The 72,089-nt window shown below is 31.2% G+C and overlaps 1 protein-coding gene across 1 annotated transcript; it reads left to right on the top strand.

The window, feature by feature from the left end:
- The first annotated feature begins 11,623 nt into the window (after positions 1-11,623).
- Positions 11,624-38,216, top strand: LOC118188450 (branched-chain alpha-ketoacid dehydrogenase kinase-like). Its single transcript, XM_035358887.2, has 11 exons — positions 11,624-12,382; positions 14,216-14,284; positions 17,898-18,008; positions 19,206-19,253; positions 22,763-22,882; positions 22,974-23,084; positions 26,517-26,590; positions 29,323-29,451; positions 31,453-31,545; positions 33,512-33,676; positions 36,274-38,216. Exons 1-11 carry the CDS (start codon positions 12,134-12,136, stop codon positions 36,416-36,418), a joined length of 1,314 nt encoding a protein of 437 aa, XP_035214778.1. The 5' UTR covers positions 11,624-12,133; the 3' UTR covers positions 36,419-38,216.
- The last annotated feature ends 33,873 nt before the right edge of the window (positions 38,217-72,089 follow it).

Raw genomic sequence — 72,089 nt, forward strand, 5'->3', positions numbered from 1 at the left:
TCAGAGGAACGCAGCTGTTTTTTCAACAGACTAATTATACTCTCAAATAATCCTTTCTGGGGTGAATACGACAGTGGCAGGGCACGTAATCTAAAGACTCAGAGCGGCTTCATGAAATAGGTTCATTATCTGGAAATGAAATAGCTTCATTCTATGGGAAAGAAGATTTGGATATGATGAATTTTTGTACATATTTTGGAAGCAAAAAGACATATTTTAGAACCTGGCCAAGGGCCATGATTTTCAGCAATTACTGTTGGATATTTTGAATAATGGTGTCAGCATCAAAGGCAGAACCTACAGGCACCAGTGAGTAAGAATTAGTATTTAAATTAATCAGGTATTTATAATTTCAGGTTTTATTGTAATTTCGCCTTTCCGTTTCCTCATCTTGTGTTACAGAGTATTTAAGCCGAGTTTTTTGAATTGTAAGAGAGAACATATTTCTGCCTCTCGAAGCCACATTATGTAGTTCGTGCAAGCTGTGATAAGTTTGTATTTATTCGGCTTTGCGTTATTGCTGCCGACTTTTAAACTGGACACGACGCTTAGCGTTTTTGAGCCAGTTTAAATTTAAATTTAATTGTGTAGGCTGTGACTACTAGTCTACGTTTTTAACTGGAATTTACTTTAGCTACATAACTACAAGTGGTGGCGAGGTACCGGAATTCTGTTAGCGCAAGAAATGCATTTACGTTCTAGTTGTGTTAAAAAAAAGGTTTGTTTAACCCTTTTCAAGTCTCTGTAGTTACTTCAGACACAGTGATAATTTACGTCTGTTAGGAATTTGGAACTAGATTATGCTCACAAAGCAAGCCAAACTCTACAATATGGAATATTTTGGATTTAAAGTTATAGCCCAATACACGCTCTATATCAGGGATGGGCAAACATTTTCGGTCGCGGGCCAAAAATCGAAAACAAAACGTTTGGCGGGCCAAGATATTTTTCTAAAATTTTAAGAACAATATACAAGTATTACAATTTAAATATGTTAATGAGATAACTGAAATTGCGATTTCATTTTTAAAAGTTACTTATATTGAGGTTCGAGGCGTGATGTACTGATTCTAAGGAACGAAGCTAAATGCGCATGTGTCAATCTACTTCTGAAATACTTCTTTCTAAGGTTTATGGTTGAAAACACTTGTTCACATATCTAAGATGAAGCAAACGTAGCACTGATTTTCTGGGCGTGAGATATTAAATTCGGGAAACTTACTTTATAATGATTTGTAAAACTCTAACTTTGGCATATTTAGAAACAGCTGCTTGAGATGATTGTCAGATTGCAACTCGATTCAAACTGCAAATCTGACCTCACTGCTTCCCGGTTTACGTTGAAAGGCATGGTAAAAAATCCAATTCTGTTTGAATGGCATTGAAATCTTGACATCGTCGTTCGAACTCAAAATGCAGTTTTTTCAAGCCATCTTCATAATTCTTAAGCTTCTCTTCAATTACTGAGGGTATTGAATTTAACCTCAAACGAGACTAGCTAGCTGCCCAGCAAACATATTAAGATTTACTAAGTTAAGATTAAGTTCTTTCTAAGAGGTCTAATTCACCTATAATTGGATTCCTGTATGTCTGCTCCCCGAGAAAGAGATAACGCTTGTTGACGTCAATCTATAGCTATAACTAACAAAGAACTTCCGCTGCTCACACTTTACGGATTAAAAGCTGTCTGTGCTTGCTATTTCTGTCATTTTATGTTTTGTAGAACAAAAATAAAGAGAGTAAAAAGATCATCAGTCCTTTGAAAAAAGGAAGAAATAAATAATATTTAAACAAAATAGAAAAGGAGATGGATATGTAATACATATCTCTTTTAATTTGCCTCAGACGAAAAAATTTAAATTCTCTCCGTGGCCCGGGTAGAACCTTCCGGCGGGCCGGATTTGGCCCATCCCTGCTCTGTATAAATACGACACTGCTGCTAAATCATCCATCAATACGTATTGATGGAAAGTCGCTCTTTAAAAAGGGGAGTAATATAAGGTATTTCTCCCGCTTTTCTAGTGTGCTTTTGTGGTGCAGTGGTTTTGCACTCTAGGCCGGTATTCCAGAGGGCCGTGGTTCGATTCCCGGCAAAGGCAGCTGCTAATTTTTCATCTTTCCTGTTTCCAAAAAAATACCTAATGTCTCTACACCCTAATTAAAAAAAAATCCAGTTTTACCTGTATTTATAGTAGGGTTTGTAATCTGTAAGTAATTTATACATTTTTTATTAAAAAAAAATATATGTTATTTGGAATTTAGCAAATATTCTAGAAAATGCTAATCCATTGAAAAATATCTTTTCATGACTAAATAATTTTTAAAAACGTCAGAAAAAATAGCAGTTAAAATTAATAACAAAATAACAAGAATAAATGATCAATCATATCAATATTTTTAGTGTACAGCATTTAGAAACAACTTTGTAAAATACATATGAAAATTAAATAGTGTGCAAGTTTCAGATGTGCAATGTCAAAAAACTAAAACTGGTAAATTTGAGAACAAATATCCTCAGAATGTTTGACAACCGAAGTCCCCTGGACAATGCAGTATGAATGTCCTCAGGATGTGAAATTGGTGAAGTCCTCAGGACATCTGAGAATCAACATCCTCAGGACATCCTCTCATATCCCGGGACATAGCGACTTAAATAAGACATCCTCAGGATGTTAAATTACGGTGTCCTCAGGACATCTGAGAATCAACATACTCAGGACATCCTAAGTATGTCCCGGGATATTGCGACTTAGATAGGACATCCTGAGGATGTTTTGTGCTATGGGGGACATTATCTCTTTTCAGAATTCTCAGGAAAATACCTGTATTCTTTTCTGTGAATCGTAAACATGTAGATATCTTTTCTTCTCGCATCGAAAATTGGACTGTTAAATTGCTTGAATTTTGGATTTTTTTTTTTTAAATTTCTTAAATCGGAAAAGAATGCTTAAGTAATAAAAAACAGCTGTTTATAACTACAAGTGATTTGCTACTGAGAACTATATAGTTATGGAATTAAATGCTGAAAATTGAAACGAATCGACAAGAAACTATTCTTAACGAAAGAAACAGATACTGCCAGAAGTGTGACACGTTTATGTATCAACCGGAAAAGTGACGCATTAAAACGAACTTCATCCGAATGTGTTTTCTTTCTCTAAAATCACTATGTTCAAAGTTAGGATTCATAAAGTTAAAGTCCCATAAACGCCCAGAGAACGTCCATATAAAACACCGACTTTTTTTCTTGTGGTTTATAATTGCAAGTAACTTATCACAAATGACGAACACTGATGTTATAATTTCACTTACATTGTAAAAGTATAAAACGGACTTTCTACACTATGGAATTTCCCCTGCAGGTGAATCTTCTTATGGCTCAAGAATATTTATTCCACTTAAATACGCAGATTCAAACTGTAACTATAACAGTTGTTGATAAACAATAGTTGTTGGCAAACTGTCACGGCTGTTGGCAAACAATGGCTACATTATCACTGCGATCACGTAACCCAAACGGGCTATTTATATATGCTCTCCTAATATACTAAAATAAAATTCTTTCAATCTTCAATTTGACATGTAATTTGGAATGCATTATTTTGACGAGACATTCTGAGAAAAGAGCGACATACTGGTATAAGGTAAGATCGAAGAATTGGATAAAAAGTGTTGAACGCTAGTATTCGAAGTTTTCAGTGTATTACTGTATTCTATTTTTTAGCAATCACACCATTCATAAATACTTAAACATCATTGCTGACATTTTCAAACGTCTTCGCCGAATATCTGTTGCAATATCCAACTAATTTAACGAAATATAAATTGAACAAACAACTTGAACATGTATAATCATATCTACAAAACAAAAGTCGCAGGAAAAAATATAACTTGTATAGGCTATTCAGCTTTCAAAGCAGAAAACATAAAAGAATCAGCTGTGCTTTCGCCGGCTTCCAACTCCAGATCGTCCGATTCCTAGCTGGCTGTGCTAGCAATCCATTACACAACGAAAGCACTCATTGAGGAAGGGGAAAATTCCTTACTTACAAACTTACATACTCTAGTGTCCAAACAGAAATCCATAAACCAAAAATCGGCCAATTCATCAAAAGAAACACTGCATAACCAGAATGTTGCATACCAATACTTTTTTTTTTTACCTGAAAATATATTTGGTGTAAAAAACAGCATGCTTTATGCAGAGCCTGTTTGTATCTCTTACGTTACTGATTTCAGAGAAAAAAAAAATCGAAATAGCAGAATTTTGCAAAATAAGCAGGTGGCATCATCTGAATGTCGCTAGGTAATACGAGGTAGAAGAGTGTCACAAAGGGGCCAGGTAATCTTCAAAATGTCAACTGGTCTATTACTTGTATCACAACAATGTATCACACTTGTATTACAACTATGTCACGAAGACCGATAGGTGAGCATCTAAAGGTCACAGGCCTAAGATTACTACTTGCTGAGTCTCCAAATATGACGCTTAAAGCGAATCATAGCACATTTAGTTGCTGCCGAACTTGCACCATGGACAAGAAAACTGTGTATTAGCTGTCTCCACAAACTGTTCAGACAGGGCTACATAATGTCATCTGTTATCAAGACAGTAATCTCCACTGATATCTTCGCACAAAGTGGGCTGTTTAAACTGGTTTCGAGGTCATCTCATATAAACTCCACAAGAATGGGGTGTGATGTTTACGGATGAATCGTGTTCTACGGACTGAATTCCGAAGGTTATTGGTCTGAAGAACGCCTGGAACTTGCCATTACACTAATATTATACGAGAAGCACACTCATACAAAGCCTACATGGTTTGATAATTTGGGTAAAGATCGCTGTTGGCTCCACATATTCTCTCCTGCTATCATATTTGCAGTCATATTCTTGTTCAATGAGTTCATCTTTTCTTGTGACGACTGATTTCGATACCATTTTTATGAAAGTTAATGGGCGAGTTCATAGGGCTCGTATTGTTGGCCAGTATTTAGAATTTAAGCTTTATGGAATAGCAATCAAGGCCACTGGAATTAAATCGCTACGAACATGTATGGAATATGCTTAGAAGACGTTTAATTTTTCTCTTATATAATATATCCGCTCAAGGAGATAAAAAATGCCCAGATTTCCATAGATGATTTTACTTATGCTGTCAAACATCCACCAGATGCCATCACACTTCGTATTGACCTTCACTAAAGACCATTTTGGCCAACAAACATGATACTTTTTCTTACAACTACTTATTTTATTTTTTCCTGATTATTTCTTTTGCATTTCCTCCTTACTAGTGTCTTTTTATATATTCCATGCTTTGTAAAAGCTTCAATGAATTGAAATACATATATTTTTTCATTTTATCCGTTTTCATTTCATTGCTTAACTTTTGGACGTGAGTATGTTTCCTATCTTTTTATGATGATTTCAGTTGTAAATAACAACATACGTAATTGCCAACAGCTTGTTGAATATTTACTGTTAGCTTCTAGATGCGAATTCAGTTTGGCAACGGAATAAAAAGAAATAAAGAAAGGAAAGGAATAGTCAATGATGACTGGGAGATACTTAAAGCATTTTTGAAACGGTGCCAGAAACAGCTTAGAACGTTTCTTTTTTTTTTCGATTCTTTGGCAATACACCATCATCATCATAGCCAGAAATCGTCTGCTTTGGGATGAATGACAACAATCATGCAAGATTTTAGTCAATTTTATTTTTAGGTGTATAGGATCAAAGGCAAAAAGAAATTACAGTAGAACTCCAAATATCCGAATCACTTGGGACCGCAACCCATTCGGATAATTTTTTTCCGAAGAAAGGGTCTATGTACACTAGTTAATTGCTATATACACTGTAGTTGAAAATGGGAGAAAAAATATTTTTAAAGAAAAAGAGGTTTTAAGTAATTAAAATGAAAAGGCACCACTTTTACGTACATGTTATATAGCGTACTAGTGCTTAAAATCATTGCTTGCTGAACATATCGGTTAAAGTAAACTGTTTGACTGTCTTCATCCGTTTTCGAGGAGCCAAGTCGCGCATCCTCTTGATAATGAGAAGTAGTTGCACATGGTCACATTCGGCTAACGCTCCATCAACTTCAAGGCAGTTTCAAGGCCGGCAAACACTTCACTAGCTGATGGTCCCATGTCTGCTTCAACTCCAACATTAAAGTCATCTTCTCTCCTAGTTTCAATAAGTTCATCATCATTTAAAATTTGAAATCTAGGGTCTGACAAATCACACACCATCCATTCTGCTGTAGGGGCCCACCAGCAGCCGAGCGGTAACGTCGCTGAACATTGGTAGTTCGGTCCGAGGTTCGAATCCCGCGAACGGGCTGGCTGCATGGGTGTTTTCGTGGTTTTCCCCATGTGTAACGTGTATACGAACTAGTTTCCCTTAGAAAGTCCTCCACGAAGGCATCCCTCCTCTTAGGCAAATAGCCCTCGAGGCTTTGCCATAATTACATACACACACACACACACACACACCATTCTGCTGTATCCTCAGTACTAGCTCTGAACATCCAGGAATTTTCAAAAGAATGATTCTTAATTCTTCAAGTGACATGTCATCCTCATCTTCTCCTGTCTCTTTCTCCTCTTCTTCAGCTGATTCGGAAAAATTGTGAAATTCTGAAAACGATTCAGATAGTCGAAGTTCGGATAATTAGGGTTGTACTGTATTTGCAATCAGAATCTTAAGTTGCAAGGATGAATTACTAAATTCAGGGCTTAAGTTCAATAAAAGCCCGGCTACGATGTTTCTTAATTTTTGAATGAAATTGTAATTCCTGTTGGGGCTAATAAGACGGGTTTCGGTATTTTTTTATATTATTTAACAATTTTTCATTAATTTCACTTTATTTTTATTTATCTCTCTACATTTTATTCGCTTTTATTTATTAATTATCTCTTACTTATTTCTATTCTTCTTCTCTAGCGGCCTTCCACACAGCTCCGGTACTTCTAATTTTAGAAATTAAGCCCTGATTGGATCACATTATGAGTGTTTTAAGCTATTTTTAGCTAGGAGGTCGAAAGTTTCTTTTTCGTAATTCCTCTTCTTCTAAAAAAAAAAAAAAAAAAAAAAAAAAAAAGACTTCTTTGACAACTTTGCTTTTCTATGTTATCTATATAGTATTTTTTAATAAATTCCAGTTAAAGAATGGTACAAGTAATGAACAAACCACTGGGTTTTTCTTTGTGCAAATTAGTTCACTAATTTCTAATTGTTACTTCCTTGTTCGAAGTAAAGGCAGTATTGTAATCGCGAAAAATTTCGGTTTTCAGATTTCAGCGAAAATGTCCATTTTGGTCGTGCCCGAATCCATTCTCGAAAGTGCGACTTAGGATATATATTAGATTTACATATAGCACTATTCTAACATAGGTATTTTGACACAAAATGCGGACCTTTTTCTGAAATGACATGCCATTGTTTTTTCATATTTCAATTCTACGACTTAAATTATGCCTAATCATTAAATTTTGTAGGTGCAAAATTTACGGAGAAATTCAAAAATTTATCTTGGCGTATTTTTTCCGTTTGCGCCAAGAATAATTTACTTGGCGAACTTCTTAATTTATAGCAACCTATTTTCCTTTTCTTTTTATCACTGCAAAGACGAGCGGAAAAAAAAGTCATCTTTCATACTTTCAAATGATTTTAACAAAGTCCGTAAATTACATTTGGCGTTATCCCTCAAAAACAAGATGCCAAATTTCAAAACGCTCCAATATATAAATTCAGAAAATACATCTACTTTAAGACGATGTTAAAAATTTTATAGGTTATATTACAAAAATGTTTTCGAAAAATTTATAAAAAATATTTAAAAATACAAGTAAATCGTAAAAATTGTAGGAATTATATTCGGCTTAAGTCTAAATTTCGAACTCTGGAAGAAGATATCAAGTAAGTTTAATAAAAAAAAACAGAGATTAATAAATATATATCAAAGTCAATTAACAATGACGAGCTAAAACTTTGAGACCTAATTTTTTAAAAACTACTCGTGCGATTTTTATAAAAACTTGGCAGTTTGTCATAATTTGAGCCGTCGAATCGAAATAAGGGAAAAAAAGAAGTGGCATGCCATTTCAGAAAAAGTCCGATTTTGTGTCAAAATACCTATATTAGTATGATGCAAATCTAATATCTATCCTAAGTCGCACTTACGAGACATGAAAAGCGAAAGTTGAAGATATCAAGTAAGTTTAATAAAAAAAACAGAGATTAATAAATATATATCAAAGTCAATTAACATTGACGAGCTAAAACTTTGAGACCTAATTTCGCCAGTCGGCCCAGTGGAACGGGAGGTATAGAACTGCCCCGCCCCCTTTTTTTTTTTCGCAGTATACGTGTGGATCTCTCAAAAATAATTAAAATTCCGTGTATGGGACTGCTATATTTGTGCACCATTATTTTGTATCGCAATCGCCAGTGCCAAAAGTGTATTTTGAATTGAAAGATCCTATCTTATTTTCAAATAAAGTGAATGTGTGAAATTAAATGAAATAATGAAATGCAATCAAAATTGTGTACAATTTAATAAGCGTACAAGAAAGTCATATGGTGTCTACAACAAATATATATATATATATATATATATATATATTTTTTTTTTTTTTTTTTTTAGTATTTTGTAAGCATGTATGCTTCTGTACACACCAAGCAAATATTTTTTTCACTAATCATGAATTAAAAATTTAAATTTATAGCCATTATAATATGTCTTATTAAAAAATAATTATGTTACAAGTATACACAAAATACACAACTTCCGCCTCCAGGATTTTCGTCGGCTTAGACGACGATACATTTGCTCCCGTGTAAATTAAGTATATTAACATAACAAACCCTGGCCCCCTTCGAAAATAGGCGCCCTAAGCGGCTTGCGTAATTCGTTTGTATTTGAAGTTGACTGTGACTGTAAGGTTCATTTTTGCTAATAATTATATTTCAGTTAATTTTTTCATACCCTTTCACTTCCTTCCATTGACCTTTACCAGACGGGAAGTTTTATAGAAAGCGAAACTGACGTTTATGGAAAATGCTGTGGTTAGTATAACTATCAAATCTAACACAAAGAGCCGTCCGTCTAGCCTTACCCGTGGGTTAGAGATTGAATTTCGTAACTATTAGAGCGTAGCTTCTGATTCCCTAATGTCGGAGACAAGTGAAAGTTAGAGTTGGTGTTTATTGCTTTAAATGTTTAAGCGTCTAAAGCCTCTCACATAACCGTGATTAGAAAAACGAAGCAGAAAGAGCAACCTTTTTGCAATAAATTTTCAATAAAACTCTATCGATTTCATTCCTCAGGTTTAGATTCAGCCCTCTAATCTTTAGGAACAAAACATTTTTGGGAAATACTACTACTACACTTCTAGATGTAGATCCAGTTTTCCTATTAGTTCTATAGCTACAAGTGTCAGTTCTTGTTTTCTGAGAAATTTTATGCATTCTTCAATTTCTTCGCAATTTCGTTTAGTTGTAATGCTATTGATTTTAAATTTGACTTCTTTAGAGTATTAAATTACATTTATTTTAATAGACACACGAATTATGATTTTTCTTAAATTTAGGTGTAATGAAATAATTCAGATTTATCTTATGTTAACAGTACCATTCATTTTTGAATTTTTTAATACAATATAAATTTAAAAGTTAACAGTAGAAGAAAATTTCTCTTACTTGAAGAAACTTAATGCTCAAATCTTAAATTATTTGGAATAGTACTGAATTTGTGAATTACAGTAAGGCACATAAGGGCATTTTTCTAAAAGAAGGGATGCATTCGTAGAGGACTCTCAGAGGAAATTAGTATATTACGTTATGCACGGAGATGGAGGCACCTATAAAACCAAAACTGAGAAAGATTACGAGGGTATTCGATTACGGCAAAGTACATGAGGGCTATCTACCTACGGGGATGCCTCCTTGGAGGACCTTTCTAAGGCAACAGCTTCGTATTCACGGTAGATATGGAAAAAACTCGAAAACCAGTCATGCAACCAGTCTGTTCATCGGGTTCGAACCCGGATCCAATGACCAATATTCAACGGTTTTAATCATTCGGACACTGGTGGGGCCACAGAGAGTTTCTAATTTACTAGTGTTTCGCTTTAGAAAATCGGTATAAGCATAAAATTTATAATATAATGTTAATAAAATATGCATAAAATTTCGAATTATTCCACGAAAACAATAATATTTTTAATGTTAATAAGGAGTTAAAATAAAAATAATAAATTAAAAAAATTAACGAACAAGCAATTACTAAAGTGCTTTCAAAGAAAAGCGGGGAAAAAAAGTGTTATAGCAATAAAACCTGCTATAGAGCTAACCTGCTATATGTAAATACTTTTACAGATAATTTCAGTCTTAAAAGAAATATGTTGAAGAAATGAAACATATAGTTTACAATGAATTGCTAAAAAAAATTCAAGTTATAATGAGTATTATAATACCAAAACATTTATTCTATATTTTCTAAGAGAGGCACGTAATTTAAACCATAACAATTGAAAAAAATCAGTCTTCATTTTATTCTAATTTTAATAAAAAAACCTTTAATTCCCATCGGTATTTAGTGTAGAAATTGTTCTTTGAGAAAAAGATAAATTTTGTTTTGAATCAAATATCCGGCATTAGGAACAATGCCACAGACATAACTTTTCCTAATAATAACAGTTTTATACTAATAACGGTACTAATAAAACAGTTTAATATTACTAACTAATACTAATAAAACAATTTAATACTACTAACAGTCCTAATAATAAAACAGTAGTAAATTGCCACTGAAAATGCAGTGATAAATCTTTCCAAATATAGAAATCATCAGTTCAGTAGATACTTTGAAATGCTAGTCTAAATCATCATCTGGAAAATATATAAGTGTCAAAATATCTCAATTTATTCACTCGTATAGTACAATCCATCTTTCATACACCATTTAAATCCAAGCCTATTGCATCACTTTAATTGCAAATTTTCCCGAATCGGAATCTAAAAGTATTTATTTTCAGATCTTTCCAATCTTTAATAATAATAATAATAATAATAATAAATTGATTATTAAAAGTTTTTAATCAAAGGAAAATTTGGAATCTAGTATTAAAAAAAATGAACTTCATCTTTAAATATCATCAACCTATGAATGTACGCGTAGAAAATACTCTAATAAAGGAGCTTTGGACGAATATATCACGATTAGAGCTACTAGAGCCCTCCATGCAGGCCTGCCTTTAAATCACGATTTTACTACTTTTACCTTTGCTCTGAAGTTCTGATCTTCAGCTAGTACAGCTGACAATCACGTGCACACCACTATTTACAGAATTTGACTACCATTGGCGAAGATTGCTCCGATTTGGCGACGATCAATTCCATTGTTAAACTGACAGTAGTAATAGTGATTAAAATGCAGTATTAAGTTCTGACTGAATATTTCAAATTGAAAGCTTTCTGAGAGTTTAATTTTCGTATACATTATGTATGATTCAACTTTAATTTTATAAACATTTACCGAAATTTTAACATTTTAAAATTAGCATTTCAAAACTGAGAATGATTCTTGGCGAGATTCTGTGTTTGATATTAAGGCAACCCGAAGAGACCGCCGCGAATGTGCTTTATTTTGCCAGCGTTTGGAAATCAAGAATTCTTTTTCGTAGCGTTGAAGGAAAAGCAGAGCGTTCAAAAAGTTGATAAATATTTGAATTATTTAAGTGTCTTCTCACAGCAACGATTTGGATAACAGCACGTTTGCGTGTGATGGGGTTTACCCTTCCTGTCCATGTAACTAGAGTAAATTTTTGGCTTCCCATGGAATGGAAGTCTGAGCGGAACACACTGCAATTGTTGGATTTCAGTTCTAGGCATAAAATTTCACTTGTTTGAATGTTTTTTAGAAGTAATCTGAGGTTAATATTCTTTGGAAATATGCTGACCTTTCTTACTTTTATGTTTGCAACGAAGTTGTAATTCTGTGATATCTTTGACTTACATTTTGTGAATCTCATTTTTGTGTTAACAACTTTTTTTACATTTTGCTTCATATTCCTTCAGTTAGTGGTACATCCTTAATTGTTAATATTTGAATTATTTCACGACATGGCTTCATCTTTGTTTGAGAAAAGTAAAATAATTGGTAGTTTTGGACTTCGAGTGTGCAGCCGTGGTTCGGTTTGTACAAACGTGACCCCAAATTCCCAATATTTACTTGAAATCGGAAAATGGGTTTTACGTTTTGATCGAGCTCTCTTACATCAAGGACCGGAATTTAATGCTGCTCCCAGAGTCAGAACAAGAACAGTACAATCCTTCTACAACCAATCGGCAATTGACATTGCTGCTGCTAAAGTAAGAAAATTTTTTAATTATGTAGTTATTAGCAATTATTCTTTTGAACAAAAACTAAATTGAGATGTGTCATACATCTATAATATTTATAATTTATAATATTTATTATTTATGTTTAGTTGTCATTGAAATATATGTTGAGTAATTCACATACTTTTTTTTTCCCTTAAACTATTATGTACCGTATTGACGCGAATATAATGAACGGCTTTTTCTGCCATTTAAAATGACCTTCTGAAAATGTATACCGATTATAATAAAGCGATAAGTTGCGTAAAAAATGTTACGATTCTGTGTGAACAACCTGTTTACCTAATTAAAAATTTATAGAACCGGTTCTGTAGAACTGACTGAATTTTACCACTGATTTTATGATTTGACAAAGATAACTAATCTGTGATAATCATGTATGTTTGCTTGATAATTTTGAAACATTAAAAAATATGTGAAGATAATATAGTTCTTAACTTTTGCATTGAAAATAAACATATTTACATATCCAGTCATGCTAGGTTTTTCAATACACTTTCAATATATCAAATTCCTCAAATGTATATTATGTGCAAGAATTTATAAATTTTTACTTGTAAGCAAGGCTTTTCGATGCAAGTATTCATGAAATTTTTTGCTATTTAAAAACTGAACATCATTTAGTTGCAATCATTAAGCAATTTTCTTCAAATTTTTTTATAAAATTGTATTTCCTGAAATGAATGCTTTTGACTATTCTTAAAAGTGTTTTTAGTTTCATTAAAATATTTTAAAAAATTAAATCCATATTAAAATATTAATATATATATATGTAATAATACATCCATATTAAAATATTTTATTAAGAAAAAACATCACTTCTAAAAGTTTTTATTCAACCATGCCCATGTAATAGATCATTTCAAAATTTAGATTAAGAAATTCTATTCAAAACATAAAATTTAATTCAGTCTTTTCAATCCCAATAGAGAATTTTGTTAATTTTATAATGCTTTTAAATATTCAAAGGTTTCTGGACTTTTTTTAATAGAAAATTAATTAATTAGGTTTGTTTAGAATTGTTCAGAATTAGGTACAGTTTTCTGTAAAAGGAAACTTATTATCAGTAGAATTCTATTAGTCAATTTTATACATGTCATATAAAATTTTATGCTTGCAAGAAACTGTACAAATTGTTATAGAATGTGTGCAATGTCAATAGAATATCTGCCCATATCTCTCTAAAATCATGACTTTCCATTGACTTCTGTAGAAGATCTGTGATCTAGTTAATATAAAATTGGGCTGTAATTTTGAAAGATTTTAAAGAACTTAATTTTTTGTAATAGAATTTGATAGGACATTTTTGTGAAAACATTCGTAGCCATAATGTGTTGAAACTCACTACTGAGTAGTAATAAATTGCCTATAAAAATATTAGTTTGATTTCAAGAACTAGTTACAAAATTAATATATATTTTAATTTAGAGAATTTACGGTGTTGTTAATAGCTGAATTTCACCACTGATTTTATTAGATGAAGACAATTAGTCAGATATTAAATTTGTTTGTGTAATAATTTTGATATATTTTTCATGAATATGTGCAATTATAGCAGTAAAATGTATAAAAAAACTTAAATTGTGATTTATTTTCTTTAGTTTTATACTAAAAGTATTTTAGAAAGTAAACAAGAAGTGTGAAATTTTTTGCATTTTAAAAGAGATATTAAAATTTAATGCAGTGCATCAAAATTTTAGAATTTTAGAATTTTTTTGTCATTGAGCTGGAAAAAAATCATTTGCTGAATATTTTTTAATATGTTAATATTAATTTTTTGTTTTTTTTTGTTTTGTTTTTTAGCCTTCTGTCCGTTTAACACCTGCTACAATATTATATTCTGGTAAAAGTCCAGATGGCAGTCATATATTGGTAAGAATACATTATATCATACATTATACATATTATACATTATATTAATGTTTTTAATTCTCCTTATAAAATTTGGTACTTATCTGTCAACCAGTAAAGTATCATAATTTAGTGCCAGTTAAGTATGACTGTGTCCTTTAGAATTCCTTAGTAACAACTGGTGACTGCTGCAGAAATTTCTGCTAACAGTCAATGAGATAAAACTTAAGTACCTGAAATTTTGTATAAAATGGAATCTTTATACAGAATAAATGCCTAAGGTAAAATATATTAAAATCTTGTTCTTTTTAGCCATACTTTATGTAATATCAGATTTTTTTTTATATCATTACTTTTATTGTGAACTTTTGATTTGTATTTTAAGTTTTCCACATTGTATGAACTGCTTCAGACTTTATGTGTATTACTTTAAAACTGAAGTTTTTATTGTGTCATTAATATATGTGAAATTAGTATTTTTGATGTTTTTGTTCAAGAGCTGTAATTTAATGTAATTAAAGCTAAGTAAAAAGTTCAGGGAAACTAAGCTAAGAACATACAAATTCTATTTTTATTAAATTTAATCTTAAGTGAAAAATCGGTACTATTCGGTTTTGAGGGCCGTAAAAAAATTGCAGCGAAAATGTATGCGCGAAAGCGCCAAATCTAGCAAACACGCCCATTTAACAGCATGCCAAATCTCGCGTACGCGCTGGTTTTAGATTGCATAAGTTTATATAGTTCTATATTTCTTAAGCCGCCATTGAAATACTAGTTTAATTTTTAATTCCTTTTTTGATATCCTATGGATTTAACAATTTGGGAATTGCCTATGATAAAAAGGTCTGCAGTAGAATTTTGGGTAAAGTGCAGAATCACCCATTGTTTGACGTGTTTTTAAGAACTGCACATACTCAGTATCCATGTACACATCGACTTATTTTCACTTAAAAAAAAATCTCAGAATTGCACAAAAATGGCACTGCGCACACCCTTGACATTATCTATGTACACATCGAACTATTGTCACTTAAAAAGTAAAAGAAAAGTAACAAAATTCCAATTGGTTTTACCCTTGTAAAAAGCGGCAAAGAAATAAGTGGGTGATTCTGCACTTTACCGAAAATGTTTTCAAAGAAAAGGCATCATTCATTATAGAAAATTATGTTTGAACAATCGACAAGATGACATTATGCTTTAACAATAACTCGATAGCGAAATATTATATGAAATTAACCTTTCATCTAAATTAAAACATCAATATTTAGATAGTTATTTACTATTATATTTTCTTTCTTACGTTAGGGTTGCTGCAAGTACTTTTGGCAGCACTGGCATCAACAATAGTTTGATGATTTTTTACGGCCCTCGAAACCGAAAAATCTTACAGATATGTAATCTGAAGGCAGTGAATTTAATCTTCAAACTTTATCCATAAATCTGGCAATATATTAAAATATATATTCTTGAAAGAAGATGTCATTGCTAATTCCAAAGTCAAACAACAAAAATCAGCGTTGTATTTTTAAATTTTCACAGGCCTAGTTTTGATGGGTTTACCAAACCACCATCCAGCTGCAGAAACGCAAATGAGCGAGATAGGATATAATGATCAGATAAGATAGGAAAGCCTGGACAGAAAATAAGCTGGTGGCGCCATCTGTTGGTAAAACCAGAACTAAAACATAATTTCTTTAAAGGCCAAAGGCAAAGATGGATTGGAATTAGGATTGTTAACTAGAACAGAAAGATCGTAATTCCAATCCTAATTCCAATCCATCTTTGCCTTCGGCCTTTAAAGAAATTATGTTTTAGTTCTGGTTTTACCAACAGATGGCGCCACCAGCTTATTTCCTGTCTAGGCTTTCCTATGTTATCTGATCATTATATCCTATCTCGTTCGTTTCTGCAGCTGAGGATGGTGGTTCGGTAAAACCATCAAACTAGTCTGTGAAATTTTGAAAATTTAACGTTGATTTTTGTTGTTTGACTTCTGAATTAGTATTTGTTCAGCGCGTTATTGTGTCTTAATTAAGAGGTCATTGTTTGAATGGATTATCCAAGGCAGTCTCCAAGCCGTGCTGTCATGAAATAACATGTGTAAATGAAAAGAAGGCAAAAATTGATAGTCAGGCAAATTGAGGGGCGAGTCTTAAAATATAATTAATCTGCATTTGAGATTTTATCTTAATGCAGTGTATAAATAATTCTGAAAATATAAAGGCAATAGGCATATAAAAACTTTGGTGGTTGATTTATTTTCTGTATCATTAGAACTATTAAACAAAAAATGTCAACATTTTATTTAAAATTTTATGTAAGATATAAAATGAAAATATTTTAGTCTTAACTGATCTTTTGAGTATTACAAAACATAAAATGCAAATAAATATTTAGACTGAACTGACTGTTTAAAAAATAAAGAGTAAATTTTTATTTTATTTGCATGTGACTTCTATTAACATTAATCTTAAATTTAACAAGTTTCATTTAAAATTTATGATTGTTTTGAATTCAAATAGGTCATTCCACATTATTTTGGTACTTCTGGTAACATTAATCTTAAATTTAACAAGTTTCATTTAAAATTTATGATTGTTTTGTGTTCAAATAGGTCATTCCACATTATTTTGGTACTTCTTTGTTATAGCAATCCCCAATCATATGTAGCAATTTTAGGTTTGTTACCAAGATCTCGGCTATAATTTCACCAAACTTGTGAAATACAAATGTAAAAATAAACAGTGCAGTATATAATAATAACAATAATAATACTCGCATGTTGTTTCCTAAGAATATTTTTAAGAATCCTTTTCTTTATTTTCATGATTATTATTTTATCACATGTAATTGTTTCAGTCCAGTGCATCATTGTCATACATATTAAACTGTTTGTTACACCATTTCATGGATGTCAACTCCTCTGTCCAAGAATATGTAAATCTAATATAAAGGCAATAGGCATATAAAAACTTTGGTGGTGGATTTATTTTCTGTATCATTAGAACTATTAAACAATATTCTGAACAGTTAGTGAAGAACAATATTCTGAAACTACTGACCAGTTTCTAACAAGGAGGCCCTTCTTTATCTAGTTAATGCTGTACCTCAAAATGGTTTTGTCTTTAATTTAAAGTTTTATATTGTCGCCATTTTCGTATAATCATTTGTCAGGTAAAAGACCTCTTTCTTTGAAAAGATTTGTGAGATAAAGACCTCTTTCTTTAAAATCAACATCCATCTCATTTACAGCTTTAGCATCCACCTCATTACTTGGTAAATTAAAAACTGCCAATGTCACATTCACACAAAATAATGCAAATTTGAAGGCTCATCAAAAATGAATAATGTAAAAACGTGGCAAGAGTAAAAATGCAGCATGGTGCTAATTTACGATTACATGGTGAGATATAAGAGCATGCAGCCGGTACTAACATATGATCATGAGGCGAAGTATAAGATTGTGCAGGCAGATTTTGATGAGATATCTCGGTTGGTTGGTGATTCAATCTCAGGGGCTGCTATAACAAAGAAGTACTATTATTTTTCACAAATTTAGTGTTTTAAAAGTAGAACTATATATGTACATGATGTATTGTAAATTTATATTTGTGAATTATTTATTTCCTTTTAGAGGAGCGCACAATATCTTCACAAAGAATTGCCTGTTCGTATTGCACACAGAGTAGCTGGTTTTCGCAGTCTTCCTTTTATTGTGGGATGTAATCCTACTATCCTGTTAGTGGTAAGTATTTTACAGTTATTTAAGAGATCTTGATATTTTTTTATTAGTAATAACATTTATTTCACATTTAAGAACAAGACCAATAAACCCTGGTTATTTAATTCAGATTAATATCTCAGCAAATAGGTGAGCTGTATCGCTGTTCTTGAAGTTTTTCTTTTATATAAAGTAAATATAAGCCAGTTTTTCTTGAGAATATCCTCCATGAAGACTTCCCTCCCCTTAGGTAGATGGCTTCATATGATTTCCCATAATATAATAAATCTAAAATCATTTACTTCTGAAACGAAATGTAAGCAGATTTGCATCGAACTTTTGGAAGCAGCAATACAAATTGGTATTGATATAAAACAGATACATGGAAAAAAAAAAAAAAAAAAAAGTCATATTCATGTATAAACACACTACAAGAAAAATAATAATAAAAAATTAATAAAATAATCATTATATTAGTCACCAAGTTTTATTTCTTGCACATTGATTTAACTACATTTTAATATTTGATTGCTTTAGTAATTTTGATTTTATTGAAATAGTAGCAAGATTTTCTTATCATTCTTCAATTATTTCGGATCGGGAAGGATTTTTTTTTTTGCTATTTATATTAAATTTTGAAAATTAACGTTAATGACTGCCATCTGCCAGTTTGTAGTTAATATTTAATTATAGGTTACAATATTTTGGCAGACTTGCCAATTTATTTTAAGTATAAATGTTAGCATTTTTAGATAACAAAATTTAACATAAAAATTAAAGACTCTTACCATTTCTTATGCTATATTTAAATTTTTTTTTGAGTTAAAGAAACCAAAAAGGTGGGGGCCCTAATGTATAGCTAGTGTAACTTATATATAAATCCTGCACTGCCTGTGCCCTTTTAGAATATGTTTTATAATACAGAAAGAATTTTCTTTTTATATTCACAAAAAATCCTTTGTTTTTCATATCTCCCCCCCCAGAAAAACAAGTATGTGCAATATCTTTATATTTATTTATCTTTCCTTGGAGAATATTTTAAATGATTGTGTCCTTCAAAATATAAGAGATTCAATTCCATTTATATTTAATTTTAAAATTTTCCATTATTTTTTTTTAATACAGAAGCATCATTTTGTAGCATGTAAAAAGGGAAATATTCTGATCTTTTGTTTGATTCTATTCATTTTTATGTATTTATGTATTAATTTTCTCTTTCAGCATGAACTATACATTAGGGCATTTTACATGTTAAATGAATATCCTCAGGTGAGTTTCATATTTCGCTTGCACGGAAATACCTTTTTTTGTACTTTTCATAGTTGTCTGGATTTTTAAAAAAGAAATTATATTTATCTTTTTTTTTTTTTTTTGATATTGCCAGGTATTCTAGAATGAAATGTTAATGTCTTTTATTATACACATCTAATTATATCCTGAGTTTGAAGCAGTGTGTGAAATGTGATTTTACAATTTTCTCTGTGACATTATGAACTGGTTTAGTAGCATTTTTCTTACTGCATAGCTACTTCCAGTTATTTCATTGATAATTATTTAAAATAGTTTTAAATGTAATTATGAAACAGCAATGTTTGTTAGCAGATATTATTTTTGCAAGTTAAATCAAACAGTAGGCAGCATTAGGTTGTAACTGAGGTTTTAAGTTGGTGTGATGTTAAACTGCTTCAGTAAAACAAATTTCAAGTAATGCAGCATATCTTTATAGCTATAAGATGTATGCATCTAATTTGCATGCAGCCTCTGAAGAAAGTTGAAATAGATGCTAATTATGTGTAGTTAATGGAAAATTATGCACTATGTTAAATTAATTTAGATATTTAAACTCCTTCTTTACAATTTATAGAAATGCTTTTTGTGCAAATCCAGTTATGTAACCTTTAATTAACTTGGATAATGCATTAAATGGAATTTTTTCTTACAAAATGAACTACAACATGACAAAAATTAAATTCTGTCTAGCATGAAATCATATAAATAAAGATTGTATCTGAAATTTGGCATTAATAATCTATATGACATTTATGCAAAAAGTGAATGAAATTTTTAAATAATATTTTGCATGAAATTCATTTTACATGATTGATTTTAAAAGGTACATATTAAACATGTCACATGTACATATTAAATAATTTATGCTTGAAAAAGTAATTGGATCACAGTTTTATTTTTTGTGGATTTTATTGAAGATATATTAGGAATAAAATAATAGTGTCCAAGTTTAACATTGAAAGTAACTTTAATTAAATAAGGTATAAACTCAAGTTAAGTAGATCTTGTTAAAACATAAATTAATAGATACTAGCGGGCTGCATTCAAAGCAATATTTAGAAGTTCTATGTACTGAAAATAAAAATAACTATTAATTTAATGTACTGTTAATGAACACAATAATACTAATGTGCAGATTTAATGTACACAATATTGTTAACTGCGGTATCAATTTAATGTACTGTTATTGAATGCAATAATGTTAATGTACAGATTTAATGTACACAAAATTGCTATCTGCGGCGAAAGCAAAATCTACATGTTCTATATACACCTGCAAAGAAAATGCGCAAAAACATTTCAATGTGAACAACAGTTCATTCTTTCCAAGCAACAACCTATTTTTTTGCTGCCAAGCCAAGAAATGAAAACTTTAGACACTTCAGGTTAATGCGTATGACATCATGATTTAAATTTAACGTAATATAAGAATTTTTTTCTCAATATCAATAAAAGAATTAAATCACATCCTAATCTGAAACAAAAATGCTGCCAACAGCAGCTATTTATTTAAAATGCTGATATTAAAATTTTTTTTGACATACAATGACATCACATACAATCGTGTGCTTTCTTCAGCATCAGACTATGACCTTAAATAATAATAATATATTTAATGTTTTGCAATGCTATTTTTATTTCATATTTTGTAAAACTTACAAATATTTTATTAAGAAACTCTACGATTCGAAAGTGAGCAGTGGCAACACTTTTCGAAATAAAGGAGATTTTAATCTCCAGTGTGCGAGACTGTTGCCACTTGGGAAAATGAAGGCGAAAATGAGCATTTTCAGAGTTTTAAATTAATATTTCAGCTAATTTAAGCTCGGTCGAAATGACGAATTTTTGGAATCCGGGAGTTCCCCTCTCGAAGCTCAACTCCCTGCTGTTCTGGAGGAAATGATGCCACAAACAGAAAGACAGATGCACACAGATTATAATAGTATAGAGTAGTTGTCCTCCCCTCAGGAAGTAGTTTATATTTTTTGCAATGAAAGTGTTGAGCATCATGGAATGTATTAATATGTTACTCTGTTATTTTTTATTAAATTGTTATAATGAACATTAAACTCTCTTTAATAGCATATATTATCGTAATGATATTATCGGTAGTTTTTGATTATTTGCACCCAGAATTTCAACATTCGGTAGAATTACCATATTTTTGGTATAATTTTGAGCATGCATGTGCATGGTGCGTTATGTTTATTTGCACACTTTATATTTGTCATTTCACAGATTAATATCTGTTAAAATCCAAATATCAGCTATAAAGATATTTTTTCCGTATAAAATTTCTTGTTCCTTATAATATGCTTCTTATATACCTGTGAGCACATAAAATAGCCAAACAAACATTTTTCACCAGTTCACAAAGTGACCATTTAGTTCACTGGGGTGTGATTAATCTGAAAGGACCATATTATATTAAGCATTATATTTTGTTTTAAAAATATGTATAAAATTAATTTTGTTGTATATCAAATGTTTTTTGTATCAGATTGTATTATGCATGAGTGAGCATTTTCAGAGTTTTTGTTGTTTCGCTTTTTGTTAAAATTATTTGAAAATATGAACAATGACCTTTCCCCCTGCTCATGTTCAATGAAAAAAGGAAAGGAAAATACGTTGTTATATATTAAAAAGTTCACCAAGTATTCTTGGCACAAACTGAAAAAAAAAAAAAAAAAAAAAAAAAAAATTGCAGCAAGATAAATTATTAAATTTCTTCATAAATTTCTCACCAAAAATAACAAAATTTAATATCTAGGCATAATCGGAGTCGCAGAATCGAAATAGGGAAATCAATTGGTATCTTATTTCAGAAAAAGTCAGAGCTTGTGTCAAAATACCTATGTTAGAATAAAGCTATATATAAATCTAGTATATATCCGAAGTTGAACTTTCAAGACATGTAAAACACAAGTTAAATTTCGACGGTTCAGTAGAACGGGAGATATAGAACTGCCCCCTTTTTTTATGCAAGATGTACATCTTTTATCATAGAGTTAAAATTGAAAAAAAATTGTCTCCTTTTTTTTTTTTTTTTTTTTTTTTTTAGTGTAAAACACCACATGCCTTGAAATAATGCACTGCATTTGTTTCATTTCTTGGCAAACCTATTAACTTGTGGTGCAAAATAGAGTAAATAATGCAGAAAAAAAAAATTTAAAATTTTTTTACAAGAACTTGCCATGAATAAAAGATTGCCAAAAATAATATCCAATGCTGATATGCACTTTTTGTATTTATTCTGAAGTTGATGTTGGGGGGGGGGGAACGCGACCTATTTTACTCCTTCTCCTCATTAATTGGGGGAGGAAGAAGACATCTTTTTAGAAGAATCTGGAACCACTTCTAAGGTTGCTAAAAGCTTGTTGGTACAGTCAGAAATATTTTTGTCCATGTATTGTCAAATGCCAGAATGTGATAGTTATGTGAAAGAAAGTAAATATGGCATCATAAATTTCATAAATTTTCTTCTTCAGATTACAGATTTTGAATTGGAAAAAGGGTATTGTGAGCTTCTCCAAGGCCTTTTGGATGATCATAAAGATGTTGTCACTCAGTTAGCTGCTGGATTTAGAGAATGCCGTAAACATATAAAAGTATATCTGTTTTTGTATTGTATTTTGCTTGTAAAATGCATATATACAATATATAAAATAAAATGTTATTTTTAATATTTTTTTCTTACAGAATGAAGAACTGGTACGAACCTTTTTAGATCGAACACTGACTTCTCGGCTTGGTCTGAGAATGTTAGCAGAACATCATTTGGGCCTTCATAATGAAAATGCAAGTGGGAATGTAAGTTTAATTTTTTAAAAATCTCTTTGAGTTAAAAAACGTTTATGGAAAAGAATTTGAAACTGGTAAGGATAAACTGATGGAAAGCTGTGGAGTGAGATAGGGTCAGATGAAGAAAACTTGGAGAGGCAGCTCTGGCCTATGGCAGTCTGTAGAACTCAAGGAGAATAAAAAGAAGTTTTTTTTTTAAAAAAAAAAAAAGTGTAAAATATGTTCATTTCACGCATCCCTTTAGCTTTAAAAAAAAAAAAAAAAAAAGGCTCTAAATATAGTCTGAATCACCAAACCAGTTTGACAAACATCTTATAGCTTGAACATTTTATGATTTCAAACTGTGTTTTCTGGTTCAGAAGTAGGAGATATTTTTTATAACTCTCTTCCCTCCAAAAAAGGTCTCCTAAATTTGAGACATTAAAAAAGTGCAGTAATTTGATATTGGCTCCACTCTTATATGCACCCTAAGATCACCAAATGTGGCAATATGTGTTCTGCGTTTATTTTTGGTGCGATTGCGTATTGTATGGCAACTCTTTTGACATTGAAAACTCTTGCCGGAGTGGTTTAATTGCTTTTTGGTTCGTGCGATGCGTGTTTTGAAATGACCTATGTTGCAATGATAGACGTTGTGGCAAGATTTCAGTTGCGTATTTTAGATTGTGTGGAAAGTAAATTTAGTATTAAAAGGTATGATGTTGGAGTTTTTAATGAGTCTTTTGTTCACGGGTGTGTTTATGAGGATTGAAGTGTATTTTTGGAATTTCTGTGGGACTTTTAAAACGGGGTCCAAAATGCGGAGCTGCTATGAGAACTCAGACGAAGAAGGGCGTTTATGATAGTTCGTGTTTGGATTTGTAGTTAAATGCTTGCTGGTATAGTATGTGGCTGTCAGCTGAATTTAAGATTTGGATTGTGGTTTTTGTGTAGTAAGTTAACTAACTACACGAAATGAGTCTTTTGTTCACGGGAGGAAGTTTTAATCGTTACTTTCAAAATTTTGAATTGCAGAAAGATATGTGATATAGCAAAATCGTGGCACTTTTGTTCACAGACGTTGTGTGACTGGCAAAATTTTATTAACGAATGTATTATGGTAAGTGCATTTTATTTTACTGTTTTTATTTTGTAGAATGTTGTGTTTTTTTTGCTATGAATTTCTGTTGCTGTTTTTTGAATTGTTTATAATTTTAGTTGTTTTAGATTATTTTGTTGATTTGTGCGCAATGCCTAGATTGTGCAATTCGTAGATTTTTTTTACATTTAAACAGGATGCTGTGTACATGGTATGCTTTGAAATTGAACAGAATTTAACACAACAGAACAGAATTGAACAACTTGCTTTGAACAATTGCTTTGAACAGAATTTATTATTATGCTAATTTATTAAAGAGAGGTGTGCGTAGTTTGTAGATTCATTCATTGCCTAGATTGTGCAATTCGTAGATGTTTTTTCAAGTTAAAACATATCGCTGTGTACATGGATTCTTGTCAAATATTTTTTATTAGAAACTTTACGTTTTTGCTATCTAGATTTTTTGTTTTTGTTTCGGATTTTTAGTTTAAATTGTGTGTTCCAAACGTGCTTTTTGCATGTGCGTTTTTGGAGACATTTTAGGCTTAAAGCTCGAAATGTAGACAAAAAATTTAGATAGTAGTATGGCAGTGTGGATTTTCTTGCCAAAAATGTTTGGGAAGAAATTTGGCGACCTGAGGGCACATATAAGAGTAGTTCCTTGAAATCTAATGTTGGTAACGATGATGCAGATATATTATGTTGTGGAATAAGAATTAGAATATAGGTTGAAGTAAAAATAAGATTAAAAAAAAAAACAAAAAAACTAGAAGATTAACAAGAATGGAAAAGATAAGATTAAAACAAACTAGAGATATTCTGTATTTTAAAAATATGTTAGTACTTTCTGTTGGAAACAACTGTTGGTGCTCTATTAACGGGGCACCACTTAGCACCAAACACAAACATTGGCATGAAATCTAACATTGCACAGATTTTCATGAAGCAGTGTAAACAAGCTACCGTATTTATATTTGGCTTTTTGCTGCACATCTGACGATTGGTCCCTCCTTAATAGAAAGATACCATGATGTTCAATTAAGAAATAATTAAAAAATAAAATTCTACAAAACCATATGTATATTTGGAATTACTCTCATATATGCCCTCGGTTGGTGACAAATTTCTCGCCAAACATTTTTGGCGAGAAACTCCACACTGGCGAGAAACTCCACACCGCCATATTACTACCTAAATTTATTGTCTACATTTCAAGCTTTAACTTAAACCACTAACTAAAACCACTTACAGTAAAATCCAAGTTTCCATATAAAAAGGGTTGCCATGGAAACCAACATCGCCCCCGAAACCATTGCAAAACACGCAGTTGTGCTAAAAACCAGCGCATATAAAAGTAGTACTGTATATTTGTCTTGAAGGCAAGAATTTTGCTCATTGAAGTATGCCAGCAGGCATCTGTCATAAATTATAGTTTTATTCTGTAATCTTTGTTGAAAGTAATATGCACACTTCAAGTGTGATAATTTATAGTTAAATAGGTGTAGCTTTAACAAGCAACTAATTTAAAGTATAAAATTTGTTTGATTTTAGCTTTTTAATAATTCATTGATTCAATTTTGTGTTTGCATTAAATACAAATTATTTGTCCAAAAAATATTTTATCTATTCCCTAACTTAATACCATTTTCTTGTGTATTCATTTGAATTGAAGTTATTTCCATGTAGTTTTAATTGTCTAATTATTAATGAAGCTTAATTTTGATGTAATTAACAAATATGCAGTTCATTCAGAGTAAAAAGAATTACTTTTTTTAAGTATCTGTTTATATTGAAAGATATAATAGCATTGGGCATTTACCAATGATTAAAGATTGATTTTTTAGCTTTAACCTACTACTCTGAGCACTGCTTCTTCTGCTGTGAAATAATATTATGTAAGGAGGATAACATATCTGAAGAACTGATTTAAGTAAATATCAGCCTGTTTTTAAAATCAGGTTAAATAATTAAAAATTAACTATTGAGTTGCTTGTTTAAATATAAAATATTAATAGTGCAAACTTGGTTGTAATGAACAAAATGCAGAACAACAAATTATTTCAGAGTTATAATAAACAAAATACAGAACAGCAAATTATTTTAGTTAACTAATGAGTTATAAACTCATATTAAAAATTGTTAGCAGTAATTGTAACTGCCATAAGCATTAAATATAAAAGTATGCTTTTAGACTGTGTTTATGTTCTCATTCACATGTAATTAAAACCTGTTTAAAGAATCAGCCATGCTATCCTCTTTTTATGTGCAAGCTTCTGTTTCTAACAGTCTTGTACATAAGAAAGTATTTTTATAGTAATTTTGCTCTTCGTTTATATATTGATTTCCCCCCTTGTTCATTTCAGGCTAATTATGTTGGGGTAATTAACGTTTCTATGAAATTGAAGGATCTTATTGAAAAATGGGCTGACTTTGTTCGGTAAGTTGTAGTTTTAAAAATATCATTACTTAGAAGGTCTGAAGTTACGACATGATTCGTGAAGCTACTGTTTACAAATATAAACATATATATATATAATTAAGTCTCAGAATGTATTTAATTTTTAAATTCTTAAAATACTTAAGGAGCTATTAAATCTCTTTATTTGCATGCTGGATTACAAAAGTATCTCTAAAGGATATGTACATGAAATATGTACAACTACCATACATGCAGACAAAGCAAAATAACCTAATAAATAAAACTAGTTTGCTTTTCCAACTGAAATTCATTATTAATATAGTGCAAGTTTGTTAAAACATTTATCTGTATATAAATGCATAACAAAGATTGCTGATAAATATGCCATCGTGTTGAATTTTTTCAGAATCGAAATTTGTTTGCATCCAAAAATGCATGTGGATTACAGAAATTTGCAAATTAAACATTCACCGATTATTAGAATTGTATATTGTAATTAGCAAGTATTGTAATATTTGAAATTTAACTCGTACTCATTAACTACATGTATTCCAACAGTTGTAATTTGGAATAGTTTTGCAAACAAATGTTCAACTGACATTGTGAAAAGGTTAATGTGCTAATTGATTTAATTAGATATTAAGACCCATAAATATAATTATACTCCTGGTGAATATTTTTCAGTTGTGTAATTGATTATTCAAGTAAATGATCGGTAATTTTTCCTTAACATTTTCACTTATTTTCAACTTAGCTGTTGTGCTTTTGTTGTAAATGATTCTAACTTACAGCTTGTTAATCACTGTTTATTGCCTTAAAAGGTGATTAGTAGGCTTCTGTATGATCATTATAAAATAGCTGATAGTAGTAAATCCTCATTATTTGCTGCTTTTATAGTCAGTAATTACTGATAAGCTTTGGTCCAGAATTTTAACCCATTATACTTATGTGAAATTTAAATCCATATAATTAATTCAAAAGTAACAAACAATGAACTTCAGTAAAATTTAAAAGCTTTAAAGGTAATGTGGGTGTAAGCACTAAAACATTAAAATAAATTAAATGCAAGCATTAGAATAAATTATTAAACTGAAAATTTTAAAAAATTCGTTTCATAAGATTGATTGCTTACAGATAGTACATACACCAATAAAATATTATACTATTTAGATATGAAATTAATTTTTTTACTAAAATAATATAATAATACTTTGCTTTGTTCTGCTACCTTTAATATGTAGACTGGATGCTGGGTCATAGTTTTGCTTAAATTTCCCATTGACTGTGAAATTTGAACCATGAATGTTGGTTGTGATCATGCCACATTTGCTGCAGTAATTCTTGTGGAATTCTGAAGAAACTGCTGCTTCTTTGTTTAATAAACAATCAATCTTCAACCTGCTTTGTTTGTTCTCTTTATAAAACAGGCTGTCTGACCACCAGAAGCTCTGTTTAGTGCATTATTATGCACATCAACTTTGTGCAGGTAATTGTTCCAGTCTATTACTGCTTCATCATCTCCATTCTGCTGATCACATCGTGTCCCTTAAATATACACTCAGTCACAGCTCGACAGCACATTTTGATGGTAGGAACGTGCATCTACCACTTGTTTATAGGGAAATAATCTACTGTTTGTTTGTAGGAAACAGGTCTTAAATTTTAATAATTTTTTTCCAAAAATGAAATAAGTACAGCAATAGCAATTCATTTATATCATTGTTCATAAAAGCAAAATGGGGCTTATTGGGAATCAATAGAGGAGGGAGGTTGCATTAAACCAAAATGCAGATGTGAGTGTGTTGTGACCTCATGCTTATCCATGATAGGCATTAAATCACTGCTTTGTAACAATTTCAAGATTGACGGAATAATACAGATATATTAATTTACAAAATATAGAGTTTTGTGATTAAAAATTTGCATTTTCACATGAGAGGGGTAACTTTCTATTACCCCAATTCATTTAAATAACCCCCCCTTTGGGGGGTGATCCTAATGAACCAATGGTTTTTTTTTATCCTAATGAACCAATGGTCGAGCTGTGACTGAGTGGATTAGTCTGAATACTGGGACTTCAAATCCTATGGGCGTTTTTATAGTTTTTCCTATGTGTAATGTTGGTTTCTCTTAAAAGATCTTTTAGAGAGGCAATCTTTCTGCAAGCAGTTATTTCTCGTGTGCTTTCAATGCAATCAATTCAACAAATTCAGTGAAACCATTTAGTAAAAGATCCATCTAACTGAGGAGGTATATCTGAAGACATCTTATTTTCAGACATGTCTATCAGCATTTCATCTACATGAGGAAATTTTGTTTTTAAATAGCTCTGAGCTTAAAAAGCCAACCCATGCAGCTCAAAGTAGATGTGATTTGTATCCAATAGGACACCTTCATTACTTTTACATCTAAAATAATAATTTGTGAAGTTTCAATGCCTTTATTTTTCAGGGCTTAAATTTTTCAATCAATTTTTAAAGTACATTGTAATAATATTAATAATAATAATAAACTGGAAGCTTAAAAGCAGACGGAGGGTAACAGTGATTAAAAATGACTATACAAATTAAAAATACATTCTTTGATCCCTGCAAGCTCAGCCATATCCTATCTCGTTCATTTGCACTTTTTGCAGCTGAGGATGGTGGTTCGGTAAAACCATCGAAACTAGTCCTGTGAAAATTTGAAAATATAACACTGATTTTTGTTGTTTGACTTCTGAATTAGTAACTTATTGTATTATTTTATAGTCAAACTTCTTTGCACAAGTATGGCAAATGCCCAGCAGTCAAGTTGAATGGACATATCAATGCTGTTTTTCCATACATCCAAGCACCCTTAGATTACATCATTCCAGAACTTTTAAAAAATGCAGTTCGGTAAGTAATAATTCTTTCCTCTTAAATTGGAGCCTTTTGGTTAGTTTATCATAAAGAAAATCATGCTGTTTGAGTCTTATTATTGTCATCATTATGCTAAATGTATTATTTCTAAAAGTAAACCATGTAAATTATTCTAGTGACTTCATTATATTTAGCTGTTACAGAAATATTTTCTAAACATTTTTCAAATAGAGAAAAATTTGTTTCAGTGTGTTAGAAAAGTAATTTCTCTTTTAGGTACTTGTGTATGCATAAGTAAATACGTATGTAAAACTGTTTATATCTTTCATAAGACTGTTTGTTTTATAAGTATTAGCATATGCTTAAATGCGAATGACATAGTTACTTTGTGCTGTAATGTTAATTTCATTTGAAAAACTCCAATACGAAGGTAAAAAAAAAAAAAAAAAAAAAAAGAATGCCTTTGAGATTTTTTTAAATTCTTGGAGAGTTGGCATGCATTTAAATTTTTAATCAAAATCAGTGTTTTCATCAATTTTAAGAGAATTGGATGAGATTAAATTTTTTAAAGATAATGTTTCAAATAGAAAACTCAAAGAAATTTTTTTTTTCCTTCCAAAAATTGTTACGAGTATTCAAATAAGAAATTTCATTCTGCTACATTCGTTAGTGAAAGTTTACCAGTCGTGATATATAGGCTACCATAATGATGTGAGTAAATTATGATTAACATTATTATAGTTAAACATTTTTGTCAGCTGTGTACTATGGGCATAACACACAAAGATAAAATATCAGGTCCTTTTAATGAGAATAATAATGTATTTAATGAATGTATTTAATGAATTCATTTTTAAATGTGTGCGTATACGTCTGCAATAAAGCATATAATTATAGTGAAGATCTAATTGTGAAAATTGTAAAAAATTGTTTAATATTTTTTGGTATGTTTAAATTTTTATAGAATGGAAATATAATTTGGTACTTTCTAATTATCTGCACCTCCAGTTTCAACATTAGGTAGAGCTACTATGTTTCGCTAAAATTTCCAATATACACCCAATTAGGAGTCAATTCATTCATGTGTGTACTACATGTTTTGAGTACATGTTGTTTTATATCCTTTATGCTAAACTGCCAGTTTTCTGACTGTAGAAAACGGTTGTAGACTGGTCATCACCTGTACTAATGTAAATAATTGCTATATAGATTTTTTCCACCTTCATGAAGTATTTTATTTCTCATAAAATGCTTCTTCTTATTATTATTTATGAATAAAACAGTACTTACCATTTGTAAAGATAGGCAAACAAATTTTTTTTACTAATTCACAAAATTGCAGGTTCCTGGGAATGTAATAATCAAAAAGTACATTAAGTTTATGAATTTTTCATGGCTATGTTTTGTAGTAAAAAAGCTTAACACTAGCTACCTTATAAAGACTGGATGGAATATTATCTTGTCAAATAAAAATTGAGTCTAAAACTTTTTTGAACTTCTTGTCAATTTGAGAAATTATCTGCACCTTAAAGCAGTTATAGAAATTAAACAGAGCAGAGAACACCCTGTTAATGCAGAAATTAAACAGGGCAGAGAAGGAGGTAGACTTAATGTTTAAGATATATTAAAATAATATTCAGACAATAAAAAAGTAAGAATTAAAAAAAATCTTTTATTGTATGAAAACATATTTAAATTGAATTTAAAGATCAGAGAAAGATTGCTATTCCGCAATCAAAATCAAATCTAATATTTACATAAATTTTATGTCATTTTGAACCATTTATTATATATTTTTTTAAATATAGCTCTTTGTTTTTTTTTCAAAAGTAACAGCTTAATTAACCATAAATGCAACATTTGAATACAGTCAGAAAAAGTGCTTTTAATGGTTCTTTTATTGCATATATATGTCTATGCTTATACTGATTAACTTGACTTGATATAATAAATCATTTTTTGTGCATTTCTTTATTTCTTGAACTTCAGTATATTGAAGTAAGTTTGATTAAAGAGTTAGAAATATTTTAAAATTAGGGCTACTGTTGAAAGTCATCTCGATGCATCTGAAGACAGTCTTCCACCTGTTACAATAACTATAGCAAACAATGATGTAGATTTTATTATCAGGTAAGTAGCGAAAATAACTTTAGATTATTTTTTATTGTTCAGTAAAGAATGCAATATATTAAGAATACTTTACTACATGAAATGGAAATAAAGTAATGTTTAAAATTATTAAAAAAAAATTCTATTGTATTTTAAATGTGTTATAGTGTTGTAGATTCTGTTATACTTTCTTTGTAAATAATTTTTTTATTCACAAGCACTATTATCTTTGAATAAAAATGTGTGTATTATTATACAGAATCTTTATAAAAAAAGGCTTCAGTAGTTTATCTATATAACAACACACTGGAAACCATTACAGTGGAACATGAAGGACTTCTTGCATATTGGTGGTTCTCAATCTTTTTTGCCCCATGCACCCCTTTCAACATTTCTAGATCAGCAGTCTCCTTATTTAAAAAAAAATTTAAAATACATATATATAAATTTTGATAATTTTTTATACATTTCATAAATTAATTTGGAAAAAGAATGGTAAATACCAAAATTTGAGTAAAAATTAAAAAAAAAAAAGTGTATTCTTAAACTAAAATACTTAACAGGCAAATAAAAGGCTGATCACATCCCCCCCCGAAACTGTTAAATTATGAGGCTTAATAGTTATTTATTTGTTTTATTAAACATTTCTTTTGATGTAAGTTGTTCAAGTTACTTTACATAATTTCTTGTTCATTTACAAAGTTTCATTGTTCAAATTCTGTAATTGTCAAGTTGAGAACTCTCACTAAATTGTCGATCAAAAAATTTTTTTCTTTCTCAGCAGTCTTTGTCACTTTCTTCATTATTTGTAGCAATAATTTCTGTAAAACCATACTAAGATTTCGAGTTGTGTCTCATTTTAGCATAGCGTAATGCTTAGCTAGTGAGTAAAGACATGTTGTTTTTTGCTAAATTTTGTCTTGCTTCTATTGTATGCTGTGGAATTTAAGCTTGAATTGTATTAGTTTAATTATTATAATTATATATCTATTTCCTGCTTATGCTAAAAATTATTTGAGTTCTGAATAAATAAATTATACATATACTTAAAGCTTGAATAACAAAGCAGTTATTCGTAATTCAAGCACCATTAAATGTAATCTTTTCATCTATGAATATAATCTTAAAAATCTATCTTTTCCATATGGAAAGAAAGTTTTGGTAAATTTCTCCTTGTAATTGCAGTCGGTGCTTAGCAGTGCAGTTGGTTGATGTCTATAATTGTCGCCAAGCATAATGTCAACATAAAATTTAACTGTACTATTTAATATTTAGTTCTAATATTAAAAAAATGTTTGGGACATCACTGTAGTCTTTATTCAAGCTGCCATGAGTTGATAGTCACGTAGTGATAAAAGCAAAAAATAATAGGAAATGATTGCCAAGTTGTTATCTGGGATAACTTGCATCCTTGATGCCAGCCTAGCAATCATTTTTCATTCAGTAGATGTAAGATCAGCAGTCATCTTCAATGAAATGTATGCTAAGCAAAAGGATTGCTATGGAGCCAACGATTTATGGGTCATGAAGATTTGACTTATTTAATGATCATGTTTCTTCAATGCAGAGGAGTTATATTGAGTGCCAAACTGAATTTCAAAGTCAAGGTTTTTCACATATGATAAAAATTATCTACTATGCATGCATGATGCATTTGAGCAAGGTGCTACTTTCAGAATCAAATTCTTTCCCCCTTTTTCTGTTGGATGTATGGATTTTGAACTTCATACTGTATAATACTTGGTAATCAATTGGAATTTAAAATTTCTATGGACTGCATTCTATGCACTTTTAATATGTAATATAGCAGAAATGTATTAGTTTGTTCTAGTTTGTCATTATAATGATTTTTAAAATATTGGAGGTGAAATGCAAAATGTGCTTACAGTGAAATTTTTGTTTTATTTAAAAATATTTATGCTTGTAATTCAGCAGCTGCATCATTTCTGATTGTCTTTACACTTATGTACTGTCCCTTCTCTCCCAGAATCTCAGACAGAGGTTGTGGAATACCTCACCAACTTCTGCCACACATAATGGAATATCATTTCACTACAGCTGGGTCAAGCACAGATCAACGCTTAGATGGTGGTTTGTTTGGACAAATGATGAATGAACCTAATGATGGTCCTGCATCAGGGCCTATGCATGGGTAATTTTCTTTCCTGTTTGAACTATATTTAAACAATAATAGATTAATTTAACTTAACAATATAACTCTGTGGAAATATGCTTTCATACATGAAATAGCTTTAAAAACGAGTATTTAATGTAATAATAAACATTTTTCGTTACTGTTTTCTGGAGAAATACAGTAATAGAAATAAATAATTTAGGAATTTCAATCAAATACTAATTTTTTAATTCAGAAATTATAGTTCATGTAGAGTAAATAAAAATATGATCTTTATATGAATTAGAATTATGATTAGTGAACATACATTTTATGTATGTGTTTTTGTTTTTATGGTGATTTAATCTTATTAGTTCATGAAAATGTCTATAAGGGTTATAGAACTGCTGGATGTGTTATCCAGCTCCATCTGTGTAGCTAGTATAGTGCCTGTAAACATGAAATGGCAGGGGGAGGGAATGAAAATGTACTTTACAATTTTTAACCTTCTAACTAGGGTTTAAAGTCCAAGATCTGGAATAGTCAGGATTTCAGCGATTCTGGATTTTGGAAATATCTGGGTTTTAGATAATGAATTGAAATCTAGTTAGATGACATGTAGACATGAAATTTCAGCTTCACTTATTGTTTAGATTAGATAGAAAAAGATAGATAGTTACTGGAATATGGTACAAAAGGGCTTTCTGCATGGAGGACTTTTTAAGGTAAACTGGTTGACATTCACATTATGCATGGGGAAACTTCACAGAAGCAAAAATCAACCATACAGCCAGCCCGCTTGCTTGGATTCAAACTCAGGACGAATTACCAGCATTCAGTATTCTTTATCACTCACTCACAGGTGAGGTTATCTAGTTTGGAAAAAGCTTTTTAGAAGCACACTATAAAGGCATCCATATTATGGTAGTTAGCTGTTGAATGCTTTTCCGAAGTTAGCAAACTCCCGTGAAGATATCCCTCCAACTTTGTGTAAGCAGATAGTCCTATTTCATTTTGCAGGGTTCGTACACAACTAGAAAATTCTGTAAAAGCATGGGAAGTCAGGGAAATGAAAAACGGCCAAGAAAGTCTGTTAGTTTTTTTAAACGAAAGGTTTATTTTCCTTCCTTTTTTTACAAAAAAAATCTTGAAAAAATCAGAACTTTTACCAAACTGTCAGGGAAGTCCTCCCCCCCCCAAAAGATCAAAAGTCTCATAATAAAATTTTCATATATTAATAATGCACAATAAATACAAATTGCCTCTCTTAAAAAAAGCGAATGGAGAATTGTTTTATTTCAAAAATATTAACCTAGATTTTTATCTGATGTAATTTTATCAACCCTCTTTTCCTGATGTTAGTAGGTGTTCTCCACATTTTTCTTTAGAAGTGTAATTTTTTTTATTACTCCTTTCTGTAGAAGTATAGGTACATTTAAAAGTAAATTATATAACTCAGAAGTCGCTGCATTTTGTGGTTTTATGTTACAGTAAATAACTTATTAAATAAGTGCCTTTTTAATTATAAGCTCCATTTTTTTAGTTTTGAAATTGTAAAGGAGTAATATTTATTATGAATGAAGTACTGTTTTGAGTTCCTTTTTTAGGATGAACGAAACTTTAATATTTCTTTAAAAAAAACCTGCCTACATTTTTGGCTATTTATGTATTAGTGTAATCATCTTCTACAAATTTAATGCAGTTTTGGGACCTTTCACAGAAGAAAAAAAATAATGAATTGCAAAATGTTACATACCATGGATCATCATTTTGCTATTAGCTTCAATGCATATTAAAACGTACATATTTTATGTTTTAATTAGGTATTTATTTATCTTAGGGGAACAATCAATGAACCTACTTGTAAGATTCCCCCCTTTTTGGTCTGCTTTAAAGCAACTGTTTCCTTAAGCAATTTTACAAAATTGCTAAGGTAGATATAATATTATTTATATAATTTATAGATATATTTCTATAATTTCTTCCATCACAGGCAGATTCCGCAAGTGCATATTTTTAAAATTGTGTTTAAGACAAAAATATTTCATAGTTTGTGTATAAAATCTGTTGGAAACAGAATTGCAAGAAGCAGTGTTGCCGTTTTCACAAATGAAAATCCTGATGTTACTTGTTGAAAACTAAAGAACCGTTTGTGCATACTTGCCAGAGTTGGGCACATGCTGAAAATTTGGTGACTTCAACTAAAATTGGTGCACTAATACATAAGTATCTTTTAGAAAAATTATTAAATGCAGATTTCCTACACTTATTTCTATCATTTGCTTCAGAGTAATAAGCTAGATTAATTTTTTTATATTATTATTAAACTGTATTTTGTAGTAGTGAATAATATTATAATTGGAGTGATTAATATTATAATTGGATTGGAGTGAACTAATATCCCATTTGCCTTTGAAGACTTATTGACAGGTAAATGGGTGTTTGTGAAGAGGCTGTGTAAGAATTGTAATGAGTTAGAATGTTAAGTAGACCAGCAATACTGATTTTCGAAGTGTCCGTCTTAAGAAAATAATTATCTAAATTTGTCTGAAAAAAAAGTTTCTTAAACATTTACTTTGCAGCATTCAGTTTGTATATATATATTTTGCTTAAAATTGTTTCCCCCCTTTTCTTAGGTTTGGTTTTGGTTTGCCAACTTCTCGAGCTTATGCAGAGTACTTGGGCGGTTCGTTGACTTTGGAAACGATGCAGGGTATAGGTACAGATGTATATCTTAGACTGCGGCATATCGATGGAAAATTTGAGAGCTTTAGGATCTGATTTATTATTTGTGATATTAGAGCTATGCTTTACTAAAACATGAAAACCCTTTTTTATTTGTAGGAATGGTATATTATCTGAGATTTTATTCCCAAGAGAGCTTGAAAAATTCATGTTTTTGAATGCCAAATTTTGAAAACTTGAAAGCTTTTATAAAGCCAGTTTCTCAGATATATTTGTGTTTCTATCAAAATAGCTGTCTAAATGCATTAATGGTGGATTATTTATTGTGTTTGTTTTTGTGTATTTATATACTTACTTATGCCTTCTTTACTTTACTAATCTGTAATTGCTTATTGTATTTTATATAATTTTGCATGTATGTAATTTCTGAAATTATTTGTTTTACCAATGGTCTAGAAATTATTTGTATTTTGCTGTATAAAGCCTTAATCTTATATTCATGCATTCTAGAATTATATTTAAATTCATGTTACAGTAGCATTAATTTATATTTTGGGAATTTTAAAATGTATTTTCTGATATCTTTTGCATTTATAATCATGGGTTTGAGCACTGGTTCAATTTCGGCTGTTTTCGTTTTAAGAATATTAGTAATACTGCTTACATAAGTTATATTCTTCATATATTACAATAAATTTAGCCAGTTCACACAAAGGCAAAATAGAAAATTGTGAAAGAATTTTTTAATGCTATAAAAGTTTATTGTTTTGTTAAAAAGAAACCCAAGATTGGTAATAGGTATGTATTTGCTGAATTGGGGGGATGCTGAAAACTCAGAAAGTTTTATTGTTTAATTTAATTACCAAAGTATTACATGTATTATTTAGTATTTAATTTAATTATCAAATGATAACGTATTGCTAGTATATTTCTGCTGAAAAATTGAAATTGTATTAGTTTTCTTTCCAATAATTCTGTTAAAACTGTCATGAAAGTAATACTTCAATAGTGAGCATCCAATCCCATCATCATTGCCTTTTATAAAATGATCGAAATGCATAAAAAAGGTGTATCAATGATCAACATTTCATTTATGTTGATAATTTATTCCAGGTTATAAAATTTGCAAAAAAGTTATTTTTTATGATTTGCATAACATTTTGCTTATATTTTGTGAAACCTGTAATGAACAGCAAATTTCTCTGATTAGTAAAGCATATGGCAGTACACTAGAAATTTTGTACAAAATGTATATTTTGCCTTCTAATGGAATATGAAAGTGTGTACAGTCTCACTGCTGTTTTAAATAATAAACAATGTAAAAGTGTATATTTTTATAATTGATAATGGTTCTGAAAACAGTATTAAAACCGGTAGACAGAGATTAATGTGAACTTTTTATTGATGTAAAGCCATTTTAGAATTTTCTGCATACTGTGAAATAGTAGAAATTTTTAAATTAAAAAGATTTATGTACAGAATGCTATTTTAGTGTAATGTACGAGTTTTTAATATTGTAAAGTCTGATTTGTGCTAAGTAATAATATAGCCTCATTTTTTCCACTTAATGTAAATAATTTTTTGTGATCAGAAGTATTTTAGTCTTGCTTATCGAAAGTGTAATAATGTTTTTAATTAAAGAAACAAATTGACATATACTGAAGCACAATCATGTGCCATTGCATTATATATACAAATTTTTATTATTTCAAATTTTGAAATAATGAACAAAGCTAAGTAAATGATTATCCGTGAAACTGAGAAGTAGAAAAAAAATTGTGATTGTATGAAACTAACAGATATTGTGCTATGTAAAGAATGGGGTAATTTTTATGAATCTTATGAATGCATTTACCTCTTTTCTGTGCTATGAATAAAGTGATACAAAATTGCCTTTGTTAATTATTTCATTATTCTATATAGTTTGACAATTTCAAATTCTTGGATAATAGAGGGAAGGAGTTAATAATTAGTTTCTTAGGCAAAATTAGTTCAATAGGTAAATAGTCCAAAATTTTGATACCTTCAAATTTAGCAGTGTAGTTTGCTAAGTTTGGGAGCAAAATCAAGAATCTCTTCATTATGTGGATAAGCACTAAACTTTCAGAGCTGTGGTCCACTTCAGATAATTTCTGCTTACATATTAGAAGTTAGCAGCTTGGATTTTATAATTGGAAACTCTCAATTGATTTGATTTAACACTATAAAGTATATATATACACTGATATAACACTATAAATTCAGACATTGTTCATTTGAAAAATATTGGCTATTCCAATGTTCTACAGTCTTTTGAAGGATGCTGCATGAATTTAAGCTTAATAATAATTATATGTGACTTTTCTTTAAATTTGCTGTGATTTTTTTTGTTGTCGGATTGATACTGAAGGCAATCACCGAGTTTACTCTGAAGTAGATTGGAGATATCTAGCATCAAAATTTGTAACGCTTTGTATCTGTTTTTATATTATTGTAGAATACATAATAAATAAATGTTCACTGAGTAAAAGAATAATAACTTATTTACAATTAAGGCCATATAAATATGCATTTCAAAAAAGAGACATTGACAATTATAATGGATTAAACAAGCTCTTGACCAAGGATTTGACTGTGATGGTTATCCAGACATACCCTTAACTTCCTCCTGTATTTGGTGGAACCTGTATACTTTACTCAAGGATTTTTGTTGAAGAATTTGCTTCCTAACTACTTTCTGACTACTACTTAAATTTAGAAGGACATACTACTTAATCCTACAAGAATTTTTGTAATAGGTACTTCTAACAGGAATTTCAAATCTTTTATCTTAAATTCTGCTGCTGATAAACTTGTAGCCAGCTTTGGAATGATTCTTGGTAACATATCACCTTTGACAATTACTTTAATCAAACTTAAAATTTGAATCAACACTTTATAATCTTTACTGAATCCATGCCTCTCATTTTTTTAATAAATCAAGCAACAAAATTATATAAGCATGCACACACATATATACACTTACATCTGTATAGAATTAAGCATACAGACATTCACATTTCTACAAAATTTTATTTTGGTATTATTTAGTTACAGTTTTAGCTTAAAATGACTAATATGCAGTTTTGTTTACTAAAAGGAATAAATGAAAACCATAGTTTCACATGTAATGTAAAAACGAAACAGTGTAATCTTAAAGCTTGATATTTAGGGGAATGAATGTGAAATTCAGTTAATATAAAAATCCTCATCTAAATAATATCTTCTTGGATTCTTATTTACTGATAATTAGTTTTTAAGAGTGTGTATCAATAGAATTTTTTTTTTTTTTTGTTTATTGCTGGATGTCATCAGTGCCTTCTTAAGAGCCATATGGGCTTCTGGGCAAAAAGTGTGTTGGGGCCTAATCACTCATAGAAATGTAAATGTAAATGCCCGATAATATTAAACATATTTTTTGATGACATATTGCAAAAAATAGTCTTGTATAAATTGAACTTAAATGTGAAATATATTTTTAATAATGGCAAGTCAATTGATGCATATATTAGTTTTATGCATCTGGGCAAGAGCCCAGCAAGACTGCCCATAGGCTAAGAAGGGATCGGACGCCACGCAAGATTAATCTAAGAATTTTCAATGAATGTACTAAAATAATGTAAAGGAGAAAGTTGACCTGAAAAAGGTTTTTAAGACAGAGAATTAAATCATAGATATTATTGTTATGTATTAACGTGCACTTAATTTTTCTTCATTTAAAAGTTATAAGCAGTTGCTTCTCTCAGTAATATAGCATGTTTCTGTTGAGGGGGGGGGGAATCCACTTGAAAACCAGAGGAAATTTCAGATTATCTGGCTGTCGCTTTAATTTAAAGGAAAATAAAGTCTTTAATCAACTCACTGTATCACAGAAGGACTTGAATACAAGAAGTAAATGTTCATACTCTGAGATGAAGTTAGGTTAGATTATTTGAAACGGCAAAACCACTGGACTATTTGCCTAAGAGAAGTGTTTTCTTCATGGAGGATTTTGTGATTGAAACTTGTATTTATATTACACATGGGGAAAAACCATGCAGTCAATTCATTTGTAAATTTTGAGTATTCCAAGTCTCGGTCACTCAGGTACTGGTAGGGCTATTCAAGATAAAGAATTGGTGAAAAATAGAAGACTTTGTCCCTCAAGGAAATCAATGTGACTTTGCCCATTTATTAAATTCTCATTTGGCTTGTTTTGCATGATCCTAAAGTAAGAAAGGTGAAAATAGTGAGGAGAAAAAAAACAAACTAGTTAGAAATAAAAACCTTTCTTTACAAATGAAGACTATATTACCCTTTAAAGAAAATGACTGTAGTATCTCTAGAAAGGTGCAATGTTCATTTTATGAATTCAAGATTAAATTTTGGAATTTTTTCCACTATTGAGTAACTTTTCTGAACATAAGGAATATGTGTTTTAAGTTAGTTAGTTCAATAAATAAAGGTCTAAAGTAGAATGGTATGTTGTAGAAATCTGTAATGAAATAATTTCTCTGCTACCCTTTTTATTTTATTTTATTTTAAAGAACACTTTAATATTTTATTGGCATAATTTCAAAGAAAGTAAATAAATTGCATTTTTATAGTATGCAGTGGAGCACTATTCATATGTCTTTGAGAATATCACTCAAAACATCTGATTTGGACAGGGCACGACATTCTTGTCTGGTCTATTAAATTATATTCATTTTCTGCTGCACTTTCTAAACTTATGCACTTTCTAAACTTATTTCCTCGAATTTCGTTAGATCTATATTTGCCATTCAATAAATTCAGTTCTCAATTTGCAGCAAGGCAAAAACACTTATAAACTGAAAATATCTTCATTAAAAGTTGTAAAATACAGAAAAACTTTCAACAGTTTAAAAAATTTGTATAATTAAAATTACAGCATGTAATTTCATTATAATTAAAATTATAGTATGTAATTTTAATTATACATTATAACTATACAAATTGTATTATACAAATTATCACTTGTATTATACACTTATCACTTAACAAGCAATTCAGCCAGTGGGCAAGAAGACTGCACAAAATGAAAAGTTAACTGTGGGTCCCATTGGGCAAATAAGATGGTGCACAAACTGAATTCATTATTAAGAGTTTCAAATATAAACAAAGGGCAGCTTCGTTAGGCCTAGTCCCATTTAAACGTTTAAATTGTTGACAATTCTACAACTATTGAATGCAGATTAACTAAAAGCATAAAATCCTTAACCAGAACATAAGAACAACATAATTCTATTGTTTATAAAGCAAAAATGCACAATTTACCAGCATATAAGAATAAAAAATTAGAGCTCACCAAACTGTGTAAAAGGGTGGATATATACATATATTTTAACACTCTATGGCTAATCGTTTTGAAGTTATGGGAGATACAATTATGCACAGGTACATATCCATGGAAAATTCCCTTCTGAATCCATTTTACAATCCTTTTGGACAAAGTAGTTCTTTATTCTGTCCATACGTAGAGATGTCAAGCAAAAAATCGTCTAAATGGATTTGAGAGCGGTCAAAACGAATAGTTTTGTTGAGATATGATCCCGAAATTTTTCGCGATTAAAGTACCTCCTACAAGGAAATAAAAAGATGTATAACTGAGATTCCAGTTTGAAAATTTGACAAGCATGTTTTAGTTGAAAAGTTCAATGGTACGATTAATATCAGGTGTTCTCAATCTTTTTTGCTTCCTATATCCCTTTCACAATTGCTAAACGATCATTCCATCCGTCTCCATTCCAAATCTCACAAAATGCATATACATTTATTTAAATTTAGATTTTTTTAATATGTTTTATAAATTAAACAAGAAAAAGTATAGAACATATTGATAAATACCAACACTTGAATTAAAGTAGTTTTTTTATATTCATAAAATAAAACTAAATGCTTAACAAGTAAATAAAAAAGCTGACTGCATCCCCCCCCCATCATACCTAATCCCCCATGATTGAGAACTCCTGTATTATACTTTTATTTATACAAATTTAGTTTTATCATTCTTACTTTTGGGTTTGTTAGTATTTAAAAAAAAAACAATTGAAATAATTTTGCTTTTAAAATTACAAGAATTCAAACTTTATAATTTTTAATAAAAATAAGAATGACCACATATTTGTTTTACTTGCTCGTCTTGCAAATGTAATAAAATTTTACAGGAAGATTTTTAGCATGAATGTGGTTTAACTTTTCTCAAAGAAAACTGCCACCAAGCATCATTTGATATAGAGTCCTTGGCAAACAGCAATTCAGTTTACCTTACCACTGGCATGGGAACTTACCGGGAAACTTATCTGGTTAATAGAATTCATTGTGTGTTCTGTTTCATTTTATAAATCACTTTTCCATCCATTAGCTGAATTTGGACTTCCGTCTACTCTGAGAAAACCCATAATTTCCTTTCTTTCCTCTTTATCATAGAGTAACATTTCCATTTGCTACTGAGAAAACGAAATGATAATTTTCGAGGAAAATGTTTGAATTGGGAAAAGAAATGTCGATGAATAATTCTGAGGGAAAAAAATAAAAGATAATTAAAGCTATGCATATTGTATAAACGAAATATTCCAGTTTTTTATATGAATCGGGACAGATATGTTTTAGATTACAAACATATAAAAGGTGCTTCAGAATATTAAAAATATTTCTTTAAAATATCACCCAAGTATTCAATTGTCGAGAATAAGAAATCTTGCTACTTTTGTATTAACGCAACCACCTTAGTAGAAGTCGCCAAATTTTTAGAATGTGCCAAACTCTGGCAACCATGTTCATAACAAGACCTCAGGCAACCATACTTAATACAATTCTTCAGTTTACCAATCTCGCTATTCTTGTATGCGTTCTTTTTTGTTGTATTCCAATTTCCAACAGTTTGTACAGATAAATCTTGACAATTTTTGCTTTGAACTCAGTTATAAATTTGCTATGTGGAATTTGCCAGCAATGAAAGAAACCGTGGTAAGATTTTTTGCAGGAATTATGTAGATTATTTTGCTGCAAAATCGCTAAAAGAGAATAAGTGTTTGATTCTGTTAAAACAAACGCCGCGAAATTTTTACCAATACAAAAGAGATAAAAACTAGCTTTAAATAGATTTATTAATTAACTTGTAGGATAGACACCTAATTAGAATGTAAAATAAATAAATGATTATTAAATTTTTGCAACTGAATTGAGTGATGACTTTAATCATCATTCTTTTTCATCCGTAAAAATTCGCTGAACTGCACAGTGGCTCATATTTGTTTTTTGTTTTTATTTACACATATCAGTTGCTAAATATTAGCGAAATGACTTTGTAATTTCACATGTAGTTATTAACCATCCTTTTTAAAAACCTTTTTTTTTTTTTTTTAAGGGGAGGGATGTTCAAAAAGTTTTGGAAATGAACTCACGTAAGTATTCGGGCACTTTTGAACAAACACTTTATATTGAATAAAAACATGAAAATAACGGGATAAACAGTTATTTCGTTGAATAACCTTTAATTAAAATGACCCTTTTTCATTCGCTTTGGCATGAATTTAACTCTTTTTTTCGTGTCAGAAAGTTTCGTTTTATTCCATTCTTCAGTAACAACTACTTCTAGTAGAGCTTTCACAGAAATGTTATACTTTTTTTATTCTTTATCCAACTTATTCCATATATGTTCAACAGGACTGAAGTCCGGAGAATAGGGATGAGTTTTGATAACTTCGAGACAGATGTGTAATAACCATAAGCGAATATGTAGTGCTGCAATGAAACATTCCCAAATCATTATGCTATACTCTTGTTCTTAAACTTGAGGAATAGAATTTTCGTATTCAAGTTTTCATTTCGCTTTCGCCACACAGCGATTCGCCCATCAGACCCCAATATATTCAAATTCGGCTAATCTGCAAATATAACGTTTTTTCAAATATGGTAAATATTTGCAAACACGAAGCGTATTTTACTTACCTTCTTGTTGATAAAAAATGTTCTTCATGCTGATCGCCCCACTGTATCCATGACTCTTGTGGCCCAACAGCGGCCGAGAGGTAAAAGCGGTTGAACAGTGGCAGTTCAATCTGGGGCTCGAGTCCTGGTGAACGAGCTGGCTGCGTTATGTGTAACCTGGATACGAGCCAGTTTCCCAAAAAGACCTGCCCAAGGCATTCCTCTCTTTCCGCATATTGTTTAATGGCGAAGCAAGTAATAAAAAAATATAAACTCTTGTAAAATTTTCGTGGTTTATTTTAATGGTTTTCACCATTCTTTTTTGTTTTACAGCCGAAAACATCGAGGACGAAAACGTCGCGGAGAAAAACAACGCAAAGTGAAAACTTCGTGCTACAAAACATCGTGGGAGAAAACATCGCAAAGAGAAAAACATCGCAGTTCTAAAACATCGTGGTACAAAACATCGTCTTCGATAATAAAGCGGTTCAAAAACTTCGCAGTTTAAAAACGTCGTCGTCGAAAATATCGTGGTAAAAAATAAAGTATCTGCGAATCATCGCATGACGATAACATCGCAGACATGCTTTTTTCAGGCTTTAATAATTGTAAATGGATATTCCCATAATGATTTGAGAGCGCAAGTTGGAAAGAAAGATAACTTTTACTTTCATATTTTTTATTAACTAATAAGTTTTTGCTGAGAAAATAAGAAGGAAACTTAAGCATCGAAAATTAATGTAACTTATAGTACTTAATGGAATTTTAAACCGACATAGTTAATTAACAAAGGCCATTAATAAATAATTTTTTATAAAGATTTTACTGGTAATTTTTCACGAGAAGTATAATCTATAAGTTGCATTTAATTTTCGATGCTTAAGTTTTCTTACTTTTTTAGCAAAAATTTATTAGTTAATAAAAAAAAATGTGAAAGTAAAAATTATCCTTCTTTACATCTTGCGCTCACAAATCATTATGGGAATATCCATTAACAATAATTAAACCTGAAAAAAAGCATGTCTGCGATGTTATTCTCATGCGATGATTTGTAGATACTTTATTTTTTACTACGATATTTTTCGACGACGATGTTTTTAAACCGCTTTATTTTCGACGTCGATGTTTTGTACCACGATGTTTTAGAACTGCGATGTTTTCTCTTTCTGATGTTAAACCTGAAAAAAAGCATGTCTGCGATGTTATTGTCATGCGATGATTTGTAGATACTTTATTTTTTACCACGATATTTTCGACGACGATGGTTTTAAACCGCTTTTTTTTCGACGTCGATGTTTTGTACCACGATGTTTTAGAACTGCAATGTTTTCTCTTTGCGAAGTTTTCTCCCACGATGTTTTGTAGCACGACGTTTTCACCTTGCGTTGTTTTCTCCGCGACGTTTTCGTCCGCGATGTTACCGGCGGACACCCTTTTTTGCCTGCAAAAAATCTCCAAACTTCTTCAAGATGGTTTGTGGAACACCAGACGTACCAAAACACCTTACCCTAACAAGCCAAGTGATTTACTATCTGAGTGACCTGTTAACGAAGTTTGACTATAAGAATATTAATTTATAACCTCATTAATGACAATTATGCACAAATTAGAAATAATAGGTTGTAGAGACATTAGGTATTTTTTGGAAGCAGGAGTCACGAAAAATGAGCAACGCCTTCGCTGGAAATCGAATCACGGACTTTTGGAATACGCGCCCAGCGTGCAGACCACCACACCACGAAGGCATGCCAAGAAGGCGGGAGAAATACCTTATTAGGTAACAAATGACAATGTTCTGCGACAACAGAAGCAAATAATCGCAGTAATTCATATCTTTAGCTTCTATCGGCATTAAATTTTAAGAAGTGGATTAGGATCCGGTTAAGTTTTAATATTCAAAACTGATAGCCGTTATAGAAGCTATGGGGTTTGTATTTAGAATCGGACATGCAGCAGCATTCATTTATCATCGAAACAGTGATGTATGAGACACTATATTATGATTTAATTAACTTAAAGCTTCTGTTCAGAATGACGAGGTCCTACCTGAGATAATATATCATTCAAATAATATTCTCTTTAGTGTAACACGGTTCTCCTTTCTATACAAACAGATCTCCAAGAATATAGTTGGTTTCGTCTTACGAAAGTGTGTTATATAATTCTATAAAAAAATCCAATGCTGAACTTCTTTAAAATCGTTTATAAATGAAGGCCGAATTTTTGCGGCCAGATATCATCTACATAATTTTATAAAATTTTAGTATAGCTTCTATAGACTTAGGTAAAAGGATTCTATAGAGATTTGTGCAGCGATTCTATAAAACCTTTTACAGTTTCTAAAGATCCTATGCATAGAATCATACATAAGAATAGAATCAACTAATAGCATTCTACTGAAAATGTCAGATCGAATTATAGAAAATCAGGCTTTAGTTCTACAGAATTCTAAACAAGTTTTCTTGCTATAATTTTTTATAAAAGGTCCTATAAAAGCATTTCAGTGTTAAAAAGCGTTGTAAAACTCAGCAAAATTTCCTTTGAGGTTAAAAAGAATTAATTAAGTTTTCTTTATTGAATAGAATTTTTTAATTTAAATTTTTAAATGATTATTGACAATGGAGGACGTAAAAACTTTCGGGAAAAATGTGGTTATTTTACTAATAAAAAATTTCTAAGAGTTAAGTTGAATTAAAATTGAAAAAGACTTTCTCTTGATAGGGCTATATATGCAATAACTAATATAGGATACAATAACTAATATTAGTTAATAATATAATATATTAACTAATAACTAATATATGCAAAAACTAATATTTTGGGAATTAAAAAATTAACTGCATAAATTTAATCTTTTAAGAAATTTTATGATTTAAATTGATTTTACGTTTTTGATGAATTTACTATAGCAGTACTGCAGAAAAAAATTGCTGAAAATGTTGCATGAATTTAGAAACTGAAGGAAAAGTAAAATTCTATTCAAATATGATTCAACACTTATGAATAACAAGAGATTTTACTTCCTTGGACAAAGTACAGGAAGTATTAAAATCGCGGAAAAATTTCCGGCATCATATTTCGACGAAAATATTCATTTTAACCTCTTTGAAAAATTTTTAACCTGTGATATCTGTATGTACGGACAGAATAAAAGACTTTTTCCCGCAAACGAATTGTAAAACATATTTAAAATGGATTCGTAAGAGTTTTTTTTAAGGTTTCTCGCATAACTTAAAAAAGAGTACCAGCAGAACGATGAAATTTTGTTTACGGGACTGCTATAACATCTAGTTGTGCACCTCCCTTTCTCTGTGCAATCGGGAGCACTAAACGTGTATAATATATATACATATATTTCCCCCTGCTCTGACACCCGGCTCAGTGAGCTAGGTTTATTTATTCTTATATGATGGTCAGTTGTGAAAGTGATTGAATTATGTTGTTCTTATGTTCCGGTTAAGGTTTCTATGGCTTTAGTTAATGTGAATGCAATTGACCTTCTAGCCATTTTACTTTTATTACACATCTTAATTTGTTCCAAAATAAAATGTTCTATTCCTCAAGTAAGATTCTAAAATGATTTTTATTCAACGTATGCTTCCTAGTTATACAGTGGTAAGTCATAGTTCGTTTTTAACTACTATGCTTTTGACATAGCTATAAATGTTTTCAAATTCAGTCCATAAAGTAAGTTTAGTATTTCCGTTTAATATATTTTTACATACTCTCATTTCAACAGCTTCTTGTCCAAGAGACACTGCTGTATTCATACGAAGTGATAGTTAGATACGTTTCCCAACTTTAGGCTGTAGATTAAAACTGAGCAATAAAATATAATTTCCATCAGCAGATTTGATGTCAAATTAAATTTGAATTATCAGAAATGTTTAGCTTATTCCATAATGAAGAAGAAAAATCCTCAAAAAATGCAGTTTTGTCCTTTTTCAAAAATTGATTAAAAATATATTTATCCGTATTGGCTATTTTTTCCTCTTCATCCTCGGAGATGTCGGATTATCAGATAAATATTTTCGACAATCAGAGAAAATGCATGAATAAGCATCGTTTATAATTTAGGGTGCCCTTTACAAACTTAAACAACAATGACTACATTTTTCGATAAATAATCGTACCGAATGATATCATCTTCTCAAAAACATTTCTCGCATACAACGCTCACTCAGAATTTTTTTATTCTAAAAATCCCGTTTTAATGTATCTTTTGGAAATTTGAATATCTGTATATATTCATTGGTTTTAACGTAATTCGATTTGCAGACTGAAACGCAACATCGTGCAGGCATGAAAGTAGACTTAATTCATTTTAGCTCTACATAGAAAGTCGATAGCTATATTTATTAACAAATACTAATGAAATAAGTAAACTTAACTATCAGTGTGTACTTAAAAACCAAAACAGCATACCTGCTTTACTTAAATTACTTAACTCAAATTTAGTAATAAGAAATACATGAATAATGAAAAAACATACTGCAACGTTAATGAACGGCTCACAAACTAACACAGCAATTCTTCGCTTACAGAGTCCACAGAGAAGCGCGAAGGGTGAAAGTTCAGACGTCTTTCGTGACGTCAAATCACGTGACTTTGAAGCTGACCAGGCCATCTATTCCCGAAGGTCACGTTTAGCCCAGAATGTTCTCGAACACAAGCCGAAAGCTATATAAACCCTGCTGGCCCGCAGTTAGCATTGAGTGTGTGCCTCGAGAGTGCGAGTTAGTGTGTGTGCCTCGTCTAGCGAGCTGATAGTCAGTCATTGAGCGAGTGTCTCGAAGTCTAGCGCCGAGGTGGTCGTCGAGTGCATCGAGAGAGTCTTTTAGTGTATCGCGAGTTAGTGCATCTTCGAGTTTTGTTTTAGACTATGCTGAGTCGAGAGCTATACTAATGTGTATCGTCGAGTGCATTGCGAGTTGTACCGCGGAGAGTCTAGAGAGTACGTGGAGTTTCGAGAGCGACCAAGCAGAGTCGGGAGCTGTACTGTGATGCTTCGCAGTAAAGCTGTCTCCACCGTGATAGCTTGATAACCTGAAGCCTGTGTCGCTGATCGTGTCAATGTGTTTATAGTAGTTCATCGACGACTGCAAATCGTGTTTTGGAGCTGTCCAAACAATATTGGCTAATAAAGTGTGTTTTGATACTTCATCAAGTACTGTCGTCATTATTCACTCCAAATCCATACGAACCCCGTTCGAACGTGAAGGAAGAAAATAACGTAACAATATATATTAAATTTATTCTTTGATACAAAGGTCGAACTTCTGCGCTGATTTGTCTAATTATGAGGCAAAGATATGTAGGAAAAAACTCAATGAATAAAACACCCATGTCAAATTTTTGAAAAATTGGTTTCCAAACATTATGCTCTTGTCACGAATATATACATATGTGTACAATTTCAAGAAAATGTACGGGATAGAACAGTCTCGCGCGCTGGAGATGAAAATGTTTTTTTTCCCCGCACGGTGTTGCCATTACTCGTTTTGAAATCGTTGAGTTTGTTAATCAATAATTCGTTAAAGTTTTACAAAATATAAAAGCGATAACAAAACAAATTCCAAATTTGGGCTTCCATATGCCTATATTGAATGGAGGATTACGTTATTCAAAATTTGATGTCTGTAGGTACCATTGTTTTTTCACTGCGCGAGAAACATACATACATTCATGTAGATTCTTCATTATTTAATTTCTTTAAATATAATGCAGGGCTTTAATATTTGGTGGCAACAATTTGAAAAGTGAAACGCCGTTTATGCAAAATGCCAAAATGTGGAAAAAAAAAAAAAAAAAAAAAGTCAATGCAAAATGCCAAAACGAAATTAATTCGAATGGACAAATTGCTGCTTTAGGCTAATAAAATTGTAGAGACATTGGGTACTTTTTGGAAGCAGAAAATATGAAAAATGAGCAACGCTTTGCCGTAGATCGAAGCACGAACCTCTGGAATACGCGCCAAGCGTGCAGACCGCCACACCACGAAGGCATGCTAAGAAGGCGGGAGAAATACGTTATAAAGTAAGAGTAAGCAATTGGATTAAAAGAGGTTTAAAAGCAATATACTTACTTCTTGATATTATTACTAAAATTTATACTAGTGATATAATAAATAAAAGTTATTTCCATCGCTGCATGTTGCGGAAATTTCCTACAGAAATTTGATTATTTTCCTTAAATCATGTAATTTTAATTCCTTTCTGAAAACGTACAATAATTTATCATTTCCACATTTCGCAATCTTTTAATATGGAAATCCTTAGCTCACGAAGGTTTTATTAGTATGTATGCACATGCATATAAAACAATGATAAACGCTTCATTCATAAGTTGCAGCCACCTTTGAAAATCACGTTTCGCAAACTTGGGCATAAAATTTCTTTCTTCAGCATTGCCAAATATTCTTCGCAATATTTATCACCGAAATATAAACTGAAAGTGCAATTACGTGTTAAAGTTTGAAAGGAGCAATGAAGATGAGACAACGTAACTGCTGCCACTAAAATTTCAGTAAGCTGTATTCAACTGTTAATTGCAGATGACTTTTGAGATAGCACTTTAATGACTTCAGGTAGCTATTTTTAACCCTTCCGTACAATTAGATGTGAATAGTTTAGACAATAGAAAATAGGATTTTGGGACTCAGTTATTTAAGAACAATGCATTGCTGAGTATTAAACTGACGTTGGTCCTCGTTAAATGATTCAAAATAACACAGGACTCAAATGATGTTTCGAAACAGTTTTGAATAGCAATACCGGGGAATTCCTCATTCTTAATAGTTTCAGATAAATATCTTCAGTTGCTTCTCAGTCAGAATGAGGCAATTGCGATGGTAATCGAAATACTCTATATTCTTATTGAAAATTTAATTTCTCAGTCTCAAGGAAGATTGAAATAAGCTTATTATCATCTCAAATAAAACCCATTAAGATCGATGGTTCTAAAACAATCTCACGGCTAAAAATAAATCTATTTTGCCAGTATGCTGTATGCATCAATCAAAAGTATATACCATGTCCACAGAAGATTTCAAAAATACCGTCCTTGTATAAACCGCATCTTGGTTTGAGGATCCGGAAATTAAAAGAATTGTTTGTTTAGTTGTTTAATTAAGACTGCTGGCTTACAATTTAATAGAAAAAATTACAATGCCGAAGACATACTGCTATTGTAAAATTTCAATTGGTAACGTGGCCTTCAGCAGGTGGAACACTCTCTGATTAAGCAACCCAAAACCTCCCTTTAAATACTATTTATTTCTACTTCATTTAAATTTGCGAGAACTAAAATTTACACCCTGGCAGGAAAACGGAAGGAAGAATGGCAGTAAAGATATTTAACATAAAATAACTAGTTAGATAAAATAAAAAAATTACAAAGTCTTGCGTTATTTTTTTCAATTATAAAACTGTCGATAGTCGAACACATTTCAAATGAATACTTTCCCATTCTGTTCTTACATATGTTGACCTTTTTAACAGAACTTTCAAGAAGTTTCAATTTTATTATTCGCAGTAAATATAAATTTTTTCTTGAAGAGAAAAGTTCAGATCATTTATTTTTTCAAAAATATATAATAAATAGCATAGCTTTGAAGCTCTAAGCAATTTTGAAAAGCAGCTGCCAGATTATGTTTTTTGTTCGGTTAAATAATTTGATCATTTTTTCTTTTAATAAAAATAATCTTAAACTTCTTTCTCTTGGCATCCATCTTTCTTCTACGTGTTTTAATAAATTTTTGTATTCTATAAATTTAAAAATAAACGGCTGTAAATAAAGTGTACAATTTTGACAGCATCGTGAAGCCCATCGTTTGATTCCATCGTTAATATTTCTGGTGCAAAGACGCCGCGATGTATCAGGCAGTGTGTAAAATTACGTAATTTTTATTAGCAGCTTTAGCGAACGATTAAAACCGATATTTTTTGTCCACATTGCTTTTGCACCATCTGTGCGTACTCCGATGGAGTTTGTCAGTTCTAAATACTCAGTTTTAAAAAAATTCGTCAAAATGAAATAAAGCATATTGTTGCCTGCGTACGGGTTCGTAATAAACTGAATAGACAAGTCCGATAATAGGTTAATAAACATTATTGTTATCAAAAGAAATATTTCAGAACTCTGGAATTTTCTTCAGAGGTATTCGTATAAGTATTCAAAATATCATGCAGTAATGATAAGTAGTTACATTTAAAACTACTAAGAACATTAAACACAACGCAATGCAAAACGCATCTAAAGAGAAAGCTAACTCGGATTTATCTCAGGTTACGTTGAACTGCAAATCGCAACAACAATAATTAAGCAACTGAGAGCAGATGCTCTCTCGGCGTTAAATAGTTTTCAAACGGCCACCGAGAAATTTCCAGTACTTTCTGCTTCTCAGAATTACTGGAAAGCAATACGGGGGTGGACTTACGGTTACAGCTAATATAGTGGTCAATTACATTTATTCAATTTCAATACATATTACGTTGATACAGAAACTGAACAGAATGTCGCCAAATGGTTTCCAAATTTGGCGACTTTTAGCGATTTGTTTCCAAATTACCGAGATAACCGTTTATTCAATGTTAAATGCACTTGCCCCGTATTCTTACTTTTCCGGCATAGCTTTCTCTTAAAATTTGTCTCGGGCTACATTACACAGAAAAGTACAACAATTTTACTTATAATTCTCATAAAATTACCTATCTAAGTACAAAATCTGTAACAATAAAAATAGAAAATATGAAAGAATATTACTAACAAATTATACTAACTGTTGTTTGGAAACGTATTTTTGAAAATCAAAAATAATAGGAATAATTTATTGAAAAGTTTGAAGATTAATAAAAAGTTGATTGGAAGTGTGTTTCTGAATATCGGGAATTTATAGAAAAATTTAAAGCTTGATTAGAAATTTATTTGTAAATATCAAGATATATCAAAAGAATTCACAGAAAAAGTTTTTTGAAGATCGGCAGTCAGAATATCGGAGAACAATTTTTATGATACGGTATCTTTTGACTTTCTAAGAAAATAATTTTAAACAAATCGAAGAATTATTAAATGATACTTGAGCTTTATATTTTGCACATAAACAAAATCGTGAAAAAGTTACTCTTTGACCTATTTTTGTAATGATTTGTATGAAAAATATAGTTCTGAAGCTTCAGACGAGATGTCCTCAGCTTAATTTCGAAACAGTCTTTTTAATTCCTGATTTAATTTAGATACATCCTCTTCAAAGAATCTCTACCGTGTCACTTACGTCATTATATTCTTCTGCAGTGAACTGCAATGCGAAAGCTATTGCCCAATCACCATTTAAAACTGAAACAAAGGAGCCGTGTTTATAAATATCCCAGCTTCTCAATACGCAACCTCTTTTTTGCGACCTTCCTCGTCTTACTAGCATCTGTTCACCGCTCTGAAACTTTCATTTACCATCTAAAAATGTAATGTATTTTATATAAAGCTGTGGGGCACTTATAGCAATCCTAGAGTTGTGCTAATTAAGAAGATATGTCATAATATATTAGTCGTCAAGCTATAAAGCTATGTTGTGATTATGCAGTTATTTGTGGTTTTCAAAACTTCCATTTAGTCGCGATGCAGTCTGCATGTATGAGACATCTATGACCACTTCGGCCATGACTAAACAGTTAATTGGCGCTTTCTTCTTAGCTACAACTAAATCATCACATATATGATGTAAAAAGTCTAAATATATATATGACTAATATATATATATCCATAAATATATCTATAATACATCTATCTCTCTTATTCTCTCTCTTTCTATTATATGTATAATAAATATGTCTTCTCCTCTTGTATGTTCTTCCGTACGAAGAAAAATAATAATTCTTCATTGATCTTTACTTTACAACTGTAGCTGACAACTGTAATCTATCGACTTTTAACATTGTAAGAAAACCGCCGTTAGAGGGCGCAAATTCAGAAGCGTTAGAGAAATTTACTAGCGGATGAAAGTGTGAATGAATGTAATGGCAATGTGCCGTATTTGAATTATGATTCTCCAGCGTACAGCTTGGATATACATCTTACGCAAAAACAAGAAGCAATTCTAGATCTACAGTTTTCCGATTGATGAAATTTAACTTGCATTTTTTTACGTATCGAAGGCGTGACTTAGAATATATATTAGATTTATAGATAGCATTGTTCTAACACACGTATTCTGACACAAAATCGGACTTTTACTGGAATGACATACCTATTTTTTTCCACATTTCGATTCTACGACTCAATTTATGCCAAGCCAAGTTTTGTAAAAATCGCAAGAGTAGTTTATAAAATAATCAGCTCTCAACATTTTAACTCCTTAGTGCTAACTGAATTTGCTCTACATTTACCGATGTATCTTTTGTATTAAATTTACTTGATTGTGTCTTTCAGAATTCGAAATTTTCAGTCTAAATAAACTTATAAAATGTTTACCGTCACCTTAAAGAAGATGTACTTCTAGGCATACCTGCAAAAATTTAGAGTTCTTTATTCAAACTTTCTCAGAGATATACGTGAATTTATATATTGCCGCATTTGGAAATTTGGCATAATTGTTAAAAGCGATATTAACCCCAAATGTGGTTTACGTATTTTTTAAAAATTATTTGAAGGAATGAATAAACAATGCTCTTTTTTTTCCGTTCGTGCACAATGAAAGGGAAAGGAAAATAGGTTACCATAAATTAAAAATGTCGCAGAGGGAATTATTCTTAACGCAAACGGAAAAATGTGCGCCATGATAAATTTTTAAATTCCTCGGTAAGCTTCTCATCAAATTTTACGAAATTTACGCATTATTTGGATCGTAGAATCGAACTAAGGTAAAACAATCGGCGTATCAACTCAGAGAAAAATTCAATTTCGTGTCAAAATACCTACGTTAGAACAGTGCTGTATATAAATCTAATGTATATTCCAATTGGCGCTTTCCAGACTTGAAAAACGCAAATTAATCTTCGTCAGTCGGTCGATTAGAACGGTAATTTTTCTTTGTGCGGAAATTACGTTTTTCGGGTATTCGTTTGGAATGTTCTTTCCATACAGAAGTAATGATCGACGGCTTTGCTCTTGCCGACTAATAATGTTGTTTATTTTGGACTTCGAATTAATACATTCATAACGTTTTTGAATTATGGAATAGGAATACTTCTCTTCGGAAAGCGCAAAAGCATATCCCTAACTTGTTTACATGCAACATTTTGAAAGAAGAATAAATTTAAAAGTAGCAGACGGTACTTCTAATTTCAAACAATAAATTGTAGTTTGAATGAAATTCATATTCTAAACCATTTGCTTTTTAAAATTTTAGCGAAATCGTTCTAGAAATGTCATTAGGATAAAGAACTTGTCACACACTCCAGAGGCACTAAACCCACTTTAGTGTAGACATTAAACACACTTCTCGTTACTCCTCGTTGTCGAAATGACATCCGATCTGAGTCTGGGGTGCTTGACGAATTAATATCATCTATAGAAACGCAAATAAATTTTGAAATATTCAAATAGATAAACTTTTTAAACACATAAAGATAATTTTCAAATCTTCGGCTCAAATTATTAGTCTAAAGGTGCTTTGTCAATGAAGGACTATTGTTTTCGTTTTGCGATTTTGCGTCGATTCACTACAAACGGTGAATCACTTTTCAAACTGCCATAAAGTATTAAACATAAATATACCATAAATTATTGTTGCCATAAAGTATTACCGCCCTGTCTTATATTTAAAGAAACTAATAATGAAAATTCTTCATTAAATGCATGTATATTTCTCGCATTGTGATAAAACAACGGTACATAGAGCCATCGAATTTTGAATGACGTAATCCATCTACGAATATGGTCATATGGAAGACCAAATTTGAAATTTGGAATTTGTTTTTTATTGATTTCACATTTTGTAAAACTTTAACGAGTTTTGATTAACAAACTCAAGGATATCAAAGCGAGCCATGGCAACATTGTACAGAAAGAGCATTTTTATCTCCAGCGCGTGAGTCACTGTATCGGGAATTCTAAAGATATGCTCATTTTAAAACAATTTGGCGATATTGCTGTTGAACTGAATTTTATGGTTTAAATGCGAAAAACGTGATATTTAATAAATAAATGTAACACACAAAATGTTAAAAAAATGCACCTTTGGACGTAATTTAAAATCTGAAACATTTCAAATTTTCTTTCTTCTTCTTCTTTTTTTTTTAAAAAAAATTTTTCTTTAAAAATATTATTTTTAATCTTTCTTCCAGTGAAAGTTAGAATTACTGGTCCTTAAGCGATTTGGTATTTCCTTGTTAAAGCGGGCAAGCGCTTATTCGTAAAAATTTCTAAACTTTACGGCGCAAATTTTAAGATGCAAATTTCAAATATCGTCTGAACTTTATGCGGTGGACGCTTTCAAAAGGATGTTGCATCGATTCTATGCAGAAGGAGGAAAATGCTTACATTTGCCATCCACGCAGAAATATGGAAACAAGGTTTAAAAAATGAAAAATATTATGCGTCGTTTTAAAAAGTCTGGTGCTTCAGGAATGACGGGGTGAAAAAAAAAAACCGCGGCAAACTCTAAGATAAAGTAAGACTATGGAAATTTACTCTCTAGGATGGATACGGCAAGATGTAGAATTGATGCAGAATCGAAGAAAATGCAAGAGAAAAAAATGACGCATGGAAATTATATCGCGTTTGAAAGATGGTATTTTAAATAGATAATCTTGACATGACAGAAATCTCTAAATGGATTACGTGTTTTATAAGACATATTCTATGTTTTTTCTTAAAGCATTTATCTAAAGCAGGTGAGTTACTTGTTTTAATTCCTGCATTTAATATTTGATCTTAAATGTTTGCTAGCGCTGCTGCCAACGGCTTAACATAGCTATTATAAAAAGTGTATAATGCGTTTTATGAGTCTAGACAGAGAAATTTCACGAGCCATCTAGCAATTAATAACAACAGAGCTAGCGAACTGCGCTTTTTGATTTTAAATCGTGTAATAATTTGTTCTTTAGTAACAGGTAGATAAAATTTGCAACAAAAATTAAACAACCTACCTTTCACCGAATGGCAACACATTGATGCATGGATGAAAAAAAAATATTTTATTTCGGGCACTGGCAACACATTTCTCTCAAATTTGAAATTACATTTACAGACAGAAAAATAAATTACATACAGAAAAATAAATTACACTTTGCCGAGTGGTAAGACATTGCTTTTAAATCGCTTAGTTAGATAAGAAAAAAATTATTAACTTCAAGCAAAATAAATAAAACACGAATTAAATTAAAAATTCCGGCATCAAGGTGTACATGTTGAGGCGAAAGACTACGTGTATTCAAAATCTGCTGGCTCTAGATTGCCTTACACTGTGGAAAAACGACTCCACTTCGGTGGAGCCACCGAAGTTTTAATACACTTAGTCCACCACCCGAACTTCCGTACCTCAAAGCTGGAATTTTGAAATTGTTTTCGATTTATTTCATATTTCATACACTGTCATTTTTGTTCAACCTCTCTGTAGTTGCGAGATTAAACAAGTCTTTCTTCCCAAATACGCCCGATATCTGTCGTAAATCTGTAATGCGAGCTGTGTTCCCACTGCGGAGCGTAACTTGAATATGCTAGCTGAGCTTGTTGATGACCATTAAAGGGTTAACACACTCGTCTATTTAAAAGCGAGCACTGCTCGAAATAAAGCATTTTTATCCCCAGCATGCCAGACTGTTGCCATTCGGCAAAATGTAAAATATTTATCTTTTAATTTTAATCAGCAAACTCGATCATAGACATGGCGATGAAAAAGCTTTATACACCGAAGAGCCATTACATGATGAACACCCAGTTAATAATATGTAGGACCACCTTTAGTTCTCAAAAGTGGCAGCACCCGGCATAATATTGACTTAGCAAGGTGCTGATACGTAGTCTGAGGTATGTGGTACCAAGCGTTCACTAAGTGGTCCTACAAATCCCGCACATTGCGAGGGGGTAGCGTGGCAGCACGAATTTGGTTTTCCAAGTGGAACCACAAATACTTTATTGGATTAATGTCAGGTGAATTTAAAAACCAAGACATGGCTTGAAAGTCACTGGAATGTTCCCCGAACCACTCCCTGACGATTCGATCTTTATGACATGGTGCATTATCCTGTTCGCTAACACCATCCACCGCCGAAACTGTTATCATGAATATGAGTGAACCTGGTTTGCAACGATGTTCACATAGTGCACAGACGTCAGGGATTGTTCTATGGGGATTATGGGTCCTAATGTGCTCCATGAAAACGTTGCCCACATAATAGTAGCCCTTTTCTTCGTCCAACTGTGCATCCGGAAGCCATGGTTTTATTTGGAAATCGGTGTATTAGCACCCGCCCGTCGATGCGATGGACCAGAAAACCTGATTCCTCAGTCCATGTAACTTCCTTCCATTCTTCTAATGTTGAATTTCGATGTTTCTTGGCCCACTGCAGACGCAGCTGGCGATGACGTGCCGTCAGTAGAGGTACATGCTTCGGTCTCCAACTGCGTAGGCCCATACGCAGCAATGTACTCTGCACAGTGTGTTGAGAAACACTGCCTGGGTCGCCACTGTTGCAGCTGATGGTGCTTTCGGCTGTTCTAGCTCTTCAGTCACGACTCTTCGGTCGGTGCGTAGCAATCTCCGCTGTCGTCTAGAATCAATGCGCCGTCGACGACACACTGCTGTCTGGCGATTCGTCGTTTCACCATACATCACTGGCTGGCGACCATACATCACTTTCGATATGTGCTGACAACAACTGGACGTGAACAGCCCACTAAACGCGCCGTTTCTGATATTGATGTTCCCAGCCGAGCCATAACGATTTGACCTTTATCGAAGTCTGATAAATCAGCTGCTTTTCCCATTATGTCTTTAATTGCGCTATTTTTGGAAAGATTTTTCCAGTTTCGATGATAAGCCGAGCATGGCTTGCATTTTGCTTGCTTTGGTCCGGCTGTCGTCAGGTATGATGCTTCTAGGAGTGATGCAGAGAGTCGAATGACCAGGTGGATTCGGATGACTAACTAGGAGTTGGAAGGGCGTGTCCAATAGTCACGTGTGACGTGTGCAGGCATCGGGTTGTCTGGGAGAATCCAAGACGAAGTTTCTGAAAATAAACTTTTACATGCAAAAATAAAAGTAATATTTACATGTAATATCGTACAAATAATGCAGAACAATGCATAGTCGCTTTATGTACTCCAACATTAGCCGCACACGCCCAGTATTTTTGTTCCTGGGCGAGCCCATTAATTAGATGGAAGGTGGTCATAATGTAATGCTCTTCGGTGTATACAGAATTAAGAGATGAAAAATACATCTAAAATTAAATCAACAAAGAGGTTAAGAGTCTAATAGGAAGTCTATGCACCAAATTGAAACAAAAACAATTCAGTAAAATAACTTAGTAAATTAATATAAAAAGTTAATAATAAAAAAATGAAAAATCCTTGGTTTCTTTCAAAGAGCAGCCGAAGAATTTTCAACAAAGCCACGCTTCTAAATTACATCTGGAAGATTGTTAATCTTGAAATAATTCAAAAGAAAGTACCAAATAAAAATTATTTGTTTAACATTTTTATTAAAGTCCTTTAAAATGCAATAAAATACATTTTTAATATAATTTTTTAATTTTAGTTAATCATCAAGGTATAATCTGCTCTGACTTAATCCTAAAATAAAAATTTACTCTAAGAATAAACAGTATAAAAAGAATTTAGAAGTAAGAAACAAAAATAACCAGAATGCTAAATTAAAAAGCGATGTGCTAAATAAAAATTAAGTAAATTTTGAACCAAAAAAAGAGAGAAATTACTAAAGAACTTTTGTAAGTCAAAAGTAAAAATATTGCAATTCAAAATTTTTGAGACACATAAAGCCAAGAGAACATATGGTCATTTAGTATCAGGAAATATAAAAAATGAACTATGCTTTCAAGGAAGTTCGAGCCACGCATCTTCCACCACTATTTGGACATGCGAATCAGTTACACTACTGATGTACGCATGGGAGAATGCGATGATTCTTTAGAAATATCCAATCGTTTTGTTGTCAGCTCGTTTTCTTTCCTTTTGAAATGAATCAATATATGTGGCAAACTATTAAATGTTCAAAGTTTTTTTTTAATTATTTTACATTAAGAATATTTCAATACTCATAAAAGTGCCGGTTATTGTGTGTGCTAGAGTTGTTATTGCGACTAATCTCACATGTCTGACCTCATCAGAACAAGTCCACGAATTTTATTGTAGCAAGGAGTTGAAGACTGCTTCTGTCGTTAGCAAGAGCTTCGAACACTATACAGGTGATAATCCCACTTCAGTCAGTTTCGCCCCAGTTCTGAGGAAGCGCTCCCTTAGGAACGGGTCCCAGGATTTCCGAACCATTTTTCTCTACCACCACCCTCTCGTGAGTACTTTCGGCTTGCCGTATATTTTGAGTGCTCCCATATCGCACAGACTATATACATTTACAAACATAATGCCTTCTGCGGAATTCGAAACGGAGCCATTCAGTACCGCAGTCAATATTTTTTTTCCTGAAAAGTTACATTATGTGGGCAAAAAAGATAGGCAGTCTAATTAGGCCTAGAGGAGTACACAAGTAAAATTTTGTGAAGATATCACTTATCGTTTAATTCTGTGGGTGTGCCCAAAGTGGGCACACTGATTGAATAGAGCTTCGAAAAGAGTTTTGAAACGAGCATTGTTGTCAATGAACTGACCGATGAGATGCGGAGAAACAAAGAATACAGTTGTCCTAGATTATCGGTGAGCCCGGTCTGGACACACCTAAGGTTCGCCGTTTGATTTTAGGCAAAATTTCAAGGTAAAAATTTAAAACTAATATAGAATAAGGAAATTAGCATACAGCCAAAAAAATAACATAGAAATTTCTTTTCAAACAATTCCTTTTATACCCTAAAGAAATCTGGAAGATTTCTTTGAAAAATGAGGGTAAACTAAACCTCTCTTAAAAAACTAAACATGGCTAAAATATATGGACTGGTTTCTGTTGAGCTGCCATGTACTATAAATGAAGAAGGTTCAGAGTAACCTATACTAACCTATACATCCTTTTTCATTCAATTTTTCTGTGCGTACAGAAGGAAATTTTTACGTGTATCCAGACCGGACACACTGTGCCGCAAAGAACCGATGAGAAATTAAATTCCTGAAAAATTAAAAAAAAAAGGCTAAAATGCTTTTAACAATATTGTTGCCACTGAAGAGAATGAAATAAAATTATCTTAAGAAAGCAATAAGTTTGCTGCTGCGTTGACATGTGTCACCCATTAAAGAGTGTTTGAAAAACTCCAGATTGGGGGGTTTACATCTCTAATATATTTTTCAAAAATACTTCTTCAATAGCTATTAAGAGAAGTTATGCGTCATTTAAAATCTTCGAAAGCTAATTTTCTTTTCCAAAAAATAGCTCGGAATCACCTTTTTGATGATTTTATTTTCTAAATAACTTTAAATCTCTCGTTAGAGTGTTTTTAGAACTCAATCGACACGATTTATGTATTAAATTTAAATCCGAACGAATATTGATTATTTTAAAATAAAATAAAATAAAATAAAATAAAAAAACCTTGAAATCACTTGCAGTTATGGCGTTTTATTCTCTGACAACATGAAAGTTTCTGGACTCGGATAATTTAATTATATTCCTCCATTACTTCTGAAATGGTATAACTATACATATTGCTTTTCATTTTATTCTAAGCTGAGTAATAAATGCCAAAGGCGTGTATATTTCTTGCTTTCGGGAGAGATGTTTTCTTATTTCCAATTCTAATAATGGAATTTTTGCATAAAAAATGTAGTATTTTTAACGAATGTTTTACAGACAATTAAAAAAATAAACAGATAATTGAACTACATTGAAGGGAGAAAATCAACCTCGAATTATCCTAATTTAATTATTAATCAACTCCTCAAAATTGAATACTGTTGCGTTCTACGGATTCTTGAATTTGGAATAATTAATGATAACATTCGATGAAGAATCAAAACACCATTTATTCGCCAGTGAGCACTATTATACAAGGGAGTTCCAAAGACACGTTTGCAGTAGTAGAAAAATTATGGAAAACACGGTTGAAACAATCAGCAACATAGCCTTCAGGCTATAACGGAGAAGACAACTTCACGATACTAAGGTACAGCTCCCGACTGAGCTAATGTCTGAATTCAAGATGCTACACTACACTCTGAATCCAAGATACTCTACTAGACACTACTACTCCTCGGACAGTCAGGGTATATAAAACTCAAATTACCTTTGAGAATATTTTCAGGAAAACCGCTAAGGAATGTGTTCTAGAATGTTCTCTCTCTGTCTACGGCATATCACCAATTTGGGCACCAAATATCGCCAAATGGGCAATTTCGCGCCAAATCTGGCAACCCTACCACTTTCTGGCAAACCTAAACCCGCTTTGCGTGGAAGCTATCTTACCACAGCTGGGTATTTCTCAACAATATAAAATTTTAGCTTGAAAATATCTGAGGCTCAGAAAACGAATAAAATGGCAAAACAGGCAAAAAATCATTATTACATGGTAGATTGTTTTCAAATATACTTGTTTTTTTTTTGTTCTATTATTAGACCACATATACTTTTTTTTGTTTTGTTCTACTACTAGATGATAAATACTTGTTTTTAGATCATAGATTCCCAGCTGGGGAAGTAGCTGGTTCAACACCTGAATTGGAAATAAAATATAATAATATTAATTGTATTCTTTACTATCATATAGCCTTCAGAAGTCACAAGAACATTCTTTTTTAGACTTTAATTTATTTATAAAACCTTTAACAAACTTCAAAATTGTTATTATTCATTAAAAATCGAAAAGATTTGCATGATTTCGTACAGTTTAAATTTAATCAAAATCGTGATATCGGAGTTCGAAACGATTTATGTTTATTTCAATTTGATTAAAATATCTTACATATGTACCAATAAATGTTTTTGATTCTATGAGAAAATATCTATTTCTTGACCGTTATCACATTTTAACAGATTTACAACGATTTTCTTACAACGATTGTCGCTATAAGAAACAAACGTAAATAGACAAGCATTCAGAGAAACAAAGCGCGGAATTTTCCCAATGATAGAAAATGAACTTCTTTCTTATGTTCGTTCATTACGAAATGGATGGATGTGCGGTATTTTCAACGCTTTGGACGGAAGCGAAGATGACATTTTATGGAATGACGGAGATTCTTCAGACATCGATTCCCATTACAGCAGTGATACTGATACCTTCAGTAAAGTGATTATGAATTATGTATTATGTTATTAGAATATTTTGTCCATATTTTCACAAAGATTATTTGTTAATTTTATATCTATAAAAATATTACCAGAAAAGAAAAAAGGCCCCTTTTTTGTGTGCAACTGACGAAAAGACTATTTCATAAACAGCACATAATTTGGAAACATAATTATTAATTTTTTAAACTTTTTATTTTTTATTTTTTTTTAAATTATTAATTTTTTATTATGTATTTTTCATACCAGTTAGGCCTTAGCATTAGAGTGTAGAATATTGTATAGTAGATGTCCCCGCATAATTATTTGCACCTAGATTTTCATAATGAAAATTTGGCAAAAATATGCGAGTTATTACGCGAGTAAACACTGTATGTATTACACATGGCTAACGCAACACACCCAACACAGACAAACGAAAATACAGTTAAAAGAATAAAACAAAAGACTAAAACAGAAATACAGTCAAAACGCAACACACCCAACACAGACAAACAAAAATACAGTTAAAAGAATAAAAACAAAAGATTAAAATCGAACTACAGTCAAAAACAGCTGAGAATTTTCTTTTATAATACAGAAGAATATAATCAGATCTTTTATAAATATTGTTAAAATGTTCTTCAAAGGTTCATATATACACATGTATACATAGACTTAAAGATTTTAAGTAAATTCGAGTCAAAGCAAGGTTATTCCTCAACAATGTTAATATTAGCAGTCGTGTATAAGAGGTTTAACACAAGATCCAAACTTATCAAAATTAAAATAAGAATTCATAGCAGTACAAACTCTAAAAATAAAAATGAAAATGCAAAAGGGTAAAAAAAGTACAAGATAATAAAAGTACTTTACTGAAACTCCAATTCAGAACTCATCAAGGAAAAATGAATTAAAGCTTCACAGAAGTCGATTAATATGTTTCGAAAACCTGTTTCGGTCTCCTGGCTCATTTAACATCAAAAACTGAAAAAAGAATCTATTAAATTTTCATTTAAGATACTAAAATTCATATAAAACCGAAAACTCGAATATCATATCCACCAGGAATTTCCCTACACGCCTTCGAAACATTTGGTAAAACGAATAAAAACATAACAATGTGCTAAATTGACTACTAAAAACACACACACAAAAACTTTACATTATGTAAGAAGACCTTTAAAAATATCAAATTAGCCTAAAATCATTATATGTAAATCAGAAATTCAAAAGCAAATAGGTATAAAGTGTAAAACAAATATACTTTAAACCAAATTGTCATTTAAACAACACTCAAAAACTGGGTGATCCTCGATTATGCCAAACTAAACTTTTAATGCCAAGAAAACGAAAAACGTTTCATACAATTCTTTAAGTAATAAAATCAAATCTCAGCTTTATCAGATAATAACTGGAAAACAATTGGAAACAAAAATGGAAAAAACGCAAACTTACCGAAATCTTAGGACGACCTTCTGAATAAAAATATACTTAATTCTTCAGACGACCAAACTGTGTTCATTCAAAGCTGTTCTGTAGATGCAAAAAATTGTAGTTCTTGGAAAAAGAATGCGATAGGTTCAAAGTCTCCATGTATACAACAGATATGAAGAAATAATTACTAATGCCGACAATTCATCTGCAGACATTTTACCACGGAAGTATATGAAGTACATTTGGACATGAAAGTACAGTTACATCAGAACAAGAGAAAACGCGTAATAATTTTTATATTTGTTCTTTGATGATTCATAGGACTGATATCACAAGTGTTATTCTGCCTGACAGTATTAAATATCAGTAGCTTATTCAAGCAGAGCGATACTACCTGTCGTAGACGATAATTGTATCATAATTACATTATCAGTTATTTGGAACATTACACATTAATCGGAAGATAAAACAGTGCCGCTGATTCTTCAATTATTGAACGGATGATGGATGTTTATCTTAATGAGTATAGATAAAGAATAAAAGCATTGAAGGAAAACGGTTAGTATATAATATTTAAACGCCGAAATTGGAATTTCGGTGGTACGGATAATTCAAAATTTATTTTCGTTAATACAGAAAAATCGTTTATTTTCAGGATACTAACTTTAAATTCAATTTTAGGAAATATGTTGTATTCCTCGTAATTTTCTTGCGTTATGAGTCAGATATTTTATGTGCAACAAAAGTGACCATTTTAATTATGTGCTACGCTTTCCAGTAACTTGGCAGAAGGTGACAGACTTCAGGAGATTATATTGAGGGACTCTAAGTGTCTGTAGCTGTAGTAATCAAGATTTTTCATAATTATTCACATGTTGCCACTACTTTTATTGAACCCATATATTAAATACGTAACAGGAAGAATTACGTGAGGAATCATAACATCACCGTTGGTTGTACAGATATTGTACAGATATTGTACAGATACCACTGCATTAACTATATCACTGCGCGCCAATTTTAATGCACCGTCCTAAGCGGGAAGGATTTGAAGGTTTCCCACTTTTTATCTACTACCACTAAAGCATTGGACAGGACATTCGGCTCTCCGATATTTCAAGTGCCCTCATGCCGCACATATACTATACACTTACAAACATATATGTCTTTCGCGGGATTCCAGCCCAATGCAAAGTTACTGCAATCAGCATTGCTATACTGATCACTGCGGGCATGTTTTAATACAGGTACAGGTGCAGCAGAATTGGTTGTACAGTAAGTCCTATCTCACCAATTGGCAGTTATGCCCCAGTTTTGACTGGAAGCACCCTTAGCAACTTATGCGAGGTTCTCTCTTCATTCTAGCCCTACCAACAAGCGCAGCCACTACACGCTTACAAACATTCGTGTCTGTTCAAGGATTCAAACCCAGGTTTAACGGTACGACAGTCGACGTCACAAATAGCTATGCCCTCTGGGCGGCGCTACCTAATACAGAAACCCATACACGGAGGATAAAACCAGAATTAGGATGTACAGATTCAGTTTTAAAAACTGACTGCTACGGGTTTTGTAAACAGCGTGTCTATTTATTAATCTATTTTTTTTTTTTTTTTTTTTTTTTTTTTTTTTTACATAAAAGAGCACAAAAATAACTTCGAAAATGATTTCGGTGGTGGATATAATTCCTTTTAAACATAAAATTCTTCCATGCGTTTTTACAAAAAGAGCTTTATTTCATCAAAAGAAATTTCTCTATCAATTATTCCCTTTTCTCTCCAATGTATTTTTCCCTAACATTATTTTAATTTATATAAATTTTTTGAAAATAGAATAATGTTGTGTTCGACAAATCCTGTTTGAATAATTCTTAAATTATGATTTGGTTAACTGATATGCAAACAATTCAAATTTAATGAAAAAATAGCAAAGGGCAAAATGTAAACAAAATTCCGATAGACATGACTTTTAATTCGCAAACTTTTATAATCCGCTCAAGTCTTGTGTCCGAGATTTGGGGATTATCAGAATTATTCTGCATAATAAATAATTGTGCTAATTAATTAATTAATTTTTTGGATCCGTGTAATTTTTAGCCTTTCAGTTTTATTTTTGGAACACCGAAGAGTGCTATATATTATAAATGAAGCATTTTTACAAATTTTGTTCGCAGAAGACTAATTTTTTAAGGATTTTTTTTAAAGATTTGACATTCCTTTTTCGAAATCTAATTTTATTTTTGAAAGCTTTAGGTGTATATTTTCTAAATGTGTAAATTTTTACTACTTACAAAGTAGGGATAAGCTAAATTTTTATTATGCTTTCGATTATTTTATTGTATTTTATCGCAAACAGTAAAATAGTTTTATTACTAATTTTATTTACCAATTTTGATCAATTAGTTAAGAAAATTAAGAGATGAATTTCACTGGGAGTCTTAACTTGGCATAATACGTTTTAAAATATATTCACGGGAAACAGTTGCGAAGAAGTAAAAATGGTATTCAGAATTAGATGAGGCTTTACATAATTACATTTTTAAGTTATGATAAAAGAATTTTTTAAAACTTTTTTGCTGCAAGCATACAAAAGCAGCAAGAAGCCTTACAATATCATATGAAATTGATTTTCACATAATTATATTTTATTGTCAAAACAAAACTAAAACGATTTTTTTTACTGCAAGCAAGGAGAAGGTGCAAGAGACATGCGCTGTCTGACGAAACCTATTTTTATCAGCTTTTATTAAATATGTTCATGATGTTTGTCGTACAGTAAAAAGTTCGTCATCGATTTTAATCTAGTTCCTGATAAACTACAGAGTTCAAATTTTGGGCATTTATTTCAATGATGAAGCAATGAGTGAAGCGAGTTTTTCAAAATTTAATTTAGATTTTTCTTAAAAATTAACGTTGAAACGATTTTTCTCACACATTTAACGAACAAACTAAAAATATCAGAACTTTGCAGCCTTTGCATCATCGGATAGAGTTGAAAAAAATCTTTTGAATGACATTTGTATCAATGTTTTAACTTGATTTCTGAATTTTTGGCGAATTTTCGAAAATTGCCTCACTTTTTCAACTACCATATTTACTCGCATATTTCTCTCCCTAGCGTATTCCACCCCCTAATATTTTCAGCACATGATTTAGAAATTTTTTATTTAGGGTAACAATGCTAATATGCACAAATAGAAAATAATTTTGTGTAAGTCGAAAGAATAGTATTTAAAAATTTCAACATCTAAAATTGTATCGAATATGAAATTTTAAAAGATTATAAAACAAACTCTTTCAGCTCTCTAAAACACGAATAATAAAAAAAATATTAATTGGGCTATTTTCAACACTTCGTTAAAAATATTGTTGCGTTCTACGGGTTCATGCGTTACGAGTGATTGATGACATCACTTGATGAAGAATCAAAACGCAATTATTCGTTAATGCTACACAGGAGAGTTCCAAAGATACGTATACAGCCGTTGAAAAACTACGATAAACACGCTGAAACAATCAGCATCACAGTCTTCAGGCTATCGGGCTATAATAGTGAGGACAGCTTCACGACAAAGCACTAAAGTACAGCTTCCGACTCGGTCGATCGCTCAAGAGATAATCTCTGAACTCAAGACTAGTGTCTGGAATTCAGAGATTAGCTAGAGAGGAACAACGACACTCAACATACTACTAGATACTCTTCACTCCCCGTACAGGCAAGAATTCGTTCTAGAATGTTCTCGCTCCCTCAATGGCATATTGATAATTTTATCACCAAATGGGCAATTTCGAGCCAAATTTGGCAACTCTGCCTTTCCTTGCCACTTTCTGGCAACCCTAAACCCGCTTTGTGGAGAAGTTATCTTACCGCAGCTGGGCTTTTCGTAACAATCTTCTTGACAATCGCGTAGCAATAAGCTTTAAAGTTTATGATGCCTTTACATCACAAGATTCTACTGACTTCTGTTCAGATGATTATTCATTAAATTTCATTAATCTACAAAACAACACAAATTAAGAATTATTTAGTGTTTAAAATTATCTGCAATAAAATGCAAAGTGTCGTATTTAATTTTTTTTCCCCTTTCATAAGTTTGTATACATTTTCTTATTTTTTTATATGTCATAATATGTTCTTTTATGGAATCTTAAAATTCTGCCGTCCAAAAATATATTCGTTATAAAGATTTGAAATTTTTAAAGGTTATGAAAAACAGCTTTTTACCCTCTTTTAAGAAAGAATGATAAGAAATATTAATTGGATAATTTTTTTTGAATTTTTTTAAAGCCAGCCATGCTTTTATAAGAGTTTTTTTTAGTTCCCTAAGTAAGGAAGTAAAGGAAGTATTTTAATCTCGAAAAATTTCGGGTATCATATTTAGCTGTGGAACGTTGAAATTTTGTATATGGGACTGCCATGACAGCTGCTACATGTATATATTTCCACTCTGTTACCTGCCTACAATTTTATATCAGGAATAATATAAGCTTGGTCGCCTAGATAACAAAACTTATAAATCGAATTACATTCCCAAATGTATTAGCCGTTATCTTTATAAATTTATCAAATGCACCCCAAGCTTTTATTATTCGTGATATAAAATTCCAGAAGAATTTTGCAAACAGAATTCTTAATCGCTTGCTACCATTCAACTATATGATAAATAATTTTTCTACTTTTCATTTAATATGAATTTTCGCGAGGAATATCGAAGCTCACCAAAATGAGTTTCAGATCAAAGCAATGCTGAACTTAATCTCTGAGATAATTAATTAGCCTTGGCTTCAATGCAGCCGTTTTCATAGGGTTGCCCGTTATGACTGGAAGTATCGAGAAAAATCGTTTCTAAAGCTTCGCAAATGTGCTTTCCGGAAATCTCTAGAATTTCGCCAGATTGGCTATAAAAATTCTAGCCAAGACAGTTTGGGAGATTTTTGCCCGCATCTTATGCGCCCTAGAATTGGTTATAGATTAGGTTAAAAATATATAAAAGGGTTATTAAACAAAACCCAGCAAATAAACAAAAAAGATACCTAACACTATAAAAATTTAAAAAAAATACAATAAAATAAAAGCAAAAAGTTACATAAATTTAGCTCATTTTAAATCATAAAATCAGTCTTAGGCTGGCGTTGGTTTTAAAGAAAACTATTGATTTCAGAGGAGTCACTAATGAAGTTCTGCTAATTCGTATCAATTTGTGAAGTATTTGTGACTTTTCTATGCGATATTTACATAATAACACTTTTAGTTTATTTCCAGAGCAAAAATTAATGTAATTTAATCAAAACATAATCATCACGCACATTTTGAATTATGTTAAAAATTAGAAAAATTAATTTTATACTCAAATATTTGAGTCGGTATAGTCTCTCTCACAATTTCTATTGCTAACCGACCGAAGAGTAACTGTGCGCAAGAACTTAAAGATTGTGCAATGGTTGCGTGGCAACATCAGCCAAATTGTTTGATATTAACTGTAAAAGAAACATATTCGAAAGAAAATGCGTTTGATCTATCTTAATCATTAACGGTATGTATTAATAATCGTATGTAATATTCGTAAAACTTTCTGTAGCGTTAATAAATTAATGTAGTGTTAATAAATGTTAATTGTATGCAGTATTAATAAAATGTTTAACTGTCACAGAGTTTATTTCATTTCCTATATTTGATTTCATTTTCACTACTATATTTTACTTTCTTGTACGAAATAAGGGAATTATTTTAATCGCGAAAAACTTCGGGTTTCAAAGGAAATATCCATTTTCACCGTTCCCGAATCCATTTTGTGTAATTTTTTGCTTGACATCTATACATACGGATAGATTAAAGGCTCCTTTAGTTCAAAACGGATTATAAAATGGATTCAAAAGGGATTTTTTTGTTATGTCTCTACGTACATCCGAACGTATCTCGCATAACTCCAAAACCATTATTCATAGAGTGTTGAAATTTTCTATATAGGGCTGCTATAACATTTATTCAGCAACATTAGTTAACAGTTAGTTGTTAACAGTCATTGGTCGTAGTCAAATGCTTTCAAATATAGAAGTGTTTTAAATGGCGAAAATATTCGTGTTTTGGAAATGCCAAATTAAAAAAAAAAAAAAAATTGTTTTTAATAAATAAGGAAATCTAATTTTTAATGCGGTCTACCTCTTCTAGATCGGTTCTAGATTTTTCCTCGTTCTTACTCTTGTTCTTATATTCTGGAAAGTTTTATGCTCTTTATGAAAAAATAAAAACATAAGAAGTTTGACTTCTGTGCTACAAAATTTGGCCGGATATTTAAATTCAAAATTTGCGATTTTTGATGTTATTTTTAACTGGGCTTGAGGAACTGATTTAATAGGTTTCATATACAGTAAAAATTTCATCACGAAACACGTTGTTTTTTGATAGCAAACCGTTAAGTAACATTACCTGTTAGGTGCTACTTTGATAGACGGTTGCACGGATTTTGGCGATTTGTTTTTGGCGAGCGATACGACTTATGGTAAACCCATTGCTGGACAAATTATTTATGGTAACCGATACTTTGTTGTCATTTTATTAAAAAAAATAATGCCTTTTTTTATGCATAAATTCCATGTTTTAAATGTTATTTACGACTTCTAAATAATAAAAATGAATTTAATTTTGCATTTTTTTTAAATAGAAATTTTACTGCTTATGATATTTTATGGAATTTTATGTTGTGAATGATGTAATGAATGACGTCACATTATTTTAAAAGTAATTGCTTTAATGTCTATAAATTAAATCTAATGTTTTAAACATTATTTATGGCTGTTAAATATTAAAATACAATTTAATCTTGCATTTTTTAATATGATTTTATTATGAATGATGATTTAAATAATTTTAATTCTATGCGTGATATAATCAACTACCTGATTGGTTACTCAATATTTGTGCATTACCGCGCCATTTTAAAACTTTATTATTCATCTCTTCGGATTCCTCAGATTTCAAATGGAATAGATATGTCCGTTTCGAAGATGAGTGTTGTTATTGGTAATTACCCAAGAATTATTGGTATCGGAATAAAAGAAT

Source organism: Stegodyphus dumicola, chromosome 7 (genome assembly GCF_044657685.1).
Source record: "Stegodyphus dumicola isolate Sdum_Otavi_A_Nest chromosome 7, ASM4465768v1".
Taxonomy (NCBI): domain Eukaryota; kingdom Metazoa; phylum Arthropoda; class Arachnida; order Araneae; family Eresidae; genus Stegodyphus; species Stegodyphus dumicola.

What these genes read in the sequence shown, in the direction of transcription:
- LOC118188450 (XM_035358887.2), top strand. Translation starts at nt 12,134, where the DNA reads ATGGCTTCATCTTTGTTTGAGAAAAGTAAAATAATTGGTAGTTTTGGA. An exon ending in TTGACATTGCTGCTGCTAAA is followed by an intron (nt 12,383 to 14,215) that starts GTAAGAAAATTT and finishes TTTGTTTTTTAG; the next exon opens with CCTTCTGTCCGTTTAACACC. An exon ending in GCATCAGGGCCTATGCATGG is followed by an intron (nt 33,677 to 36,273) that starts GTAATTTTCTTT and finishes CCCTTTTCTTAG; the next exon opens with GTTTGGTTTTGGTTTGCCAA.